This window comes from Schistocerca nitens, chromosome 7, assembly GCF_023898315.1.
Source record: "Schistocerca nitens isolate TAMUIC-IGC-003100 chromosome 7, iqSchNite1.1, whole genome shotgun sequence".
Taxonomy (NCBI): Eukaryota; Metazoa; Arthropoda; class Insecta; order Orthoptera; family Acrididae; genus Schistocerca; species Schistocerca nitens.
In genome coordinates, this window is record NC_064620.1 from 122,819,061 (window position 1) to 122,891,149 (window position 72,089).

The following is a 72,089-nucleotide window of genomic DNA, read 5'->3' on the forward strand; positions in this document are numbered from 1 at the left end:
GAACGTCGGATTCTACTTCTGTTTTACTCCATGACTTTCTGTCTGTTACTGCGAACTCTGACCTTTCTGACAGTAAATCACGAATCCAGTCGTACAACTGAGGCGATATTCCATAGACACGTAGTTTGGTTGGAAGACGCTTGTGGGGAACGGTGTCGAAAGCCTTCTGGAAATCTAAAAATATTGAATCAATTTTACATCCCCTGTCGATAGCACTCCTTACTTCACGAGTATAAAGAGGTAGTTGTGTTTCGCCAGGACGATGTTTTCTGAATCCGTTCTGACTATGTGTCAATAAACCGTTTTCTTCGAGGTACTTCATAATGTCCGAACACTGTATATGTTCCAAAACCCTACTGCAAATCGTCGTTAACGATATGGGCCTGTAATTCAGCGGATTACTCCTACTTCCCTTTTTGCGTATTGGTGTGACTTGAGCAATTTTCGAGTCTTTAGGCACAAAACATTCTGTGGGCAAGCGGTTGTATATAAATGCTAAATATGGAGCTATTGAATCAGCGTACTCTGAAAGGAACATGACTGGTATACACTCTGGGCCGGAGGCCTTGTCTTTATTAAGTGATTGAAGCTGCTTTGCGTCACCGAGGATACCTACTTCGTTCCTCATCTTGGCAGTTGTACTTGATTGGAATTCAGGAATATTTACTTCGTCTTCCTTGGTGATGGAGTTTCGGAAAACAGTGTTTAATAACTCTGCTTTAGTGGCACTGTCGTCAGTGACTCCACCGTGTAGGTATTGATTGCGTCTTGCCACTGGTGTGCTTTATGTACGAGCAGAATCTCTTTGGGTTTTCTGCCAGACATCGCGTCACTTCATCTACAGCTAAGTGCAAGATGCTTTCATAGAAGATTCTTGTTTACGTGTGTATGCAGTTCAATAAAGGAAATTGTAATCTAAATTGCTAAATACTGGAAATCGCTGACTCTCATTCACATTTCATTTATCGATTCTTCTTCAGTAGCGCAACAGCCCTTGGTGAGCCTTGGTTTCTTCAACAATCTTCGTCCACACTTCTCGGTTATTTGCTGCTCTTTTCACCCCGGACTCCCATACTGGTGATATCCATTATTGCCTCGTCGATCCATCTTCTTCTAGGTCTCCCTTTTCGCGTAACTGAATGGATCATACCTTTCATTATTTTCTTTGGAATTCTATTCTCTGCCATTCTCTCCAAGTGTCCTAGCCATCGTATTCGCTGTGATTTCACAAATTTTACTATGTGCCTGCCATGTATTAACTCTTGTAATTTGGCATTGTAGCGTATTCTCCAGCCTTCTTCCTCTCTTATTGGCCCATAGATTTTGCGTAGTATTTTCCTCTCAATGGTTCTTAGTGCATTTTTATCGTGTTCTGTCAACGTCCTTCCCCCCATGAACCATGGACCTTGCCGTTGGTGGGGAGGCTTGCGTGCTTCAGCGATACAGATATCCGTACCGTAGGTACAACCACAACGGAGGGGTATCTGTTGAGAGGCCAGACAAACGTGTGGTTCCTGAAGAGGGGCAGCAGCCTTTTCAGTAGTTGCAAGGGCAACAGTCTGGATGATTGACTGATCTGGCCTTGTAACAATAACCAAAACGGCCTTGCTGTGCTGGTACTGCGAACGGCTGAAAGCAAGGGGAAACTACGGCCGTAATTGTTCCCGAGGGCATGCAGCTTTACTGTATGATTAAATGATGATGGCGTCCTCTTGGGTAAAATATTCCGGAGGTAAAATAGTCCCCCATTCGGATCTCCGGGCGGGGACTACTCAAGAGGATGTCGTTATCAGGAGAAAGAAAACTGGCGTTCTACGGATCGGAGCGTGGAATGTCAGGGCCCTTAATCGGGCAGGAAGGTTAGAAAATTTGAAAAGGGAAATGGATAGGTTAAAGTTAGATATTGTGGGAATTAGTGAAGTTCGGTGGCGGGAGGAACAAGACTTCTGGTCAGGTGACTACAGGGTTATAAACACAAAGTCAAATAGGGGTAATGCAGGAGTAGGTTTGATAATGAATAGGAAAATAGGAACGCGGGTAAGCTACTACAAACAGCATAGTGAACGCATTATTGTGGCCAAGATAGTTACGAAGCCCACACCTACTACAGTAGTACAAGTTTATATGCCAACTAGCTCTGCAGATGACGAAGAAATTGAAGAAATGTATGATGAAATAGAAGAAATTATTCAGATAGTGAAGGGAGACGAAAATTTAATAGTCATGGGCGACTGGAATTCGAGTGTAGGAAAAGGGAGAGAAGGAAACGTAGTAGGTGAATATGGATTGGGGCTAAGAAATGAAAGAGGAAGCCGCCTGGTAGAATTTTGCACAGAGCACAACTTAATCATAGCTAACACTTGGTTTAAGAACCATGATAGAAGGTTGTATACATGGAAGAACCCTGGAGATACTAAAAGGTATCAGATAGATTATATAATGGTAAGACAGAGATTTAGGAACCAGGTTTTAAATTGTAAGACATTTCCAGGGGCAGATGTGGACTCTGACCACAATCTATTGATTATGACCTGTAGATTAAAACTGAAGAAACTCCAAAAAGGTGGGAATTTAAGGAGATGGGACCTGGATAAACTGAAAGAACCAGAGGTTGTACAGAGTTTCAGGGAGAGCATAAGGGAACAATTGACAGGAATGGGGGAAAGAAATACAGTAGGAGAAGAATGGGTAGCTCTGAGGGATGAAGTAGTGAAGGCAGCAGAGGATCAAGTAGGTAAAAAGACGAGGGTTAATAGAAATCCTTGGGTAACAGAAGAAATATTGAATTAAATTGATGAAAGGAGAAAATATAAAAATGCAGTAAATGAAGTAGGCAAAAGAGAATACAAACGTCTCAAAAATGAGATCGACAGGAAGTGAAAAATGGCTAAGCAGGGATGGCTAGAGGACAAATGTAAGGATGTAGAGGCTTATCTCACTAGGGGTAAGATAGATACTGCCTACAGGAAAAGTAAAGAGACCTTTGGAGATAAGAGAACCACTTGTATGAACATCAAGAGCTCAGATGGAAACCCAGTTCTAAGCAAAGAAGGGAAAACAGAAAGGTGGAAGGAGTATATAGAGGGTCTGTACAAGGGCGATGTACTTGAGGACAATATTAGGGAAATGGAAGAGGATGTAGATGAAGATGAAATGGGAGATACGATATTGCGTGAAGAGTTTGGCAGAGCACTGAAAGACCTGAGTCGAAACAAGGCCCCCGGAGTAGACAACATTCCATTGGAACTACTGACGGCCTTGGGAGAGCCAGTCCTGACAAAACTCTACCATCTGGTGAGCAAGATGTATGAAACAGGCGAAATACCCTCAGACTTCAAGAAGAATATAATAATTCCAATCCCAAAGAAAGCAGGTGTTGACAGATGTGAAAATTACCGAACAATCAGTTTAATAAGCCACAGCTGCAAAATACTAACACGAATTCTTTACAGACGAATGGAAAAACTAGTAGAAGCCGACCTCGGGGAAGATCAGTTTGGATTCCGTAGAAATACTGGAACACGTGAGGCAATACTGACCTTACGACTTATCTTAGAAGAAAGATTAAGGAAAGGCAAACCTATGTTTCTAGCATTTGTAGACTTAGAGAAAGCTTTTGACAATGTTGACTGGAATACTCTCTTTCAAATTCTAAAGGTGGCAGGGGTAAAATACAGGGAGCGAAAGGCTATTTACAATTTGTACAGAAACCAGATGGCAGTTATAAGAGTCGAGGGACATGAAAGGGGAGCAGTGGTTGGGAAGGGAGTGAGACAGGGTTGTAGTCTCTCCCCGATGTTATTCAATCTGTATATTGAGCAAGCAGCAAAGGAAACAAAAGAAAAATTCGGAGTAGGTATTAAAATCCATGGAGAAGAAATAAAAACTTTGAGGTTCGCCGATGACATTGTAATTCTGTCAGAGACAGCAAAGGACTTGGAAGAGCAGTTGAACGGAATGGATGGTGTCTTGAAGGGAGGATATAAGATGAACATCAACAAAAGCAAAACGAGGATAATGGAATGTAGTCGAATTAAGTCGGGTGATGTTGAGGGTATTAGATTAGGAAATGAGACACTTAAAGTAATAAAGGAGTTTTGCTATTTAGGGAGCAAAATAACTGATGATGGTCGAAGTAGAGAGGATATAAAATGTAGACTGGCAATGGCAAGGAAAGCGTTTCTGAAGAAGAGAAATTTGTTAACATCGAGTATAGATTTAAGTGTCAGGAAGTCATTTCTGAAAGTATTTGTATGGAGTGTAGCCATGTATGGAAGTGAAACATGGACGGTAAATAGTATGGACAAGAAGAGAATAGAAGCTTTCGAAATGTGGTGGTACAGAAGAATGCTGAAGATTAGATGGGTAGATTACATAACTAATGAGGAGGTACTGAATAGGATTGGGGAGAAGAGGAGTTTGTGGCACAACTTGACCAGAAGAAGGGATCGGTTGGTAGGACATGTTTTGAGGCATCAAGGGATCACCAATTTAGTATTGGAGGACAGCGTGGAGGGTAAAAATCGTAGGAGGAGACCAAGAGATGAATACACTAAGCAGATTCAGAAGGATGTAGGTTGCAGTAGGTACTGGGAGATGAAGAAGCTTGCACAGGATAGAGTACCATGGAGAGCTGCATCAAACCAGTCTCAGGACTGAAGACCACAACAACAACAACAACAACTGTCAACGTCCATACCTCTGAGCCGTATGTGATAACTGAGCGGACTAGAGAATTATATATTAGCTGTTTAGTTTTTCTTGTAACAAGGCTATTTTTTTAAAGTTGCATATTTGAAAAGTAAGCTCTGTTTCCTGCTTGTATTCTTTTCCTTATAGCCTTTCCAATACTGTTATAATTTGTTATTAGGGCTCCCAAGTAGTTAAAAGAGGACACTCCATTGAAGCATTTCCCATTGATGTTTAGGTTTTTAAGGGTTCTTCTGGCCTCAGATTGTGACATTACCATATACTTTGTTTTGTTTTCATTTACTATGAGGCAAATTTTTAAGGCTTCTGTTTCCATTGCCCGGCATGTTTCTAGGAGTGTATTGGTATTTCTTCCTACTATAGCAATGTCATCAGCGTATCCACACATCTGGCTAGTTTTCATAAATATGGTGCCTCTTTTGATGATTGTATTTACTACACTATGCAGGGCTATATTGAATATAATAAAAAACTAAAAACCCACCTCGATTGCGAAAAAAGCACCCAGGTTTCGGCGTAGATAACTACACCTTCTTCAGAACATCAATAAGAAGAAGGTGTAGTTATCTACGCTGAAACCTGTGGTAACACTTAACACTAGGTGCTTTTTTCGAAATCGAGGCGGGTTTTTAGTTTTTTTAATATATTAACCAATGATTGCTGACGCGCTGCGATGATGAAGGTTCTATATTGAATAGGACAGTGGCGAGACTATCCCCTTTCTTCATAGCTTTATTAAAGTCAAAGCTTTCACTTGTTCTGCTATTACTTTTGCTCTTGTCTCTGTCATCGCCATTCTGATTAGTCTTATTAATTTAGCACATATACCAACTTCTTTCAGTACTCTGTATAGTTCTTGCCGATTTATGCTGTCAAAGGCTTGTTGGAAGTCGATGAATAGGAAATGCAGATCTATATCATGTTATAGAACTTTTCCATCGTTTGTGTTACCACAAATATTTGATCAGTTGTTCCTCTGTCTGGTCGAAAGCCACCCTGATATCCCCTAGTATGCCTTCTGCACACTTCTGTATCCTTTTGTTTAATATACTTGTAAAAATCTTATAGGCTGTACTTAGGAGTGTTATACCTCTATAGTTTTCGTATGCTGTTCTGTCCCCTTTCTTATAAATGGGGATTATTATTCCAATTTTCCAATTATCTGGCATAGTTCCTGTTTCCCATATATCTGATATTAATGTGTGCAGTTCCTTTATTACAGCCTCACCACCAGTTTTTATTAATTCAGCAATTATGCTGTCTTCCCCAGGGGCTCGATTGTTTTTTGACTTGTACACAGCCTTGGAGATCTCTTGTAGTGTTGGCTTTCTTGCCTGATTGGTTTCACTGTCTACTTCCAGCTCCACTCTTCCCTCCTGTGCGGCTGTCTCTTCATCTTCTAGGCTGGTGCTTAGTGTATCTTTGAAATACTCTGCCCATCTTCCCACTATCTGTTCTTCCTCCCTTATCATTTTCCCATCTTTACTGGGACAGCCATTGTTTTTGGTTGGAATCTATTCTTCATTTTGCCTATGGCATGATGGAACTTTCCTATTTCACTCCGCTCCTTTAGTTCTTCTAGTTCCTGAAATTTCTTCTTATTCCACTCTCTTTTTCTTTCTCTTGCACAGTCTGTTAGCTCTTCTCCTTAATTCTCTATATTATTCCACACTATTTCTGGTTTCTCTCTGTAGCACTTTTTTCTTGCCCTGTTCTTTTCCTCTATTGCTGACCTACAATCTTCATCAAACCATTCCTGGGTTCTTCTGTTCCTTCTTATGCCTATTATTTCCTCTGCAGCATTCTTAATGGCTTTTTCAAACCTGTTCCACCTTTCATCTACTCCTACTGTGGTCTCTTCATTGCTCAACTTTCTGCGTAGTGTTACTTGGTATTTTTTTAATTCATCAGGGATGTTCAGTTTGCCTGTATTCCATTTCATAATATTTCCTATTCTGTTGCCATTTGTTAGTGACAGTTTCTCTCTCAAGACTGATTTTATCACAAAGTGGTCTGAATCACAGGCCTCTGCAGCTCCGTACATCCGTAACTGATGTGGAGTGGCGTGCAATCACTAAAATGTGGTCAATCTGATTGACTACTCCATTGGCTGCAGACTTCAAAGTACGCAGATGAATCCTTTTGAGTGGAAAGCAGGTACTTTTAATAATCATATTATTCCTTGCTGCGAATTGGCATAGTAAGTCTCCGTTCTCGTTGTTTTCTTCATGTAGTGAATATTTTACAGAAACTCCATATGGATGTTCATTCCTCCCTATTTTTGCATTAAAATCTCCTATTACTCGCACCAGGTCATATTTAGGTACAGCACAGCATACTTTTTCCAAGTCTTGGTAGAACTGTTCTTTAATTATATTCTCTTTTTCCTCTGTTGGTGCATAGGAATTAACTATTGATATATTTCTAAATTTACCTCTTAGTCTGAGTCTGCACATCCTTTCATTTATGGGTTCAAATTCTAGAAGGCTTTTCCTAACTTCCCTGGTTATTTTTCTTCTTGTCCACTATAGACCAATGAGTACTCAGGTTTATCTATCCGCCCATTCCTCTGCCATCTTATTTCCTGTAGCCCTACGATATCATACTTGAATTTTAAAATTTCATTGGCTATTTCTTTCATTTTTACAGGCTGAAGCACTGTCCTCCATTTCATTTATCGATGGAGACTGATTTAATCCGATTTTATTTGTCTTTTTTTTTATTTTACACCAGTCCAAGAACAGTTCGGAAGAAACAGTCATGTAACATTTACACCATCTCAGATGCTGCTTAGTAAACTACAGATGTGTGACACTTATGAGAAGACGCTCGGCCATCGTACCTCATTCTTTCTCACTCCCTTCTCAAAGTCGCTGTCCAACTCGGTCTGATGGTAGCACTTCGGAACTAGGGACTGATTCGTTCCGCTGATTGCAAGCGCTTTTTCTCACCCACACTCCGTAAAGCTCGACGGTCTCTGTCGATTAGTATGTGAGCTGCACGTGGTGTTTATTTAACCGTGGTTGCTCCTTCACATTAGACTGCACAGTCGCATCATCAGCAGACGACTAAGCCAGCTTTAGATGCGATGGACTGTCCCTGATGGATCTCTTCTTCTGCTGATATCCAATGACTAGCCTTCTTTCGAAGTCACTGATCTCTGCTGACAGACTCAATTTGCTGTTACTGCTCCTCTACTGACAACACAGTTCTCCATGCCTCCATTTACGCTGTTGGGTGTACCTCTGTTGACGTGTAGTAATCAGTTCCGCATTATATAGGGACGTGCAAATGTTTTTGATCGGTTAGTATATTTAAAGAATTCAACAATAATTGTGGTGTCACCGCCAGACACCACACTTGCTAGGTGGTAGCTTTAAATCGGCCGCGGTCCATTAGTACATGTCGGACCCGCGTGTCGCCACTGTCAGTGATCGCAGACCGAGCGCCACCACACGGCAGGTCTAGAGAGACTTACTAGCACTCGCCCCAGTTGTACGGACGACGTAGCTAGCGATGCACACTGTCGAAGCCTCGCTCATTTGCAGAGCAGATAGAATAGCCTTCAGCTAAGTCAATGGCTACGACCTAGCAAGGCGCCATTAGTAACATTGCATGTATCTACAGAGTCTCACTTGTATCGTCAAGAGCGATGTACAACAATGATGGATTAAAGTTAAGTATTCCAGCAGCTACGTACTTTTCTTTATAGCATTCATTACGTATCCTGCTTCAGATCTCACGCTCATCTGCGTGAGCTAAACGCGTGCCTTTCAGCTACTTCAGAGTGGCGTGGCTGTCTTGTTACACCACAACATTTGGCGACGAGGCTCAAAAGGCAACGAGCTAATTCGCGTTCGTATTGCTCTAATTTACTTGTGTCATGGCTTCGCCACAATCTCCAGATGTCCTGTCCGAATTTTATCGGTTGCAGAATCAGCAGACGCAGGCGTTATTGGATGCCCTTGGACAGCTCGTTCAGGGTCAACGTGCACTGCAAAACGGTGCGGCAGCCGCCACTTCACCGCTACCGCAGCCACAACATGCTGTTGCACCCCCGTTCCGGCCATTTGACCCGGCTATGGAAAGCTGGACGGAGTGGTCACGCCAATTTGGATTCCATCTCGCCGCCTACAGAATTCAAGGTAACGAGCGGCAGCCTTTTTTATTGGCCTGTGTCGGTGTGTCCACCTACCGTGTGATAGTGAAATTGTTTCCCCGACACAATGTAGCGACTCTGTCCTACGAAGAAATTTTGTCGGCGTTAGATGCCTATTTCAAAGAAACAGTCAATGTCGTTGCAAAAAGGTATACGTTCTTTCGTACAAAACGTACGGCCAGTCAGACTAATAGGGAGTGGGTTGCAACATTGCAAGGCCTTACTAGGGATTGTGCTTTTGAGTGTGAATGTGGACTCCCTTATTCAGATACAATGGTACGTGATGCAATTGCACTGAACGTTTCTGATGTTCGTACAAGGGAACAGATTTTGAAACTAGTCAATCCCTCCCTTCACCAAGTGATAGACATATTAGATAGGCAAGACACACTTGACTTTGCTCAGGACTCATTTGAAACTTCACCAGCCGTGTGTCACATTAACCGGCCCGCCGGTCGCACTGCACGGAACGATAAACAGCCCTCGCGCTCGTCCGCGCAGCTGCCGCCTAGCTCTCCACGTGTGCTGCGTCAGCGAGCAACAGCAGTGAAATCATGCCCGCGGTGTGCAACTAGACATTCGCGTGACAATTGCCGTCACGCCAAGCTATTTGCTTTTACTGTAATAAGAAAGGACATGTTCAAAGTGTTTGCCAGAAAAAGCTCAGATCAGACATTCACAACCATTCCAGGCCTTTTGCTTCGCGCCAGAATCGAACCAAGAGTACTCAGGCTTGTGAACCTTCGCCCATGGACATTCATGTAGTTAATTCCACTCCGTCCAGTGCCACTTTCTCTAACAGTGACTGTGTTCGTCCCACAAAAAGTGTGCGTCGACGTCGACGGAAATCTCGTGCGGTCGCAAGTGCTTCTGTACCAGTATCAGTTCAAATTGCGCGAGAAAGTCGCTCTTGTCGTAAGCAGGACAATAAACTTTTTGTAGACGTCGACTTTGAAGGCAAAGTGACTCCATTCCAGCTCGATACCGGAGCTGCAGTTTCATTGATCAATCACGACACGTACAATCAACTGGGCCAACCTTCGTTGCGTGCCGCAACTGTTAAGTTACATAGTTATTCAGGACAGTAGATCCCTGTGTTAGGACAGTGCACTCTTCTTGCAACATACAAGGGACAAACAAAACTTGTGTCATTTTACGTTCTTCGTTCTTCTAGTGCAGTGAACTTGTTTGGTTTAGATTTATTTCAATTGTTTAACTTGTCAATAGTCAATCAGGTCCTATCAGTGAACCAGACTGTGCCTTCCGCCAGTGTTTCTAGTCTATGTGAAGAATTTGCAGACATTTTTGCACCGGGCCTTGGTTGCCCTACGAACTATGAAGCACATTTGGAACTGAAAGTAAACGCGCAACCGAAATTTTTCAGAGCGCGCAATGTTCCCCACGCATTGCGTGATGAGGTCGCAAGAACATTACACGATTTAGAATCACAAGGTGTAATTGAACGTGTGCAGGCTTCTCTCTGGGCCTCACCCTTAGTAATTTTGCCAAACCCTTCTGGAAAACTGACTTTGTGTGGACTTCAAGGCAACAGTGAATCCACAACTAGTGATTGCAACTTTTCCTTTACCCCGCCCGGAAGATCGTTTTGATAAACTGTGCCCGGGTAAACACTTTTCGAAATTGGACCTAGCGGATGCGTACTTGCAGATACCAGTGGACGAAGAATCCCAGCGCGTCTTGGTGCTTAACACGCATCTTGATTTGTATCGCTTCAAAAGACTGCCATTCGGGTGTGCATCCGCCCCTGCATTGTTTCAGCAATATTTACAAACTGTTTGTGCGTCGGTCCCTACTGCTGCGAACTATCGGGACGATATTGTGATCTCCGGAAAGACAGCAGACGTTTAGCAACTCTAAGAACATTATTTCAGGTGTTGCGACAAAATGGTCTTCGCTTGCGGAAGGACAAATGTGTGTTTTTTGCCCGTGATTTACCATATCTGGGACATGTCATAAATGCACAAGGCATCCATCCGAGTCCAGAGCACCTCCGTGCCATACAAGACTTGCCTTCGCCGCAGAATTTGAAGCAGCTACAGAGTGTGTTGGGAAAAATTAACTATTATCATAACTTTCTCCCGCATGCTTCTTCCATTTCAGCTCCGCTTCATCGCTTACGCCGTAAAGGTGTTCCGTTCGTCTGGACGACGGAATGCGGACGCGCCTTTTGTCAGTTGAAATCGGCGTTGCTTTCTAATACTTGCCTTACGCCATTCGATCCCCAGAAACCCCTTTTGTTGATGGTAGATGCATCGGATTTCGGGATCGGTGCTGTGCTTGCGCACCAAGATGGATCGCATGATCGCCCTATTGCCTTTGCGTCAAAATTGCTCTCGTCTGCGCAAAGAAATTATTCACAGATAGAGAAAGAAGCTTTGGCTCTCGTATTTGGTGTTACTAAGTTCCATGATTTCTTGTATGGTCGTCACTTTACCATCATCACAGACCACAAACCTTTGACATCGCTTTTTTATCCGAACAAGCCTGTACCTCCACGTACAGCGCAGAAATTCATTCGCTGGTCTATTTTCCTCTCGCAGTACCGCTACGATATCTTGTATCGGTCAACTGCTAAGCACGGAAACGCCGATGCGTTGTCCCGTTTGCCTGTTGCTGAGGATAAAGCATTCGATTCTTCCGAACTTGCTTGCATGTTCATTGATGCGGAAACCGATGACGTGGTCGAATCGTTTCCGATTGATTTTCTTCGTGTAGCTACAGCCACAGCTGCTGACCCTGTCCTTGCTACTGTTTTGCGTTTTGTTGCTACGCAATGGCCCTTGTCAAAGTCGCGGATCGAGGATCCGCTGGTTCGCCGATTTTTTGCTCACAAGGAGAGACTTTTTGTACGACGTGGTGTTTTGTTGTTGCGTTCTGATAATGATCAGTCCAGAGTCGTGGTCCCACGTTCGTTACAGTCCTCTGTCTTATGGCTTCTTCACCAAGGACATTGGGGTATAGTGCGAACGAAACAACTTGCTCGTCAGCACTGTACTTGGTTCGGAATCGATGCTGCGATTACGAATATGTGCTCTTCTTGCATGGCGTGTGCCGAACAACAATCCGCACCACCGCGGAAATTCTTTGCATGGCCAAAAGCCACTTCCCCTTGGCAACGCTTGCACATCGATTTTGCTGGTCCATTATGGAATGCTCGATGGTTGATTGTGGTGGATTCCTTCAGTATTTTTCCTTTTGTTGTCCGGATGTCTTCCACGACGTCATCTGCCACCATCCAAGCGTTATCCGCTATTTTTTGCATTGCAGGTCTTCCACAGACTATTGATTCCGACAATGGCCCACAATTCATGTCCGCAGAATTTCAGTCATTCTGCAAGGCCAATGGTATTCAACATCTGACGTCCACGCCGTTTTCGCCTCAGTCGAACGGTGCCGCTGAACGATTGGTCCGGACTTTCAAGTCACAGATGTTGAAGTTGAAAGAGTCGCATTCTCGGGAGGACGCGTTGTTGCTCTTTTTGTCTTCGTATCGCTCTCAGCCCCGAGATGGTCGCTCGCCGGCTGAGTTGCTCCACGGTCGTCCTCATCGAACCTTGCTGTCTTTGCTGCATCCGCCGCATCAGGTTCCTGTGCAGCGGCAGACTCCTGCTTTTGCTCCAGGCGACGTTGTATTCTATCGCAACTATCGACGTTCACGGCGTTGGCTCGCAGGGCGCATTCTTCGCTGCCTCGGCCGCGCGATGTATTTGGTTTTGGGGGCCTCTGGTGAGGTGCGTCGGCATCTCAGTCAGCTGCGCCTCTGTCGTCGCACGGGTTCTGCCGCTCCCCGTCTGCTTTCAGCGGCGGTGCCGTCCGGTCAGCGCCCTGGGGACCCATCTACTGGCTCGCCTCATTCCCAGGTGTTACCGACGCTGCCTTCCATTTTGCCCCATGGCGACGCGCCGCCGCCGCCGCCTGTTCTCCCGCCGGCGCCGCCCGCGGTGGACGCTTCGCTGCAGCCGCCGGGCGCCTCCCTGGGTCACGCGCCACCGATCGCTTCCCGTGACCAGATGTCCTCCGCCATGGAACTCTTGCCCGCTCCGGACCAGATGTCGTCTTCGCCCGTCGGGTGCCCCGACCGAATGGAGGTCGACTCTTCGGCCCCTCCTGTCTCTCGAAGGGCGCATACACCGCATGTTGACGTGCACCCTGGACTAGGTTTTCAGGCGTTTCCTAGCTCCCCTCGGACCGAATGGCCGGGTGCGGGTGGCACAGTCTCGCCTGTTGTTAGGCTCCCCACCTCATCGCATACGTCAACATGGGGTCCTCCCCACGGCGGGCGGAAGCCTTATAACACGACCGTTCGCCGATTTGCGGGGGAGGGATGTGGTGTCACCGCCAGACACCACACTTGCTAGGCGGTAGCTTTAAATCGGCCGCGGTCCATTAGTACATGTCGGACCCGCGTGTCGCCACTGTCAGTGATCGCAGACCGAGCGCCACCACACGGCAGGTCTAGAGAGACTTACTAGCACTCGCCCCAGTTGTACGGACGACGTAGCTAGCGATGCACACTGTCGAAGCCTCGCTCATTTGCAGAGCAGATAGTTAGAATAGCCTTCAGCTAAGTCAATGGCTACGACCTAGCAAGGCGCCATTAGTAACATTGCAGAGTCTCACTTGTATCGTCAAGAGCGATGTACAACAATGATGGATTAAAGTTAAGTATTCCAGCAGCTACGTACTTTTCTTTATAGCATTCATTACGTATCCTGTTTCAGACCTCACGCCCATCTGCATGAGCTAAACGCGTGCCTTTCGGCTACTTCAGAGTGGCGTGGCTGTCTTGTTACGCCACAACAATAATTATGTTCATTTATTAGTAGTTGTAAGTAGGCTGTTTAGGTTTTTTTTTATTGGTAACGCCACCTCTGTATGAAAATCACTGGCTGTGCTGTGTGCAGTCTGTGGCTGCTTTGCATTGTTGTAATACTCGCCATTGTAGTGTTAGGCAGCTAGCTGTTAACAGCGCGTAGCGTTGCGCAGTTGGAGGTGAGCCGCCAGCAGTGGTGGATGTGGGGAGAGAGATGGCGGAGTTTTGAAATTTGTCATGAACTGCTATATTTATATATGATGATATCAAGGTAAATACATTGTTTGTTCTCTAATAATATCTTTCATTTGCTAACTATCCCTATCAGTAGTTAGTGCCTTCAGTAGTTTGAATCTTTTATTTAGCTGGCAGTAGTGGCGCTCGCTGTATTGCAGTAGCTTGAGTAGCGAAGCTTTTTGTGAGGTAAGTGATTAGTGAAAGGTATAGTTTAATGTTAGTCAGGGCCATTCTTTTGTAGGGAATTTTGAAAGTCAGATTGCGTTGCGCTAAAAAATATTGTGCGTCAGTTTAAGCACAGTAGTGTACTATTTGTCAAAGGGGACGTTTCATATGTCGACCCTTAGCCTAGGATACCTCACTGGAATCTTCTGATTTTTTCTTGTAGTTTGTGTAATTAGTGTAGTTTTTGTTTATTGCTAGCGCGTAATTGTAGAGAGAATCTCCTTTGTAGTTGCAGTCTTTCATTGTTGTACAGTAAAACAGTTGTGGCATGCATGTAGATTTGCACAAAGTATTTCGCAGCTGCAATTAACTAGATATTATTTTCAGTGTTATGTTATGTTAATGTGTTTCCCTATTTTTGCTCTTCAAATTGTGTTTTTCTGTAATGTCGTGTGAAATACTGTGACAATAATGGCGTGTGAAAAACGTAATACTAGGCTCCAAAGTAAACTGAGAAATGACAGTGAAAACGAAAGCAGTGTGTTAGCGCCACCGAGTAATGAATTAACTGATGTTCAAAGTAGTAATTTGGTAATTGTGCATAGGGAAATGGAGCGGGCGGCAAACAATGGCGTAGGCAGTGAAACAATTAGTGAGCAGGGAAGCATTATCGATCGATCGGTCGGCAATAGCTCGGCTCAGGAATCCGAAATGACACGACACGATCTCGCAAATACTGTAGATTCAGGTTTTGGATCCTCACCGTTTTCTAAAATAAGTCAAGACACATTTTCTGCTTGTCAAAATGTGAATGTTTCCGGTGCAAATTCACTGCCGAAAGGCACTGAGGAACGTGTTTCAGACACCAGTGCATTGTGAAACGCGTACGTTTTATAGGCAGCGATGATGAGGCATTGTAGAATCTCTGACCAGAGCTGTTGCGCTCGAGGCGCAGTAGTGCTGTTGCAGTAGTAGCGAGCAGTAGTCTGTCGGCAGTTGTAGCCGAGTAGAGTTGCGGTCTAGTTGCAAGAGAGTTCAGTAGTGGTAGCCCAGAGCAGTCGGCGGGCGTCGGCACCGCAATGGTCGAGATTCAGGATGAGGTATATTTTTATTAAATAAGTATTCATGCAGCTTTGCGCTCATCAGATAATCTAATGTATATTCATTGTAATTGACTTTAAAGAATCGCCCCAATAATAATTTTGATTTCAAAACAATTTTTTAACAAAAAAAAAATCATTTGATTCCCTTGCATTTCCTTAAAGAAAATTTTCAGATATCTTTAAAAAAAAAAATAATTATTGCGATGCATTTCGTCCAAGCTGTGGCGCAGAATAAGAGCAGATATTTCTCATGCAGACATACTGAGGTAAGACATTAATTCTGATTTTTGCACAGGGCCAAAGACCGACATTTCGGTTAAATTGAGTTTTGATTATCACTGTAGTTTCATTGTCATGGGATTATCTTTCATTATTTAATGGGAACTTATACTTGAGTCAGATTGCTAATTTTTGTTTAATTGTCTTTATCATTAATATTTTTGCGGGAAGGTTACATTTGGCTCCATTTCTATTAAGTATTGTCATTCGAAAATTTTTGTGGGGAGGTTACAATTGTTATTACAATTAATGCAACAAATGGGACAAAAGCTTCAAAAGTTAGACTCATTGGAACAAACTCTTGAACAAACACGTGAAGATTTAACTACTGAGTTACATAACATTGAATCGAAATGTCAAAAAGTCTGTAATGACGTAAAAACACAAATTTGTGAGCATTTCCAACCTATTTTTTCGCGGCATGAAAATGCACTACAGAATCACGAAGCAGCCATAAAAGAACTGCAAACTACTGTTCACGAAAATCATGAGACCTTGCAAGCTAAATTTGACTCAGTTGCATCTACCGATTCGGTTACGCAACTTGCAAAAACTCAGGAAAACTTAAAGGACACAGTAGATACTCTGAAACTTGGTTCAGAAAAACACACTGAGGAAATGTGTTCACTATCGGAGAAAGTAGCCGAACTTTCGGATCAGTTCACTAACTTATCTACGAAGGTAGATGATAATCTGAATGACACAAAACCGGTAGTCTTTAATGACACAGAAGAGAGCGAACAAATTAGGAAACTGAAACAAAATCTGAATCAAATTAATACGCAACACCAAAGAGAAATCCGCGAAGTACAAGATCAATTGACACAGGTAATACAAGAATTACGTATTTCAGAGGACACTCGCGCCACAACACGGGAAGAGGGACTTAGAAATACGGAAAAGACGCAAAATAATAACACAGGGCATTTCGGAAGTTATGAAAGAAACTGGCAATGTGCACCGAATTTTGAGGTGGAACGGCCGACACGACCTAACAATGACCGATATGCGACTCGCCGACATGATGATTTTGACTATAAGCTGTTCATTACTACACGTAAATTCAAAACCTTTAAGAATTCTGCCAACGACATTCATCCACAAGCGTGGCTCCATCAATTCTCTCATTGTTTTCCTCCTAACTGGTCATTAGAACACAGATTAGAATTTGTGTGTGGCTACTTAGAGAATGAACCAGCTGTAAGAATGCGATCGGTCATTCACGATTGCCACAGTGAAGGAGAATTTTACCATGCCTTCCTCTCAGCATATTGGTCTCAAGCCACACAAGACCGAGTAAAACATGGCATCATAATGATGAAACATTTCGAACAATCTGAATTCTCCAGTCTTGTGAAATATTTTGAAGACATGTTGCACAAGAATCAGTACCTGTCAAACCCATACAGCCCCTCAGAACTCATCCGTATTTGCTTAATCAAATTACCTGAACATTTACGACATATTATTTTAGCAGGACGTTGCAAAGAAGACATTGAGGCTTTTCAGGGACTGTTACAAGAACTGGAAATTGACACTGACAATCGCGGAATGCAGGAGCACAACAATTACAGATCACATCCGTCGCAATTCCGCGATGAAAGAAATAATAACTGGACACGACAAGGCTATTCTCACAACACATATCGTGACCAAAACAGACACCACCCGTATGACAACCGTTGGCAGAGTAGTAATAATTACAGGGAAAGATCACCTCTCCGTGGTAGTGACTATCACAGAGACAATCAGAGAAACAGACAATTTGGGAACCAAAATAATTATTATTACGGGAGACAGAATAACTTTAGACGCAACGGTCCAGCGCGCAGTTACGATTCAGGGAGAAATTCTCCACCACTTAACCGACAAGAAAGAAACTACAGGAACTACCATCATGACGACAGACGATGTGATCGTAACGACAGACCTGAATTGCATCAGAACTGGCGGGATTTAAACAGGGCAGGGCCCTCTCGTCACGGTGAATTTGTAGAAGCTAGGTCTCCAAATCCCAATCACGACGCGCGCCAACAAAGAGACAATAGGCAATGACTCATACCGCAGGCAGCCACAAAACGTTCGTATGAGACTAACGACGCAGCTGCCGTAGCTAGTAATTACGTAAAAATGGAAGACATTAGGGACATCTTACTCCAAGAACACGACGTAAAACATAACAACATTGCATATCCTGTGATTCACATTACAGTAAATGACGTAAAATTTACGGCAGTACTTGACTCTGGCAGTCCCATTTCAGTAATTAGTGAAACAGCCTTTAGCAAATGCAACAAATCGAACGATTGCCCCACACTTCCGTTACGTAAGATTAAATAACAAGGTGCAATCTTTGGAAAAAGTGTAGATGTACGCCAACAAACCAACTTAGAATTCTTTTGTCAAAGCCACAGTTTCTCTATGAACTTTCTTATTGTTCCATTATTGTCGACGGAAATTATACTGTGAGTAGACTTTTTGAATGAATACAAAGCAATCTTAAGCTTTCATGATGCTGAAATAAGTTTAGAGAAAGAAGGTAAGTCAATAGCTTTGAAATTTGAAGATTGGCTCTCAAACCATGACGAGGAAATTAATCGGCTTTACCTTCTGTTAGACAACAGTTCGGAATTTTCGACGGAACTTGACACTAACAATCACTCTGCAAGTACTGACAGGGGTGATATCGACGGCGCATTTGATACTAATGAGTTAATTCAGAATAAAATTCAAACAATTGAGAATTGTAATGACACTGATAGGCAGGACCTTTTTGAGATTTTACAAGCACATTCCACAGTTTTTACCCATAAAACAGGAACAATCAAGGGATTTCAATACCAATTTCGTGTTCGTGAACATACTAAATTTTGTGTTAGAGCATACGTAATTCCGGCGCATTATAGGGACCGTGTTAGAACAGAAGTACAATCTATGCTTGACGAGGGCATTATTGAGCCTGCAGTAAGCTCATACAACAATCCATTACATGTTGTTGAGAAGAAAAATGGATCGATCAGGCTTGTCTTAGATTCGAGACAAATCAATACTATCATTATTCCTGAAACAGACAGGCCGCAAACGTTGGAAGAACTTCTTCAAAATTTTAATGGTGTAAACGTGTTGTCTTCCATTGATCTCAGATCCAGCTTTTATCAGATCGAACTTCATCCAGAATGTAGAAAGTACACAGCTTTCGTTTGTTTCGGCGTTTGTTATCAGTTTCGGAAACTTCCTTCTGGTTTGAACATCTCTTCAGCAGCATTCATTCGCGGGCTAAATTCCATACTACCTGAGTTCTTAAAACGTCTCATCACCTTATATGTGGACGATATTCTAATAGCAGAAGCTTCATGGGAACAACATAATCGCATCATCAACAGTTTGTTACGTATTTATGCAGAATCTGGAATTACAGTTAACTTGGAAAAGTCTGAATTCGGTAGGTCAAAGGTGAGGTTTTTGGGACATATTATTTCTTCTGAAGGCATTCAGCCGGATCCTGAAAAGTTAGAAGCAATCAGAGCCATTCCAGTTCCATCCACAAAAAGACAAGTCCGCAGTTTTCTGGGTCTCGTAAATTTTTACCGTCGTTTTCTGAATATGCAAATTCTTGTTACACCAAAACTTTGTTCTCTCACTGGAAAAAACACTATTTGGAACTGGGACGAACAAGCACAATTGGAATTCAATTCTTTGAAAGAATCGCTTCTTAACGTGCCAATACTAGCTCATCCAGATCTATCACAAGATTTCTGCCTTAGCACGGATTCTTCTAAAGTCGGACTTGGTGCCCATTTATTTCAAGAAGCCATAGAAAATGACACTACTGTTCAGAAAACCATTGTTTTTGCTAGCCGAGTGCTAACAAAATCTGAAAAAAATTATTCCGTTACTGAATTAGAAGCCTTAGCTATCGTTTGGGCATTTAACAAATTCCGTTTCTTTCTTTCTGGTAAGCACGTAAAAGTATACAGTGATCATCGTGCATTACAATTTCTTATGTCTTCAAAATTAAATCATGACAGGTTAAAACGTTGGGCATTGTTTCTGCAAGAATTCCGCTTTACAATAGTCTACATTCCCGGCAAGGAGAACATTGTTGCGGACGCACTGACACGCGCACCAGCTGGGCTTGAGAAAAGTAACACAGAAGGTAACCTCGAGAAAAATTTCAGTATTGTTTACATTCAGAAAGTCGCCTTTGAAAACTTCATCACCACATCTTTAAAGGACATTGCTCATGAACAAGATAAAGATCCGATTTGGAAAGACATCAAAAGCAAATGGCATGAAAAGACACACACACAGATTCGGCATTATTATCTGGTTAGAAACAACATACTGTTCAAACGCTGCACTGTTGATGACAAGCTATGGGTACTTTGCATTCCAGACGATTTTGTTAATAAACTTATTTGGTACATTCATTTCAGCTACGCACATTTTGGTCCACGAAAATGTTATCATATTCTTCGAACGACTTGTTATTTTAACAATATGGAAAAGAGAATTCGAAGAGTCTTGTCTATTTGTAAACTTTGTCAAAAGGCGAAACCATCTACTATCTCACATCGTGCTCCGTTGTTTCCTATCATTCCTTCTAAATTAAAAGAATTTGCTGCAGTTGATCTATTGGGACCCCTTGTCAGAACATCGAATGGATTTTCGTACGTTGAACTTACTTCCAAATTTGTTTCTTTCACTCCGTTACGTAAAGCCACTGGACGATCTGTATCCAACGCCTTTGTTAAAAATTTCTTTCGTGAAGTTGGACACGTTGCTAAAGTCATTTCAGATAACGGACCGCAATTCAGATCTGCTGTTTGGTCACGCATGCTTCGCAACCATAAAATCAAACCTGTTTTTATTTCATTGTACTCACCACATTGTAACCCCTCCGAACGGATTATGAAAGAAATCAATAAGCTTTGCAGACTTTATTGTCACAGAAAGCATCAGCATTGGGACAGATATTTACACTTATTTCAAAACGTGCTGAATGAAATGCCTCATGATTCCACTGCTTTACCACCTACTCTTGTACTAAAGAATGAAGAACCACCTAACAGAATCAGAGAGCTTGTACCTTTCCCGAATACACGTAAACTTCGACACAAAGATATAATTGATTTGGCTCTTAAAAATATAAAATCTGCAGCAGACAAAAGGAGAAAACTACACGGTAAAGCAAATGCCAAGAAATTGTATATTGGTCAGAAAGTTCTCATTAAAGCTCATTCATTGTCACATAAGAAGAAACACTTGAGTCACAAATTCTTTCTAGTTTACAATGGACCTTACAGAATCCGACGTATACCACATGATAATTGCGTTGAAGTTGAAACTCTGCGTACTAGGAAGAGTAAAGGGTTACACCACATTTCACATGTAAAACCGTTTATTGAAAGATAATCTGCTTTTAAACTTTGTCTTTGCCATAAAACTTTTCACTTCACATTTCTAGTATGCTTTGTCAGACTTAAGAAACTGTTAACATGCAACAATGTTTGAAATTAAACATCCAGTCTAGAACCTAGGGAACATTTTTAAACAGAAATTATGAATGTATTGTTATAGTGAACAGACGACACAATGTTGTATTTGTACATTCTTGCTTGTTAGCTGCACGATTACGTAACGACTATCAGGCTTACATACTTAGGACACATATTGGTACTGCTAATGAGATTTTAATGCAACATTTTGGTTTACTTGAAAATACATTCTGGATTTAAAGTACTTTCAGTGAGATACCAGATGACACAGTGGTTAGTTTATGTGACAGCTACACGATTTTATCACGACGCTACTAATGAGTGACAATTTACAATGTTGCTTTTGCGGTGTATCTGTTTTATATCTTCACAGTTTTCTGAATTCTTTTGGAAAGATAAACATGTTTTAGTAGTAACTTTTGTGGTATAGCAACAATGAGACTGCCATCAATAAGCGTAATAACTACGATATCTATACGCAAACCATTTCACTTTAGTTTATCATGAGGTAAGTACATTGACTTCTGCAGAACTCAGCTTTCGGAGGACGATAACTACGACACTTCCACAGAGATTATGTTGCGACAAGACGCACAGTTTAGCGCTACAGTACACGCATTTGAGTGATTAATCTTATACTTAAAACACTTATTTTTAAAGATTTTTTAATTATAAAGAAAGTTTTTCGTGATACATTTCATTCCATTGCTATAATCTGTAACACCTGAGGGTATAATTACATTTACCCTCAGGGGGGTACACGCCTACTTTGTGTACCATGTGTTTGGCAAGCACAAGGAGACCTAGCTATTATGGTATTTGCTTATACAACTTTACACATCGGTACCATATTTCTCTAACACATAAATTACACAGCTATCTGATTATTTAACAAAAAAAACAAACATTTTTTTACTACATTAGTGACAGATGTTTACGTAATTACACAGTTGAAGCCGGCCGAAGTGGCCGTGCGGTTAAAGGCGCTGCAGTCTGGAACCGCAAGACCGCTACGGTCGCAGGTTCGAATCCTGCCTCGGGCATGGATGTTTGTGATGTCCTTAGGTTAGTTAGGTTTAACTAGTTCTAAGTTCTAGGGGACTAATGACCTCAGCAGTTGAGTCCCATAGTGCTCAGAGCCCATACATAGTTGAATAACTTCACACGTATGAAATTGCATTTTGTCAGTACTTTGTGAACTGTTCATATTTTTTTGGAACCATTGTGGTACTATGAGAGCTTTGAATGATGTATTTGGTATGGGATCATGATTTTAAAGTACGTTTGAGGCAGATGACACTTTTGACATGAGCAGAGAATTTTTTTAGGTTTTGAAATTATTGGAGGAAGCTACGACGATTTTGAGATTTGACTGAGGTGTTATGATGTTATCTTTACGACGACGATGTGTATTATGCTGCTGAGGTATGTTTGTGGTCAAGAAGCTGATGCTATATGAGGAATTTGATTATGCTACATATTACATATAATGAAATATTAAAGAAGCGGTGACGAATATATATATGTGTAATAAGGTAAGGAGTAATGAATAGAAGGTAGGGACTCTGACTGGTGAAAAAGGATGTTGTAAACCGAGAATCGTACTTTAAGAGTTATGAAATGTGTGTAAATGCGTGAATGTATCACAATGCCGGCGAAAATTTTTTGGACACTGTTATATTCATACGATTTTGTTTCTACAGATTTGTAACGCAAATTCTTGACCTATGAAATTTTTATATGAGACTGTCGCTGTAGCGAAAACTGCTGTCGTAAATATTTCGTTAAGAAAGGTAAGTGACCATGAAGTAATTCGTTGTGAGCGGCCAGGTGTGTCAGACGCCTGGAGAAAAAGCCATTATTGCGAGCCCTTTTCAGCGGCACAGGTAAAAAAAAATGGGAGGCCATTATCCTCGCTATTGATGTTCCTTTGTAGAGAGCATCGCAAAAACGACATGGTCGAACTTGAAAACATATGTTGACACTGTGGAGCTCTTAATTTATGATATTTACAGAAATGCCTAATGAAATGACGAGAAATATTTTTACATCCGCACACCTGATTATGACAAGCGTCTTTCTACGAGAGTTGAGAGATTTTCTGTACTACCTTATGAAATGCCCTATGGCTAATGAATGATGTTTCATGCCTTCCTTTGTACATATTTACTCATTTTGTTTAATATCTAGTTTCTAGCTGCACTGCAGCATTGGTTAAAATAAAATTTTATAGATGTACTAATATAAATATTTTCTGTCTACAGATCGAGTAAATAATAATTTTTTCAAAAAAAATGAGGGAGCACAAAAAGACATTTACCTTCACAGGAACTGCAATCATAGTTTTCTTTTCAAGTACTTGTTAATTTCTTTTGTAGAATAAATTGTGATGCATCACTCTAGTGTTAAGATGTGACATAGGTATTAGACATGGCCATTTTTAGTGTAATATTTTTTCTGCTTGAACTTTGTCATGTTTAGGCATACGTTATTTCATTTTTTTGCTGCTGTTTGCCAGGCATAGTGCTACTGAATTTTAATTTGTGTTACTCTGTTAAGCCAGTTTTACTACTGATTTATTTTTCTTGTTTGCTGCTCATTGCCTTATATTAGTTGTAATTTATGCTGCTTGCTTCGCCATTTGTATTTTTGATCATTGCTGTTTGCGTTAATTGTTTTATGTGCTGCTGCATTGCCTCGTCCCTTAGTTTAGCATCTGAGCTCAGTAGATTTAAGTTAGCTTAAGAGGGGGTAGACTATATAAGAAACTAACTATGATGAATTGGAAGCAATGCATTAACAAGGTATATGAAAACGATTTGGGCCTAAATGAGTATTGTACAATGAGCCATATTTATTTTGAAAGAAATATGGTTAGAATACAGAAAAGAGGTACAGATAGGACTTTTTGGGAATAATGATGAACAAAGGGAGATCTCCAAGAACAAAAAAGGTTTTGTTCGCAAAATACTGCAGTACCAAAAGTTACACTGAAAACGAACCCTGTCCTTTCCATTGTGTTATCCCCCTATGTGTTTGTGTACCCTTGTGTATTTGTTTTCTTCCTGTCTCTGTGTAGTTTCATAGAATTTTTTTTCTAATACTATTCACTATGATGAGGAATACTGTTATCCTCAAATATAATTGGTATTAATAATATGTTATTTAACTTGTAAAGATGCTTAGACATTATTTATTCTGTTTTGTTTTAATGCTCATGTGTGAAGTCGATGTTTCAATAATTATTCTGATCTTTTATGTATGTACTTATGTCATTATTTTTGTAACACTGATGTATATGTTTATTTCTATTCTTTTGTAAAGCCCCTATTACTACGAATGTTATCTGTACTATTATGTTTTTAATGATGTTTTCTGTATCTTTGTAATTGTATTCTCATGTTATAAAATTGTAATTGACACCAGGTCATCAAATTAAGTAACTTGTAAGTTACATTTCACTGCACACGTTTCTGTTGGTCATAGTACATGGACAATATGTGAGAAGTAGGGACTGTTAGTGTTTGTATGTGTGTTAATAATTCAGCAAGGGACTGGATAACAGCATTGCTGATTCTAAGGACAATTCCAAAAACTTTGTGAGTGCACAAGTGGTGGTTATGGACTTGCTAAATTATCCGCAAGACTCTTCAATGGTGATTGTGCACCTGCACAGTCACAACGGATGGCTGCTGGCCATCTCTACAAGGAGTACAGTGGGTCTACATCTTTGATGATCCATCAATACCATTATTTCTACAAGGACTACAGTGGGTCTGCATCTTTGATGACCCACCAGTACCATTATCTCTACAAGGACTACAGTGGGTCTACATCTTTGATGATCCATCAATACCATTATTTCTACAAGGCATGCAGTGGGTCTGCGCCTCTGGTGGCCCACCAATACCGTAATCTCTACCAGGACTACAGTGGGTCTGCTCTGTGATGACCTACCTACCAATATTCTTTAAAACTTTGACTGACTCAGCTGTGGGTTTGCTCTGTTGTGGCCCATTACCTGCCGGCATGTCAAGAGTCAGCACTGTCTTTCCGTTGGAAGGACAACACTACTTCTTCAAGACTGCATGGAAATCCACTACTTCCGTGTGCATTTTCTTTTACTGCTCAGACTTTGAGAAAAACACTGCTATTTTAACGTCATGAACGATCAGGACCGTCTTTATGGACTGTGAGAAAATTTGAGATTTTGACCAACATTGTATCAATAAGTGTGTGCATTTGATTTCTTTGTTATTGTAATTATGAAAAATTTTTTCAAATCTGTATTGGGCACTGCCCAAACCAATTTGTAAAATTTTTTGTGGGGAGCATGTGGGCTATGTAAGTAGGCTGTTTAGGTTTTTTTTATTGGTAACGCCACCTCTGTATGAAAATCACTGGCTGTGCTGTGTGCAGTCTGTGGCTGCTTTGCATTGTTGTAATACTCGCCATTGTAGTGTTAGGCAGCTGGCTGTTAACAGCGCGTAGCGTTGCGCAGTTGGAGGTGAGCCGCCAGCAGTGGTGGATGTGGGGAGAGAGATGGCGGAGTTTTGAAATTTGTCATGAACTGCTATATTTATATATGATGATATCAAGGTAAATACATTGTTTGTTCTCTATTAATATCTTTCATTTGCCAACTATCCCTATCAGTAGTTAGTGCCTTCAGTAGTTTGAATCTTTTATTTAGCTGGCAGTAGTGGCGCTCGCTGTATTGCAGTAGCTTGAGTAGCGAAGATTTTTGTGAGGTAAGTGATTAGTGAAAGGTATAGTTTAATGTTAGTCAGGGCCATTCTTTTGTAGGGAATTTTGAAAGTCAGATTGCGTTGCGCTAAAAAATATCGTGCGTCAGTTTAAGCACAGTCCTGTATAATTGTTCAAAGGGGACGTTTCATAGTTTCTACCGCACGCTCAACTTACAGTTTACCTGAATGTATAGAAGCTGCCTTACGCCTGTGCAGGCAGCTTTACATTCCAGCAAGTGACTTACACACATTCGTGCAAGAGATACACATGATATTGGCCATAATCTGACTCGTAACTTGCTAGTAGTCATGAGGAACAATTTAAGATTATTTTACGGTTGTTAATCTGTTCTTGATGAGCTGTTAATTACGGTAAGTTCAGACAAGTAGAGAAACCGTGTTAACGAAGTAAAAAAATTAAACATTAAACGAGACAGTGGAATACACGCTATCACAAGCTGTATTGATCAGTAGGCATCCGAGGAGTTACGAGGTGAATTTGAGAGTAGTAACTATACTCGTAACTGACGCATTGGTGGGGTATCATCCTGAATGAAACAGCCGTAGGTCTTTCCGTTAGTTGTTAGTTCTCTACAAAAAAAAAAAAAAAAAAGTTGTTTTACGTTGTTCACCTACCAATCAGACATTATTGTAAGGTGGAAGACATCGCTCCGGTAACTCACACAATTACACAATTCTTGGCTCTGAGCACTATGGGACTTAACATCTATGCTCATCAGTTCCCTAGAACTTAGAACTACTTAAACCTAACTAACCTAAGGACATCACACAACACCCTGTCATCACGAGGCAGAGCAAATCCCTGACCCCGCCGGGAATCGAACCCGGGAACCCGGGACACAATTCTTGACTGGACAATAAACTTCTTTATCATGTAATGTACAGGCTCTTGATCTAACTTGTGAAGACGTTCAGGAATACGTGAATTTTTCTGCGAGTTCGTATACGAGTACTCCGGTGAATGCAACCACGCTTCGCCAGAGGAAACGAGCATATCAACGACAACCTCTGCATTATGTTCAGAATGCAGTACCTAGTTTTAGTATTGTCATGAGCCATCAGTATCTGGCTCAGTCAGTCGAGTTTGAGTTTGTGCACCCTATAGGCATATGCTACTGGGGTACAAAACGGGACAACAGTTTTCCACCGACTCGTCTAGTTCAGTTGAAACAACAAACAGGCCTCCTGCCATATTGTTCGAGCAACGGGCTGGAGAATATACAACAATCAGAGCGCATCTTCCCGGCACTGTTTGCCGATCGGAAGTAGTATATACACAGGGTGAGTCCTATCGAGACGAATCCATTGATGTATAACAGTAAGGTCTTTGAAGCTCAACGAAGCTCAAAAAGATGGCATGAACGTACGTTTACAGAAGGTGTTTGAAATGATGACCATTGGTATCAAAGCAGTGCTGCAATCTTCTTATCATGGATTGAGTGGTATTCCTTATCACATCGTCGCTTACCGAAACACAAGTTCTGAAATTCTCTCTCGCATATCTGCAGGTGTAGCTGGAATGTCTTTATACAAATATCTTTTACGAATCCCCATAAGAAAAAACAAGTCGGCCACGACACGTCTCCTCTGCGTCCAATCTAACGATTTGGGAATTGTCTCTGCAACTCATTTCTAACCATCAGCGAAAAATGTGCAGGATACCCATCATGTTGATACCACATTCTGTTCCTTGCTCCTAAAGGCATTTGTTCCAATAACAGACCTAATGTTTCTTGCAGGAATGTGGTGTACTTTCTACCACTACGATTTCCTTCGATTAAATAGGTGCCTATAATTCTGTCCTCCAGAATCTCACACCATACATTCACCGACCACGGTTTTTAGTGTGCAACTTTCCGCTGCCACCATGGGTTTTCAGTTGCCCAATAATGCATGTTATGCAAATTAACATTTCGGTGGTTCGTGAATGTACCCTCGTCAGTATATAAAATCAAATTTATAAATGTGTCATTCCTCTGAATCTGAAGCTGAGCCTCAGCAGAATTCAGTGTGACGCATACAACCTATACCAGCTAATTCTTGGTGGAGACTGGTACCGTAAGGATGATATTTACGGCGATGCAGAACATGAACAACACTAGGCTCATGCCAGATTCCCTTGTGATTTACCGCGAACTAACACAAGGATCTCGAAACACAGTCGCAAGAGCACCAATTTCCGTTTCTTCGTTACTAACTTTTCTTTGCTGTATATGTTTCTTATGCGTTAAAGATTCGGTTGTTCTTAATTTCTCATACCATATTTAAATGTGCGACGCATAGGGTGAGTACGTCGAGCATATCTTTCAGCGTATAAGTCTCTAGCTCTCACTGAATTTCGTTGGCATTCTCCATAAATGAGAAACATATCGACTTGTTATTCGAAGGAATACATCATTAACATTCGCTTGATTTGGCGATACTAGTCTTACCGTTCCTATTAGTGTTGTATTGCGGAACCGTCGAATGTCGAATGGTGTTTACATGTCAATGGCACATTAGATGGATACGCCGTATTCGGGAAATATTTGCTACTTGTACGATATACGAGAGAGAATTGTCAGAGCATGTGCTTCGATAAGTTCCGAAGTGATATGGAATACCGCTAAACGCGTGCTAAGAAGATTGCAGCACTGCATTGATACCAATGGTCATCACTTCGAACACCTTCTGTGAATGGGACGTTCATGCCATCTTTGTGACCTTTGTCGAGCTTCAAAGACCTTACTGTTTTAAACATCATTAGATTCGTCTCGATATCCGAAATTGATGAAATGTATGACGATATAAATGAAATTATTCTGGTAGTGAAGGGAGACGAAAATTTAATAGTCATGGGTGACTGGAATTCGTCATTAGGAAAAGGGAGAGAAGGAAACAAAGCAGGTGAATATGGATTGGGGGGAAGAAATGAAAGAGGAAGCCGCCTTGTAGAATTTTGCACAGAGCATAACTTAATCATAGCTAACACTTGGTTTAAGAATAATAAAAGAAGGTTGTATACCTGGAAGAATCCTGGAGACAGAGATTTAGGAACCAGGTTTTAAATTGTAAGACATTTCCAGGGGCAGATGTGGATTCTGACCACAATCTATTGGTTATGAGCTGCAGATTGAAACTGAAGAAACTGCAAAAAGGTGGGAATTTAAGGAGATGGGACCTGGATAAACTGAAAGAACCAGAGGTTGTAGACAGTTTCAGGGAGAGCATAAGGGAACAATTGACAGGAATGGGGGAAAGAAATACAGTAGAAGAAGAATGGGTAGCTCTGAGGGATGAAGTAGTGAAGGCAGCAGAGGATCAAGTAGGTAAAAAGACGAGGGCTAATAGAAATCCCTGGGTAACAGAAGAAATATTGAATTTAATTGATGAAAGCAAAAAATATAAAAATGCAGTAAATGAAGCAGGCAAAAAGGAATACAAACGTCTCAAAAATGAGATCGACAGGAAGTGAAAAATGGCTAAGCAGGGATGGCTAGAGGACAAATGTAAGGATGTAGAGGCTTGTCTCACTAGGGGTAAGATAGATACTGCCTACAGGAAAACTAAAGAGACCTTTGGAGAGAAGAGAACCACTTGTATGAATATCAAGAGCTCAGATCTCAACCCAGTTCTAAGCAAAGAAGGGAAGGCAGAAAGGTGGAAGGAGTATATAGAGGGTTTATACAAGGGCGATGTACTTGAGGACAATATTATGGAAATGGAAGAGGATGTAGATGAAGATGAAATTGGAGATAAGATACTGCGTGAAGAGTTTGACAGAGCACTGAAAGACCTGAGTCGAAACAAGGCCCCGGGAGTAGACAACATTCCATTAGAGCTACTGATGGCCTTGGGAGAGCCAGTCATGACAAAACTCTACCATCTGGTGAGCAAGATGTACGAGACAGGCGAAATACCCACAGACTGCAAGAAGTATATAATAATTCCAATCCCAAGGAAAGCAGGTGTTGACAGATGTGAAAATTACCGAACAATCAGTTTAATAAGTCACAGCTGCAAAATACTAACGCGAATTCTTTACAGACAAATGGAAAAACTGGTAGAAGCGGACCTCGGGGAAGATCAGTTTGGATTCCGTAGAAATGTTGGAACACGTGAGGCAATACTAACCTTACGACTTATCTTAGAAGAAAGATTAAGAAAAGGCAAACCTACGTTTCTAGCATTTGTAGACTTAGAGAAAGCTTTTGACAACGTTAACTGGAATACTCTCTTTCAAATTCTGAAGGTGGCAGGGGTAAAATACAAGGAGCGAAAGGCTATTTACAATTTGTACAGAAAGCAGATGGCAGTTATAAGAGCCGAGGGGCATGAAAGGGAAGCAGTGGTTGGGAAAGGAGTGAGACAGGGTTGTAGCCTCTCCCCGATGTTATTCAATCTGTATATTGAGCAAGCAGTAAAGGAAACAAAAGAAAAATTCGGAGTAGGTATTAAAATTCATGGAGAGGAAGTAAAAACTTTGAGGTTCACCGATGACATTGTAATTCTGTCAGAGACAGCAAAGGACTTGGAAGAGCAGTTGAACTGAATGGACAGTGTCTTGAAAGGAGGATATAAGATGAACACCAACAAAAGCAAAACGAGGATAATGGAATGTAGTCAAATTAAATCGGGTGATGCTGAGGGAATTAGATTAGGAAATGAGACACTTAAAGTAGTAAAGGAGTTTTGCTATTTAGGGAGTAAAATAACTGATGATGGTCGAAGTAGAGAGGATATAAAATGTAGACTGGCAATGGCAAGGAAAGCGTTTCTGAAGAAGAGAAATTTGTTAACATCGAGTATAGATTTAAGTGTCAGGAAGTCGTTTCTGAAAGTATATGTATGGAGTGTAGCCATGTATGGAAGTGAAACATGGACGATAACCAGTTTGGACAAGAAGAGAATAGAAGCTTTCGAAATGTGGTGCTACAGAAGAATGCTGAAGATTAGATGGGTAGATCACATAACTAATGAGGAGGTACTGAATAGGATTGGGGAGAAGAGGAGTTTGTGGCACAACTTGACTAGAAGAAGGGATCGGTTGGTAGGACATGTTTTGAGGCATCAAGGGATCACAAATTTAGCATTGGAGGGCAGCGTGGAGGGTAAACATCGTAGAGGGAGATCAAGAGATGAATACACTAAGCAGATTCAGAAGGATGTAGGTTGCAGTAGGTACTGGGAGATGAAGAAGCTTGCACAGGATAGAGTAGCATGGAGAGCTGCATCAAACCAATCTCAGGACTGAAGACCACAACAACAACAACATCCGCTATCTGAAAGTAAGTACTAAACTATAGCATCCCATTTAAGAAAATGAAGTTGACCTTCATATTTCTGACAAGACTACACCTAGCAACAACAAAATTTCAAATGTGTGTGAATTCTTAAGGGACCAAACTGCTGAGGTCATCGGCTCCTAGACTTACACACTAGTTCAAGTAACTTAAACGAACTTATGCTAAGACAAACACACACACCCATGCCCGAGGGACGACTCGAACCTCCGGCGGAAGGGGCTGCGCGGTCCGTGACAAGGCGCCCCAAACCGCTCGGTCTCTCAGTTCGCGAGCAACAAAAACCCAACGTCATATTATGATCCCCGTTGCCCTATGCAACATTTGTTCCATAACCTTTACAGCTACTATCATGCTTCCCAAGTTATTCTAGGTGGCAATAATTAGTGAACATTTTGACCTTCAAGTCAAGAATGACATGTAGGTGCCCATCAGACGCCAAGTGCGCCCCCCACTGCAACTGACGCCACAAGCCCCGCGATCCTTATCACTGACGTCATCACCTTTGTGATCGATGTCATCATCCCCATCATTACACGACAAGCCACGCCTCATCCCCTGTTCTTTTTCCCCTTTCCCACTTCTCTCCCCCCTCTCCAGCCAAACGCAGAATCGTATTGTAGCAGGTATTACAATGAAGCAGGCAATCACAGCCAAACAATTTTAGTGGACTTTAAAATAAGGAAACCATACATACTGCAGCTGTTAAATTACGTAAGTTCGCCTGAAATGAGTAAAAATGACGTCCAATACATTTTCCTCTGAATTGCCTAAAATGTTCTAATATTCAAAGATGTACAATATTTTCACGTCCAAAAAGTACATAAGCTTCGCTTGAATTGGCACCATGTTGCCATGTTCAAAAATATTTCCCTGAATTGCTCACACACACACACACACACACACACACACACACACACACACACACACACACTTAATTGTATGAGGACAGTAATGGTTAATTGAGTGGGTGGTAGCCTGGTAGCCGTAACCCAAGTTGCTATTGGGTCAGGTCAACGAGGATAAGTTTACTGGGTGACTGTCATTTCTGCCCCTCTTTTACGCCACCGCCCTATTCTATCTGGGTGGAACAGTGATGGCCAGTTTACAGTAAGACTGCCGTTACCCCTCATACTATTGGGCGGACCACAGTACCAATCTTCTCACATATGCTCTTATCATCTCACATATGCTCTCTCTCTCACGCTCTCACATTCCCACTCTCTCTCACTCTCTCTCTCTCTCTCTCTCTCTCTCTCTCTCTCTCTCTCTCCAGTACAGCCACTTGCCGAATGGCCGAGAAAGAGAGAGAGTGAGAGACATCTGGGGATAAAGTGAGAGAGCTAGCTCCCTACATTAGCGATGGAGCTGCCTGATAATAGACCCAGCCAGCTGCTAAGATGCGAGTTGTTTTGACGTATGAGACGCTACAGCTTGGATTATCAGGCGCAAATTAAACAGTGTTAGTTGTATATTTTTGCTGAAAAATTGAGATCAGCCAATGTAGCACTATCCAGTATTAAGTGAAAACCGCACCACCTCTAAATTTGGACGGGCAGCATTGTTTTCCCTGAAGTACTGCAAAATATATTTGCCTTAAAGATTCTCGATCATCAGTTATGGTGAATTTGACTCTTTCAACAACGGTAGCATGTGCATGATGTACAAGGTGTCCTTAAATTTCTAACCTGAATCAAGATTAAATATTAATTATATTTATGATGCTAACGTTTATTTTTTGTTGCAAGTCTACTAGGAAATTCCTTTACTCATGTGTCTCATTCAACACTTTCGCCACAAGGAGCGCTGTGTGAGCTACATCGTAAAATGGCTCTCCCCCCCCCCCCCCCCACGCGGGAAAGCATAATGTGTTTTGTGGCTAGCAGAAAACAAATCAATGTTTGTTGTTCAAAACATGGCTCGAGCACTATGGGACTTAACACCTGAGGTCATCAATCCCCTAGAACTTAGAACTACTTAAACCTAACTAACCTAAGGACATCACACACATCCATTCCCGAGGCAGGATTCGAACCTGCGACCGTAGCGGTTGCGCGGTTCCAGACTGAAGCGCCTAGAACCGCACGTCCACACCCGCCGGCACTGTTTGCTGTGCAGCGGAAGTTTGTGTCCATTATGGAAACAAAGTACTTGATGTAAAGTTAATCAGAGCATGGCTGGAAACTTTTCTAGCAGCTGGGTCGGTTTAGAAACGGACAAGCAGCGGCAGACCGTTTGTTTAAAAAGGAGAGTGTGCAGGCACTTGAGACCGCATTTACGAGGTCGCCACAGGAATCGATTAGACAAGTTTCGCAGGAGGTTTAAGTGCCAAAGAGTACAGTGCATAAAGTGGTTCGCAGACGTCTTAAAATGTACGCATACAAGGTCCAAATTGTAGAAGGTGCAAATTGTTCAGGCATTTCAGATGATAGCCCGAAACGTGAACAATTTGCAATAGACATTCTCAACCTTTTGGATGAGGACAATGATTTCTTGAAGCGTGTGTGTTTTCTCGATGAGACTACATTCCAGATTCGTGGCTCAGTTAGCAGCCATATTATCCGGATCTGGGGATCAGAAAATCCTCATGCCTTTCGAGAACACATTCGGGCTGTCCAAAGGTTAATGTGTGCTGTGGTTTAATGTGTGATAGAGTGATCGACTCATTTTTCTTCCTTGAAAGCAATGTGGATGTGTGTACCTAGACATGTTGGTGAATTATGTCGTTTCTCAGTTACAGTCTAGACCCTATCATCTTTCAGCAAGATGGCGCTCCCCCTCATTGGACTCTAGAAGTACTCAGTTTTCCTAATGAAACCATTCCCACCAGGTGTATTGGCAGAGAACGTCAAATTCCATGGCCCCCAAGATGCACCTGACATTCAGCCTTAGATTTCTCTGTTTGGACGTATGTGAAAGATATTGTTTACAAAACAGCAGTTCCTGATACTGTGACATTGAAACAACGTGTCTAAGATGCCATTGGCTCAATCACACCAGACATGTTGCAGAATGTGTGACACGAGATTTAAAACTGGTTTGATATATTGCACGTCACCAAGAGTACACATGTCGAAGTAATTTAAATGTTGAACTGTATTAACTGTATTAAATGATTGCATAGGTTCAAAACTTAGTGATTTGAGGCATACATAGTATAACGCATGTTTAATTCACCTTGTTCAGTAAAGAGTACGTTGTTTTACCAGATAAACATTTACAGACACCCTCTATTGTAGAAGAGTGAATAACATGTGCAAAGATGATATCGGAAATAGTGATACGAACTGAAACCTTTTTTCAAATGTGCCTCGTAGAGAACTGTGTGTCTAAAAGTGTCTCTTCTTATTCATAAAGTATAATGCAGTGTAATTGTAAGATATATTAATATTCACTTTCTAAATGAAGATTTTTGTGAGTCTGTCTTTATTTGTAAGAATGTTAAACTCTCATATGCAAAGTAATTAGTTTTGATTATGATCTAAATGCTGCTTCGGAAGTGGATGTGAAAGTAACAGTCATCTAAGAGGGAATACCTTACAGATTTGCCGGCCGCGGTGGCCGTGCGGTTCTAGGCGCTGCAGTCCGGAACCGCGGGACTGCTACGGTCGCAGGTTCGAATCCTGCCTCGGGCATGGATGTGTGTGATGTCCTTAGGTTAGTTAGTTTTAAGTAGTTCTAAGTTCTAGGGGACAATGACCTAAGATGTTAAGTCCCATAGTGCTCAGAGCCATTTGAACCTTACAGATTTTGAACACTTTGTTGTTTCTGATGTGTATGATAAGTATGACTGTTATATGCGATTGCAGGCTTTATCGGCATGTTTTAGCTATGAAATCTTCACGGGTTATCAGCCGAGTGGCTTCGTCTTCTAGTCGCAACGTTTCAATGGATTGCGTATCCATTATTATCTTCAGGCGAAGTGATGGATACGCAATCCATTGAAACATTGTGATTAGAAGACGACGCCACTCGGCTGATAACCTGTGAAGATTTCAAGTATGACTGTATTTACTACATTTAACTGTTTCTCTTTCAGTATGACATGCAGCTTGACTGCTACTATATGGACATATCATTTATATTGCTTACAGTTTGCTCGCAAAATGCAGTTCAGTGTCATTTAGATTTTATTAAGGCGTACACCGCTGTCAAAACTAGATTTTATAACGGAGATGTCTCAGATATGTACGCAGATTGTGACAACCTATTGTTTGTAACAGAAGATATTTTAGAAAGTTTTAGAGATGATGAATGAAATCATGTATTTCCACCATGTGGCAGCTAAGACAACAAACGATTTCTACGTTAGGTCAAAGTCAACTGTCATTTGCTTTATGATTGCTTTATGAGAAAAAGAAACCATAACAATAAAATTTATACCTACAGCACCGTTTGGGTTTGTTTCCTTCCATTCCCACTGTAACATTTATAGGGTTGTAGCGTCAGTAAAGTAGGCATAACACGTAGATGGACAGAGAGAGAGAGAGATCAGAGACATAAAATTTACTGGATAATGAGGAAGATGTGGAAATATTGCAAGCAATCTTCTGTACACACAGTATTTAAACACGTGGTACGTTACGCAATGTGTGTGTGCATGTTTGTGTGTGTCTGTGTGCGTACACGAAGAAAAGTAATCCAACACACAGTACGACGATTAATTTCTGACAGACAGAGAGATGTTTGTGTGTTAGATGCGGTATTCGATATGTGAAATACAGAGATATGGGTAAGTGAACGCACTCGTGTGTGTGTGTGTGTGTGTGTGTGTGTGAGATGGCGCCAATTTACACAATTCTGAGGCAAATACTATTGAATGTGGCTCCATGTCAACGGGCACTTATGTGTATTTCCGACATGAAGACTTCGAATATCTTTGAATATGACACCGCTTTAAGTAACTTAGAGGAGAACGTGACCTCATTTTTACGCAGTTCAAATAAAGCTAGTGTAAATTTCAATTTACTTGGCGCCTTTAGCTAAAGCGAAACAAACGCAACTTGACAGCTACGTTGTGAAGCGCTGCCTCATTTTAATGCATGTAAAAATACGGGGCTGTGACTGATTTCTTCTCTTTAATACCCACAACAGTGCTATGCTGTGATTGGCTGGAGAGTGGAGCGCGAAGAGCAAAGAGGGTGCGAGGAGAGACGCGGCTTGTCACGTCATGATGATAGTATTGATAAGGATGATGTGTCGTATATAAGTCTTTTTAATGAGGGCAGGGCTTGCGACGTCAGTGTTGAGGACACATGACGGGCACGTGTATTTTCTTTGTAACATTCAACAGACAGCTGAAGGTCAGAGTGTTCCAAATGCACCGCAGATACACTAGAACCAGGCCAGCCGGCACGCAATGCTTGGCGATGAAAGCCTACCTACCAGGTACAGTTTCTCGTACTAAGGCGGACCCAGCCTTTTCATCGTACATGAAACACTGTGTATGGTGTTCTTCGTGGAAAGAGGTATAAAATGAAGTGCGGTAAGTGTTAAAATCTGCGAGTTGTGCACGCTACGTTTCGTTTTGCCTGGACACTATGAGCAAAATCTTTTATGTTAGCAAACAGACACAAAGTGATTACATTTCAAATGGATTTTGCTGCTTTCTGAACCATATGTATAGTCCATTATTACACAAAATAATTCACGGGTTGTTGAGCTGCACGCCGCTAAAGGGACTTGGGCCAATGAAATGAGAATGTTGGGATCATTGCGAGTGACAAACTGAAAGATGTCATGTCAGGAAGGATGAGCACAGTGTAATTGCAGTAACGCCGAGAGTGCTGTGAGTTCAACGGTAAAAGCGGCAGCATTCCGGGCACGAGTAACCGAAGCACAGGCTACATGTGCGACCGGTGTGCGAGGAAGTTCAGCAAGGTGGAGCTGCTGCTTCGTGGGCGTAAGCACCGCGTGTACAGGCGCTGTAGTCGGTGTAGGCGAGACCAGGCGCGCACACACACACACCCACACACACACAAAGTGAGAGAGAGAGAGAGAGAGAGAGAGAGAGAAGAGAGAGAGAAAGAGAGGTGCAGCTAGCGTGGCGTCATCAGCAGTACTGCTGAGCATACATCCATCAGGACGCTGATGTCACGGGTGGAAGGACGTTGAACTTATGACCTGTAACTACAATACCGCTACACCTCGGTGCGAAATGCCGAAGCAGAATTAATCCAAGTAACGTTGCACTGCTGCCATATGTTTGCACTCTGTTTCAGGGAACTGTGTCTTTGAACAGTATGATCTACGCATGAAACTTTATTTTCCAAGTAAATTTAACAGTCAGATTAATTGCTGCCTAGTTTTACCATGGATGACAAATGGAACATTAATAATGCAGGGTTTTTCAAAAAACAAAGTCCCACAGCAGAAATCTATGTTTTCCACATGGCTGAAGATGGTAACTTGGGGTGAATTTTAACTTCTCCATCGAAAACAAGGGTTTACCTTGGTCCCAGTTGACAAGTACATGTCTGTTGGAGTCTCCCTACTACTGCTATCAAGGCTGACTCACTCCCTCGTTTATAGTGTACACCGAGACGAAACAACTATAACACAGCAACAAAAGATTTTTTAGCGTTCTCCGTTTCGACAGCTGCAGTTCTGTTACGCCCATATGTAAGAGCATTTCTTATGAGTGAGCTACCTCAACGACAGGTTGGTCCGATTTACTTTACACTTTGTACACCCTTAGTAGGCTATTGAAACAACACAATGTGAAAACAGTAAGATACACTACTCTGGCAATCCCGAAAAAATCCCAAGAGAAGTTTTACGCGTCTGTTATGTACATGATGTATTTGTGCAATGGCGCTGGCACCAAACGTTTGCCGTGGGATGTCGTTAGAGTTCGCGCATGGCAAAACAGTTGTGATCGAGACGGCGGTTCGAATCCCGCTAGCACTTATTTTTTATGCTATATTTTTTCATCACTTGTCTCGTTATTTAATTTATATAACTTTTGAATGGTAATATAACGAAAAAACATGGGTATTTTCATGAAGTTTCAATTTACATTTTCAGCCGGCCGAAGTGGCCGTGCGGTTAAAGGCGCTGCAGTCTGGAACCGCAAGACCGCTACGGTCGCAGGTTCGAATCCTGCCTCGGGCATGGATGTTTGTGATGTCCTTAGGTTAGTTAGGTTTAAGTAGTTCTAAGTTCTAGGGGACTAATGACCTCAGCAGTTGAGTCCCATAGTGCTCAGAGCCATTTGAACAATTTACGTTTTCCATGTCTATATGAGAAATAACATCCTGCAACGTATGCTGTCGAGAGCACACCCGGCATGTAATTCTAGATTATTCTTTTGGTCTGGTACACTGTGACTAACTATATTACTGATTGCATATAACGTCATTCTCATCATTATTTACCGAGGTTTGACTTGTACTTTCCAAGCCTGTCCCTCGTCCTTGGAAATTTAATTACAAGTAGAAAATAGTCAAATAACATATGAAATTACTGCCACTTCATGAAAATGCATGAGGGTTTTTATCATTATATTACTTCTCAAACGTCATAAATTAAATAATGAGACCAGCGATGAAAAATATACAGTTTTAGAAAATTATTGTTTGCAGGATTCGAATCGTAGCCTCGTCTATGACGTTTTCGTCAAGCTGGATCTGTAAGCGCATGACCACCAGAAATTCTTACGGATAATCCCTTTCATCAGGTAGATCATGCACATAAGATACCAGCAAAATTTCGCCTGTGATTTCCTCGGAACTGCCAGAGTAGTGTACCTTAGGCTACTTACACATTATGTTGTTTTAATGGCCTACTAAAGATGTACAAAGTTTGAAATAAATCCGTGACCCTAACGTCGTGGCCTCCCTTTGTAAGACATTCCAGCGACAGCCTCCAACGTCGTCCATTTTCACAAAATATGATTCTTTTGTGGGAGTTGGTGGAAGCTTTCTTCTAGGCGCCTCTGCTGCCAGCAACCTCAGGTGAACCGTGACCCCGCTGAACCACAGCAGTAAATCCAGAAACTCCGTACATGCTCGTGAAAGTATGGGACTATCAACTGAATGTTTGTCATGCGTCCAGTGAGTGGAATATCAAACATTTGTGTGAGGTAGATTTGTATGTGCGTGTGTGTAATATCAGATATTCTGAAAATAAAAACTTTGCCTTCATATGCGTTGGCCTATGTAAAAACTCGTCCCAAGTCTTCATCTTTATTCACATAGTCTTCGACATAGTACTGATAAATCTGAACTAATACTTTAGAAACATCTATCACAGAATTAGAATTTACTCGGAAGTAATTTAAGAGACAGCCACGATATACGCCTCAAACTTAAAGAAAACATCCAAAACTAAATCTGCACAAATCTTCAGTGTGGTATAGTGTACAGCTGTTCTGCACTTTTCAAAATATGTGTACATATTTCTAATAAGCCCTTCATTACCTATTTCTACAGGTGAGATTATACGTTCTTTCCGATTCACGGAGCATCGAAACGTTACAAACACAAATGCGATATCTAACACTCTGACTGCGGACACTCGGTATAACTGAGTAAAAACGTATGAGAGAATATGCAAGTGTTGAATAACACTCAATGAGAAATAAAGTTAACCATTTAGGATGTTAGATATATTGAAATTAAATTTCAAGTATTGAAGGATGTGATTTTATATCAGCCATTACTAAATGAAGCCGTATGAACCATGAAATTAGCAAAAACTAACATCTCGTCCCTTGTCAGTTCAATGTTAAATGTTACACCACCTTCGACATTCACGCATACCCTTGTAATGGAACTGATTAATCGCTCATCTTCCATTACGTACTGAATTACTCGATACAATCCATAAATTTACTATATGATATAGAATAGTTCAAAATTGTAAACTCGCATTTTGAATAGTTCTGTTGAGATAATTAAAATAGTTTTGTATAGTCATATACCGAATACATACGAGGTATGTCCACAAAGTAAGTTCCCCATAAAACGAACGTGTACAGTTACAGAAAAAATATTTATTGTATAAAAATCTAAAACTGTTAAACTACTTTTCTACATAGCTTCCGAAATTTTGTAGGCACTTGTCATAGCGTGGCATAAGTTTTTGTATGTCTTCTTCATAGAGGGTTGCCGCCTGTGTAGTCAACCATTTGGTAACATGTTCTTTCAGCTCGTCGCCATCGTTGAAGTGTTGACCACGAAGGACAGATTTTAGGTGTGAGAAGAGATGAAAGTCGCTTGGAGCGAGGTCCCAGCTGTACGGCCGATGATTAAACGCGTCCCAGTGAAATTCCCCTAAGAGTTCAAATGGCTCTGAGCACTATGGGACTTAACTTCTGAGGTCATCAGTCCCCTAGAACGTAGAACTACTTAAACCTAACTAACCTAAGGACATCACACACATCCATGCCCGAGGCAGGATTCGAACCTGCGACCGTAGCGGTTGCGCGGTTCCAGACTGAAGTGCCTAGAACCGCTCGGCCACCCAGGCCGGCCCCTAAGAGTTCTTTAGTCACATGCGCCGTGTGAGGTCGGGAATTATCGTGGAAAAAAACACATTTTTGACAGTAATCCTCTGCGCTTTTTCTGTATTGCGCGGCGCAATTTTTTAATGGTCTCGCAGTAACCATGTGCATTGATTGTTTGGCCTCGTGGTAAGAAGTCAGTCAGAAAAATGACTTTCCTGTCCCAAAAAACGGTAATATGACTTTTAGAGGTGTCAAGATTTGATTATGCTTGACCTTCGTTGGAGATGAAGTGTGCCTCCATTCCAATGACTGCCGTTTTGTTTCGGGGGTGTCGTACGATACCCAAGTTTCATCCCCCGTCACTATCCGAGAAAGAAAACCATGGCGTTCTTCATTGTAACGTGTCAAAAACTGAAGTGCACTGCCAATCCGATGTTTTCTGCGATGTTCAACAAGAATTTTGGGTCCAAACGTGAGCAAAGTTGACGAAATTTGAGTTTTTCAGTAAGAATTTCATGAGAGATTTGCGGAACTTCCATAGGAAGGGCACTAAGTGTAAACTGGGCGTCCACGTCCTTCTTCATCGTGCACTTGATCACGTCCTTCATTGAACAGTCTGACCCATCCCCTAACCATTGAATCACTCATAGCATTTTGTCCGTAAACATCGCAGATTTGCCGATGAATTTCCTTTGGTTTAACTCTCTTTGCATTTACAAAACGAATTACAGATCTGATTTCACAGATGGTGGTACTTTAAATTACGGCTGAGATTATAAAGAAGCACTACAAAGCACACGTCGGAAGCAGCGATCTGAAAATGGCGTACAGGTCTTCTCCTTGAGTCAGAGTAACTGCCGCGCATGCTTGGAACTGCGATGGTAGCGCTGCCGCGGATAGAAATAGAAACGAAACTAACTTTGTGGACGACCATCATATTTTACAAAGAATCTAGCGAAAATAATGTTAATTTTATTACTTTTCGTGTATTGGATTTATTTCAAAATTTGGTTATAAATTTGTAGTTACACTTGAAGTCACTGACATTAAAATTGTTAATTATACACTTTCGAAATACCTTAGTTAGGGATTGTTGTGCGAAGTTGGCTGGACGTTGGTGTTCTGTATGTATCATGTCTTATTCTGAGGTTTGGACGTGTTTGAAAATGAAATTTGTGTGACGGAAAGATGACTCAAATGTTTTTCAAAATGGCTCTGAGCACTACAGGACTTAACTTCTGAGGTGATCAGTCCCCTAGAACTTAGAACTACTTAAACCTAACTAACCTAAGGACATCACACACATCCATGCCCGAGGCGGGATTCGTACCTGCGACCATAGCGGTCACGCGGTTCCAGACTGTAGCGTCTAGAACCGCTCGGCCACTTCAGCCGGTTTAAATGTACTTTCTTACAGATAAAGTTTCCACAACATGTTATTTCACGTGCATATTTTTAACTGAAATTTTAATGTCGTCCTGCAATCAGAAATATACTTCTAATTACAAAGCCAACGAAAACTTCGGAACACATCGAATTAAGATGACAAGTTAAGTAAAATGTACTACATTTTCCTTGATAAATATGTTGTATGAATAGTTCTATAAGTACTCATTTTTGTTCTCGTCGGATAGAACAGATTACGCAAACAAACGAAAAAAGTGATTAGTGAGGTTCGTTACAAAATCACGTTTTGACAGAGAAGTAGATACGAATAATAAACGTTGACACTGCTGGGTATTGTGTAATGCATCAATTACTGTATCCTCTCCCTAGATGAAGATGTGACAACGGTTATAAGTGGCCCTTGACGTTCTGGATATTGACAATGGGACTGAGATGGTGCACGAGCTGATGCACGAAATATTGTACTGGGGACAGTTCCAGGAATCTTGGTGGCCAAAAGAGTGCCACAACGTCGTTTAGTCAGGTCGCAGGGCTCGCAGCATGTGGACGAGCTTCATTTTGTTGAAAGATAGTACCACCGTACACAGTCCCACCACCAACTCTGGCCATTCGAGGTGGTGTACCTACATCTACATCTACATAGATACTCCGCAAGCCACAGTACTGTGCGTAGTTGATGATACCCCTTCCCAGCAATAGTCATTTCCTTTCCTGTTCCACTCGCAAACATAGCGAGTGGGCCGGCCGTTGTGGGCGAACGGTTCTAGGCGCTTCAGTCTGGAACCGCGCGTCCGCTACGGTCGCAGGTTTGAATCCTGCCTCGTGCACGGATGTGTGTGATGTCCTTAGGTTAATTAGGTTTAAGTAGTTCTAAGTCTAGGGGACTGATGACCTCAGATGTTAAGTCCCATAGTGCTCAGATCCATTTGAACCATTTTTTTAACAGGGAAGGGAAAACGACCGTTTACATGCCTCCGTATGAATCCCAATTCCTCGAGTGTCGTTTTCGTGGTTCTCACGCGCAGTGTATGTTGGTGGCAGAAGAATCGTTTGTTAGTCAGCTTCAAAAGCCGGTTTTCTAAATTTTCTCAATATCTCAATAGCGTTCCTCGAAAAGAATGTCGCCTTCTCTCAAGGGATTCCCATTTAAGTTCCCTAAGCATTTCCGTAGCACTTGCGCTTTGTTGGAGCCTACCGGTAACAGATCTAACAGCCCGCATCTGAACTGCTTCGACGTTTACCTTTAAATCGACCTGGTACGGGTCCCAAATCCTCGAGCAGTACTCAACAACAGGTCGCACTAGCGTCATATATGCGGTTTCCTTTACAGGTGAACCATTCTTTCCCGAAATTCTCCCAATAAACCGAAGTTGACCATTCGCCTTCCCTACCGCAGTTCTCACATCCTTGTTCCACCTCATATCACTTCGCAACGTAACGCCCAGATATTTAAACGATTTGACTTTGTCAAACAGGACACTAGTAATACTGTATCCTAACGTTACGGGTTTGCTTTTCCTACTCATCCGCATAATTTACATTTTTCTGTATTTAGAAGTAGCTGCCATTCACCACACCAACTGGAAATTTTGTCTAAGACGTCTTGTATTTTCCTACAATCACTCAACTTGGACAGCTTACCGCATCATCACCAGATTGCTGCTTACCACGTCTGCCAAATCATGTATGTATATAGAGAAATGTATATGGAGAACAACACCGGTCCTGTTACACTTCCCTGGGCACTCCTGACGATACCCGTGTCTCTGATGAATACTGGGTTCTCGACAACATACTGGGTTCTATTAATTAAGAACTTTTCGAGCCATCGCATATCTGTGAACTTATTTCATATACCTTCGATAACAGCCTGCAATGGGGTACCGTGTCAAATGCTTTCCGGAAGTCTATAAATATGAAATATGCCCTATTCCCATTCATTCATAGGTTGCAGAATATCTTGTGAGAAAAGGGCAAGCCTAGTTTCACCCGAGTGATGCTGTTTCGTGGACATGAGCTTCTCAGCCTCAAGAAAGTTTATTATATTAGAACTAAGAATATGTTGAAGGATTCTGAAGGGTTTTGGGGCTGTAATTTGAGGGTCCGTTCTCTTACCCTTCTTATATACTGGAGTCACCTGCTTTTTCCAGACGCTTGCGACTTTGTGCTAGGCGAGCGATTCACGATAAGTAAGGGCTAGGTAAGGTGCTAATGCCGTAGGGTACGCTTTGTAAAACCTAATTGGGATTCCATCTGGACCTGGCTATTTATTTGCTTTGCCGAACGGAGATTCGTCGGTTCTAATGTCGCAACACCACCTGACAGCATTCTGTGGCCCCCTAACACAGCACGACTGCAATGGCAGCCGTGTTGTGATGTCAACAGGAACCTTCGCTTGGGTCGGCGATATGACTTCTGTTAGTTTCTCCATATTTTTCTTGAAAATCTGCCCCAGTATTGATGACCGAGTTTTTTAACATCACATTTCCTAAATTTTTTATCATTTAAGGTATTCTGTATACGAGGTCTCGCCCCCCCCTCCCCCCCCTCCCCTTCACGTTATGGAATCTGTTTATCACAGCGGTCTGCGTCCAGTCTTATCCAACGGAATAGTATGCAAATGTTTTCAAAATGTTAGGGAGTCATGTAACTGAAGCGGGACTTGGGTATGTGCCCGGTATTCATCCAGTCGGTTGTGGGAGAACGCCTAGAAACCACATCGAGTCTGGCCGAGACATCAGCTCTCGTGATTAACCCGCGGGAAGATTTGACCCGGGCTCTGCGCGCCTCCCCGAATCCCGGAAGCGAGGTGATAACCTGCACGCCAACATTCTTCCATGTCCAGAAATTCTAGTTCTTGCTGATCTTTCAGATGCCTGAAAACATGTTAACTGTGAGTTATGAGAGAAGGTTTCACTAAGTACGTCGTGAAAATTAGAAACGTGTCAGCGTTGCCTTGCTTTCCGCGAGCAGTCGCTGAAGACTTAACACTATCTGAGGACACTTCCATGCCTCATTCAATCTTCCGTTGTCACTTACGATTTTCGTGCTGAAATACTATTAAGGGACTGGTTGTAGTACTTTATGAGAACTGCTCGCTATTGAGCTTGTAGCCCAGACTCCTTGTACAATGAATACCCTCTCATCCTAAGCTAGATGCTGTGAACTTCAGTTTCCAAGATATGTAGGGCTCTTGTCTGGCTAAGCCCATGATAGGACTGGGAGAGGGGCAGGGGAAATGCCAAGGCAGATAAGTTGTTAAGTGGTGATACATCACGAAATATTTGAATTAATTTAAAAAACGATAAATGTATTATCCCGGGATTTAACGTACGGTAGATGTCGGCAGCGGCTTCAACTGTGATGGACACATCTACATGGCTCTGAGCACTATGCGACTTCTGAGGTCATCAGTCGCCTAGAACTTAGAACTAATTAAACCTAACTAACCTAAGGACATCACACACATCCATGCCCGAGGCAGGATTCGAACCTGCGACCGTAGCGGTCGCTCGGTTCCAGACTGTAGCGCCTAGAACCGCACGGCCACTCCGGCCGGCATCTACGCATCTGCTGGCGCTACTAATTCACGACAAGAAATCACTGAGGACTGTAAAATCATGAGTAGTTTAACGATAAAGCTTGTTTTTCCTGCTATGATGTATTGACACCACACTGAAACGAACAGAGGACATCGTGTCAGACTCGAAAAAACCCATCACGAGACTGTTAACAAAATAAACGAAAATAAAATAAAATATAGTCGCTAAATCAATGGCAGACATCACATCGCAACGCTTAGAGTATCGGTAATTAACTTCTGTCTTCAGAGAGTGGGTTGCCCTCTGTCTGTAATGCAACAGTCACTACGGTTTCGATTTATACACTTCGTTTTAACAGAAATTAAATGAAACGTGGCTCTCATTTAGCTGGCGGACTGAGAGCGCATTTGTCAACATAGTTCGTCGTTTTCGATGTGTTTCCTGACCGATTTGTTTGGTGCAATAATTGGCTGCACATTTCGCAGTTTGAAGACAGACTTGGGGGTGTCAAGTTTTTCTGTACCTCTCCGCCCACGTTACATTCTACCAACTAGTCCGTCGCAAAATCTGATGTAAAGCTAATTTTCGTCCATTTCTATTTGCATAATTATGCAAACGTTCTCTCTCTGGTTCAGAGTAGCCTTTGCTCTTTGTAGTGGTTACTTCCACAGAGCAAGCGGAGAGAAAAGTAAAGAGGTTGGGTCATATGCTTGTTTTACAAACTGATACAGTACTCCGTCAGACCACATTAAAATGTAATATGAAATTGGCAGAAAAAGAAAGTTTCAGTAGGAAGGCGGAGGATGAGAGTGCAACACTGTAAGAATAATCGGCATCACATTGCAGCTTCGATGCGTTAGAATACATTCTAAATGGCTCGGAGCACTATGCGACTTAACTTCTTTGGTCATCAGTCGCCTAGAACTTAGAACTAATTAAACCTAACTAACCTAAGGACATCACACACATCCATGCCCGAGGCAGGATTCGAACCTGCGACCGTAGCGGTCGCTCGGTTCCAGACTGCAGTGCCCAGAACCGCACGGCCACTTCGGCCGGCAGAATACATTCTTATGCCATCTTGGGTCTGTTATGACTATTTCAAACAGAGGAAAAATACATATCTTGCGATTATTGAGAATGCACACTAAACAGAGGTTACTTAATAGAATTAACGTAAATATATTTGAACATTAACTGCAGCCTGTCCAGAGTATGGAAGTAAATATAAAGTTTTGTAATCAATCTCTTGATATGCTCCCTTCGTTGCGCGGATTTTTCGTAAAACAAGAACTGGTTACGGCCCACTTTAAATTCTGAAAAAGGATAGACATGAAATTACGTGAAATTCTAATGTTTCGGCGTCGACAAAGAGATTAATGAGGCGTTTACTACGTGGTGATCTATGTTGTTCTGAAATGAAAAGTAGCTTGCTTAGTTATTCAGCTATTTGATTGTTCAGCACATTTAAAAATCGATGTCAGTCATGTCATTTTGTTGTTGAAGATGAAGACCGCAATGGGCCAGGGTGAGTGAACTCGTACGATCTGATCAAAGATTACCCTTTAAAATGTTGTAGAAGAACTGAACATCAATCGAGAAATGGTTCGTCTAATAATAATTGAATATTTTGATACGAGAAAGATTTGTGCAAAAATGGTCCCCAAAAATCTCACACCACAACAGCGAGAAACACGGAAAAATGTGGCAGCCGATCTGTTAGAGCAAATAGAAATCAATCCAGAATTGTTGAGCCATGTTATCACTGTTGATGAAAGTTGGTTTTTTTAGTACGATCCAGAGACGAAACGCCAAAGTTCGCAATGGTGCTCAAAGAGATCACCCAGACCAAAAAAAAAGCTCGCATGTCTAAGTAAAAAGTGAAGTGCATACTTCTGTGCTTCTCTGATTCCAAGGGAATTATTCATAAAGAGTGGGTGTCTCCTGGACAAACAGTTAACCAATAGTACTACACAGCCGGCCGAAGTGGCCGTGCGGTTAAAGGCGCTGCAGTCTGGAACCGCAAGACCGCTACGGTCGCAGGTTCGAATCCTGCCTCGGGCATGGATGTTTGTGATGTCCTTAGGTTAGTTAGGTTTAACTAGTTCTAAGTTCTAGGGGACTAATGACCTCAGCAGTTGAGTCCCATAGTGCTCAGAGCCATTTTTGAATAGTACTACAAAGAAATTTTAGAAAGACTTCGCAAAAGAGTTCTTCGTGACCATGCCAACATTGCTGATAATTGGAGTCTGCATCACGATAATGTGCCATACCATACTGCTCTGTCAGTACAGCAATTTTTAACCTCAAAACAAATTTCTGTACTACCACAGCCACCTTATTCACTAGATATCGCTCCGTGCGACTTTTTTCTGTTTCCAAGAGTCAAAACGGCGGTCAAGGGACACCATTTTCAAACAACACAAGATGTCCAGAAAGCTGTGACGAGAGTCTTGGAGTATATTACAGAAGATGAGTTCCAGAAATGTTACTATCAATGGCAGAAGCGCTGGAAAAAGTGTGTGCAGTCAGAAGGGAACTACTTTGAAGGAGAGAACTCTGAACATGACTAAAACGGAAAGCAACATTTTTTCACATCAGTATCATTACTTTACTGTCGCACCTCGCATGTGTTGCACAAGTGCAGACAAACAAATGATTACAGTTTCAGAAAAATTGAATGATCTGTTCAAGACAAAGACTTCACAAACTGAATAAGTCAATAACTCTTTGGTCTACTTCTGGCCGTTATGAAGGGGTTACTCGGCTTGACATTGACTGATAGAGTTATTAGATACCTTCCTGAGGGATAATGTGGCAAACTATTTCCAACTGGCGAGTTGGATCGTTAGAATCCCGAAATGGTTAGAGGGCCCTGCCCATAGTGCTCCAAACGATCTCAGTTGGGGAGAGATCCGGCGACCTTGCTGGTCAAGGTAAGGTTTGACAGGCACGAAGACAAAGAATAGAAACTCTCACGTTTGCGGGCGGACATTATCTTGCTGGAATGTAAGTCCAGGATGGCTTGCCATGAAGGGCACTAAAACGGGACACAGAATATCGTTGACGTACCGTTGCGCTGTAAAGGTGCCGCGGATGACTACCAAATGGGTCCTGCTATGAAAAGAAATGACTCCTGGTTGTCGGGCCGTATGGCGGGTGACAGTCAAGTTGGTATCGCGCCACTGTCCAGGATGCCTCTAAACACAGCTTTGCTGGTCATCAGGGGCTCAGCTCGAAGCAGGACTCCTCAATGAAGACAATTCTACTCCAGTCAGTAAGATTACAGAAGGAAGATGTTTGGTTGAAGGAGTTTCGTTCAGAGTACGAAGGACCCGTTCTTCAAGTTCATGCTTACCTACATCACCTAGTCTACCACGTTCTGCAGTTCACTACTCAAATGAAGCTGTCACTCGCTAGCGTTAGTGAGGTCGTGCAACCCTTCTTGCTCAAGGTAACTGCCTCTAATGGCAATGTTCAGTGTAAATGTGGTGCGTCCTCATACCCATATGCTAGGCCGCACATGTACATCTCCGTCACCGAGCGATGTGGCGCAGTGGTTAGACACTGGACTCGCATTCGGGAGGACGACGGTTCAATCCCGCGTCCAGCCATCCTGATTAAGGTTTTCCGTGATGTCCCTAAATCGCTCCAGGCAAATGCCGGGGTGGTTCCTTTAAAAGGACACGGCCGACTTCCTCCCCCATCCTTCCCTAATCCGATGAGACCGATGACCTCTCTGTCTGGTCTCCTCTCCGCTAGCAACCCAACCCATACCCGTCATTACAGACACTAAATACGTCGGTGTTATGGAGTGAGATGGCAAAACAAATTCCTAAGGTTTCTAACAAAGGCAGTATAAGTGTGTAAAATTTGCGGAGCATCGTGATTTGGGAAAATGTGTAATATTACCTTGAAAATGGCTAGTGGGTTGCTTGTTATTAGGTTTATTTGCAGAGCTTTGGGAAAGTTTTACAGCTGTATATGAGGCAACAAAGAAGTCCCTTCCGCATCTAGAGATGGCTGTTTTTCTCAGCGGTGAGGCAAGTGTCTATGCCCTGTCCAAAATTACCTCCGAATAAATTCCTGTTCTGAGATATGTGTAGACTGCCGTAAACCCCCTTCTCCATACCTCTAACAGATTATGAATTATTTATGCTGTTCTGATTCCGTCGATTCACCTTGTTTATCGCAGTCATATAATAGCCTTTCCTCCCACACATACAATTCCAGAGGACTAGAAACGTTTTAAGAGGGATACAAATAACAATAGCCTCCGCAATGTGTTACTTGCTAGCGTTCGGAGTATTTACGTGGGTGCAGTAGCATAATGTTCGGAAAGAAAGACCAGAAGGAAGATTTTATTGCAGTGAGCATAGAGCGCTGTTACAGATTTATCGATGTGGTAGCAACTGCCTCACCTTTTCTTGCAGACAATGAAGTAATTCTGAGAGTACTGATTTAGTGGTTGCCCGTATCAGCTGGGCGCAACACAGCGTGCACTCAAGAAGCAGATCTTGAAAAGATTGTTCCAGGAAATATTAAAGCTTGAAACAATGCCTTCACTGAGGCAAAGAGCTTTTGCCATAAATTGAAGTTTATTACAATCTCAGAACTAGCTAGCTGACAGTAGGAATTAGTCAAGTACATTTGCTACCTCATGCAATTTTTAACAAAATCCTACAGCCAGGGAAACAACTATGGTTGTAACGTTTGAAAAGTTGGTAAAGGTTGTGGAAACAAGAGTAAAGAAGTTGATTTCTTCTCAGTAACTTGCTCATTCCGTACACTGGCTCGGAAGTGTCTTACAGTCGCAGTGCAATCAGCTCTTTTCCACAAATGATACCGGAACGTGGATGAATTTTGAAGAAAGGTACTGAAGAAAGTAGTTTATAACCGAATGAGATGTGGGCTTTTCTCACACTGGTTAAATTATTGAAACTGGCCTAGTCAACTCATTGTAGATACTGCTACAAAGGGTACAAATCACTGCTGTTAGTCGGATATGGTTCAAATGGCTCTGAGCACTGTGGGACTTAATATCTGTGGTCATCGGTTCTCTAGAACTTAGAACTACTTAAACCTAACTAACCTAAGGACATCACACACATCCATGCCCGAGGCAGAATTCGAACCTGCGACCGTAGCGGTCGCGCGGTTCCAGACTGAAGCGCCTAGAACCGCTCGGCCACATCAGCCGGCTAGTCGTATATTTATCTACTTGTATCAGTAACAGCAACAATGATGTCCGACTATTGATGTAACTAGCACTCTCAAAGTAACTCTTGGACGTGGTAAAACTACAAACCGAGAGCCACAGGGGGCATCCAATAAGTAATGCAACTATTTTTTTTGTTTTTCTGAAAGCAGGTTGGTTTCATTCAGGACTCCAGTATACTACCTTATTCCCCATTCTTTTGGCTACAAAATGTTGTTTTTCGACATAATCTTCGTCCAGTGCGACGGCCTTACACCACCTTACTCTCTGCTGGTCCGTGTCAAGCCAATGTCTTGCTGCATCACATCGTTAACGTGCTGCTTCCGGTGGAGTGCGTCCTTCAGTGGGCGAAACAGATGGAAGTCGGAAGGTGCGAGAACTAGGCTGTAGAGTGGACGAGAAGGGCAGACCAATGAAGTTTTGTGGGCTCCTCTCGTGTGTCCGGACTTGTGTGAGCCCTTGCGTTGTCATGGAGCGGGAGAAGTTCGTTTGCATTTTTGTTGCTACATCTTCATCTACATTTACACTCCGCAAGCCACCCAACGGTGTGTGGCGGAGGGAACTTTACGTGCCACTGTCATTATCTCCCTTTCCTGTTCCAGTCGCGTATGGTTCGCGGGAAGAACGACTGCCGGAAAGCCTCCGTGCGCGCTCGAATCTCTCTAATTTTACATTCGTGATCTCCTCTGGAGGCGTAAGTAGGGGGAAGCAATATATTCGATACGTCATCCAGAAACGCACCCTCTCGAAACCTGGACAGCAAGCTACACCGCGATGCAGAGCGTCTCTTTTGCAGAGTCTGCCACTTGAGTTTGCTAAACATCTCCGTAACGCTATCACGCTTACCAAATAACCCTGTGACGAAACGCGCCGCTCTTCTTTGGATTTGCTCTATATCCTCGGTCAACCCGACCTGGTACGGATCCCACACTGATCAGCAATACTGAAGTATAGGTCGAATGAGTGTCTTGTAAGCCTCCTCCTTTGTAGATGGACTACATTTTCTAAGGACTCTTCCAATGAATCTCAACCTGGCAACCGCCTTACCAACAATTAATTTTATATGATCATTCCACTTCAAATCGTTCCGTACGCATACTCCCAGATATTTTACAGAAGTAACTGCTACCAGTGTTTGTTCCGCTATCATTTAATCATACAGTAAAGGATACTTTTCTCTATGTATTCGGAATACATTACATTCGTCTATGTTAAGGGTCAGTAGCCACTCCCAGCACCGCTGCAGATCTTTCTGCATTTCGCTGCAATTTTCTTATGCTGCAACTTCTCTGTATACTACAGCATCATCCGTGAAAATCCGCATGGAACTTCCGACACTATCTACTAGGTCATCTATATATATTGTGAAAAGCAATGGTCCCATAACACTCCCCTGTGGCACCCCAGAGGTTACTTTAACGTCTGTAGACGTCTCTCCATTGAGAACAACATGCTGCGTTCTGTTTGCTAAAAACTCTTCAGTCCAGCCACACAGCTGGTCTGATATTCCGTAGGCTCTTACTTTGTTTATCAGGCGACAGTGCGGAACTGTATCGAACGCCTTCCGGAAGTCAAGGAAAATGGCATCTACCTGGGAGCCTGTATCTAATATTTTCTGCTCGAACACATTTAAGTGGTTTCTTCAATTTCCTGAACACATCAGAGTTCGTTGTTGGACCACGAGGGAGGACATCGAACAAAATAACCACTTCAGAGTCCTAGGAGACAGTCGCCATGGCATTACAGGCTGGGGGTCCGGCTTTGAACTTCATTTTCGGCGGACAGTTGGTATGGTGCCACTCCATGGATTGCCGGTTTTGTTTCCGTATCGATGTGATGAATCCATGTTTCACCGCCTGTGACGAAGTTCGACAAAAATTGTCACCATCAGACTTGTAACGCGCAAGCAACTACACCTGGTCATTCGTTAGGCGGCGATGAATCCAATGGGCACACACCTTTGAGTATCCCAATTGGATGATAAGTGTTTCAGCACTGCCAATGGAGACGTCCAGTTGATCAGCGAGGTGTCTGATTGTGATTCACAGATCACCTGAAGGAGAGTGTCCTCACGTACCAAGGACACCATGTTACGATGTTGTCAGACTGCTCACCCTACGACTCACCGTGCTTTTGTTCACTGCCGGGTCTCATTACGCATTCTGCACGCACCTATGAAAATCTGCGATGCTCTGGTTTTCCGCCAAAAGAAAATTAATGACAGCTCTCTGCTTGGAATGTATCTCCGTTATAGGCGCGATATTGAAGGCTACGCGTAGGGGACGCTACCTTTCGAAACTTCAAGATAAATACCGGCTAAATTGGAAAAATTCCATAATATCCCACAACAAATTCTGCTTTTTTTCACTTGAAACTGGCAGAGAGAAATATGTATTGCCCTCCTCGCCACCAAACTGATTCTCCTGTATTTCGTTGCAGTATGATACAGTGTCCAAAACATCATCCTTACGAGAGCTTATTTTCAATATTTTCGTTACCCAAAATGGCTACCGGGCGTGTATAACATTGCTGGAAGTTTCAGGTATGTGTTCGTATAGCTTTCGCCCTCTTTCGGAATTTGAGAATGGAAGAATTACACTTCTGGCATTAAAATTGCTTAACCAAGAAGATATGCAGATGATAAATGGGTATTCATTGGACAAATATATTGTACTAGAACTGACATGTGATTACATTTTCACGCAATTTGGGTGCATAGATCATGAGAAATCAGTACCCAGAACAACCACCTCTGGCCGTAATAACGGCCTTGATACGCCTAAGCATTGAGTCAAACAGAGCTTGGATGGCGTGTACAGGTACAGCTGCCCATGCAGCTTCAACACGATACCACAGTTCATGAAGAGTAGTGACTGGCATATTGTGATGAGCCAGTTACTCGGTCACCTTTGACCAGACTTTTTCAGTTGGTTAGAGATCTGGAGAATGTGCTGGCCAGGACAGCAGTCGAATATTTTCTGTATCGGGAAAGGCCAGTACAGGACCTGCAACATACAATCGTGCATTATCCTGCTGAAATCTAGGGTTTCGCAGGGTTCGAATGAAGGGTAGAGCCACGGGTCGTAACACATCTGAAATGTAACGTTGACTATTGGAAGTGCCGTCAATGTGAGCAAGAGGTGACCGAGACGTGTAACCAATGACACCCCATACCATCACGTCGGGTGATACGCCAGTATGGCGATGGCGAATACACGCTTCCAATGTGCGTTCACCGCGATGTCACCAAACACGGATGCGACCATCATGATGCTCTAAACATAATCTGGATTCATCCGAAAAAATGACGTTTTGCCATTCGTGCATCCAGGTTCGTCGTCGATTACACCATCGCAGGCGCTCCTGTCTGTGATGCAACGTCAAGGGTAACCGCAGCCATGGTCTCCGAGCTGATATTCCATGCTGCTGCAAACGATGTCGAACTGTTCGTGCAGATGGTTGTTGTCTTGCAAAGGTCCCTATCTGTTGACTCAGGGATCGAGACGTGGCTGCACGATCCGTCACAGCCACGCGGATAAGATGCTTGTCATCTCGACTGCTAGTGATACTAGGCCGCTGGGATCCAGCACGGCGTTCCGTATTACCCTCCTGAACCCACCGATTCCATATTCTGCTAACAGTCATTGGATCTCGACCAAGGCGAACAGCAATGTCGCGATACGATAAACCGCAATCGCGATAGGCTACAATCCGACCTTTATCGAAATCGGAAACATGATGGTACGCATTTCTCCTTACACGAGGCATCACAACAACGTTTCAACAGGCAACGCCGATGAACTGTTGTTTGTGTATGAGAAATCAATTGGAATCTTTCCTCATGTCAGCACGTTGTAGGTGTCGCCACCTGCGCAAACCTTGTGTGAATGCTCTGAAAAGCTAATCATTTGCATATCACAGCATCTTCTCCCTGTCGCTTAAATTTCGCGTCTGTAGCACGTCATCTTCGTGGTGTAGCAATTTTAATGGCCAGTAGTGTATTATCATGGGAGACGTGGGAACATCAGACCGACAGATCCCACAGACAGTTCTTTCAATCGTAATGGCCACAATATGGTGACAACATAATTGCAAGTAGAGCAGTCAAAATACGTTTTGAAAGACCACCCATGAAGTAATCGTAGGATTTTTTGACTAGCTCTGACAAATACCACGATCGTCGGGAACAGACTAGTGGGAGCTGGGTTACGATTTCGATTTTCCGATATCGTAGTTAATCTCAGTTTACTCCTGACAGTCCCCCACAGACAACAGACACTTGCACGGTGTGTAGACAGAGTCTGCTGTGACGCTGGTGGCATTCTGTGGTGCACAGAAAACTTCCGCTTGTAGCGCCCCGGCCGACGCCGTCGTATCTGTAGACGATCTGGCGTAAAGGCCCATATTCTCCGTATCCTTCAGTTATTGTGTGCGGGGATGTTTGAAATGAGAAGAGGACTGATTTCGTGGTTGTTGAAGGGAAGCTGAATGTCCGCCAGTATGTGCCAAGAATGGTAAAACCTTTTCTTACCCTTCATGAACAGGGTACCAAGTGGCGTATTTGAACAGGACATTAGAACATCACGCCACAAACGGTTTGAAGAACGAACCGATCCATGACTGACCTACTCTGTCCCTTAATTTATAACCTGCCTGGAATACTATGGTAAGACATGTGCAGCACGAATTTTCTCTCTGAAGCTAGAATCCGCTCATTTGAAACTTCAGGGTTGATTCGAGTCCCGAAACACATACCAGCCTGCAGCATCAAATGTTCATGAAATAACATAGCTCGTGGTTCAGACATGGTGGGAAATTCTTCGAGACGACATTCGAAGGCTTATGCTTTCGTGCCACAACAAATACGAGAGTGTATGTTCAAAATCTCCAAAACGTTTCATACTTATCAGACTGGCACTTCATAATGTAAGTTTCCATATCCATCACTGTGTGTATACTGCAAGTCACAGTACTGTGGTTAGTAAAGATCACTTCTCACCAACATGGCCTACGTGCTATCTTTTTTCATTCACGTAAGAAATTAAGAGAGAACTAATTGTCTGTATCACTGTATATATGCCTCATGCTAGACTGTCACATGATCATGGTCGCCAAGCGAGATAATTCATGAAGGCAGATGGCCGAGAGACTTCTTCAGTATTTTTCTGAGTTTACCCCGAGAAGTTATGCGAGAAAAACACTGCACGTCTTCAACACTCTCTTATTGAGCTGTCGCGAATGAAGCACTTATTTGTGAGATATATTGGCTGCATAGCGTCGCATGAGATTTCTTTCACTGTCTTCTACAACGCCTTGTTGATAAGGACTCTAGAGACGGCTATATAATTTCTAGAACACCTCTTGCATTGTACAAAAATTACTGCAGTATACTGAAAGGTGGCTACACTGAGTCACAGCGCCAGGGGTTGCGCCAAAGAGTATTATTCCGCCGCCTCCACTGGAGCAGTAGTAGTTCAGAGGTTGCCGTGGGCAGTGCTTGTTGAGAGGATGTCGAGAGCAGTACTAGTTGAGAGCATGTCGTGTGCAGCTATTGTTCTGTTAGCCGAGAGAGTAGATGCAATTCGGTTGGTGTAATGTATATATGGAAGATGTTGCAATGATCACAGTGTATTTTTCGTCAATGTATATGGAGGTAACAAAAAATTTTCTTATTTCAAATCTCCTTAATAATAATGCCTCTTGGTCACAGGTTCATTCGACAAAGCATCTGGCTCGTGTTCATGTATTAGACTTGTAATTCTGGTTTCTATGTGCAATTATAGTGTTTGTGGTTTTCCAATTAGTTCATTGTAAATGGTGTTTAAAATTTCTTGTCATATTGAGGAAGAACCGTGCCAGATACATGTACGTTGAATCACACTACCACACACAGAACAGTTACACTTGTGCTTTGTTGTTTCGTAGCTTTTATAGTTGCAGGGGACTTAATTAATGAATTGTGTTAACGGAAATTTCCTTTCATACTTTATTGTTATTTTATGCAGTCAGATTGCGTACTAATACTAGTCAGGGCCAACCGGTTACGAGACATACAGCTACTAAAATTATTTTCATTTTATAATTAAGCTCCCATGCACGTGGCGACCGCTGCTTCGGATCGTCCCTTGGAATTATTTTGATAGTAAAAATAGCAGACAGTAGTATTGTTGTAGTAATTTGTAGTTTAGTAATTGTGGTCTATATTGCATGTGTAGATTTGGTAATTGAACATTTGTAGTTGTCTTGTCATTCTTCTAATGGTATTTTTTCAGAATTTAATTTTTCATGTCTCGTATATGGGTTTGACTATTTTGTGCAATTATGAAATTTCAATTGTTCGTTAATTGTGTTTGTCGGGAAGCATTTCGTGTGAATGGTATTGTTGGTGATAAAGTGTTATATTGCGTGTAATTTTCGTATAGTGACGAGTTTTGTATGTTTTGTATATGTTTACGCGATCGATGAAAAAGGCAAAAATGATGGATAGTCAGAATGACGAAATTGTTAACATGGCGAACTCGCCAACACAGGAGAACAGTATGATGAATAATGAAGTAGAAAACAATTTAATAAGCCGGGAAATTAGTCCGGAACCAGTTCAAAATTTTTCACAATCAAAAAATTCACAGAATACGAGATTAACGACAGAAGATTCTGAAATAGTATAGAACACAGATAGCTTTACGGCTATGACGAAGGAAGTTAGTTTTACGGGAAATGTTAGGGGCGAAAAGAATTTTGAATCAGTTAATATGAGCAGTTGATGGGTGCTATATTAAATTTGGGATCACAGATCGGAATAATGGAAACACGGTTAGACTCACTGGGATCACAGTTAGGATCTGAATTAAAAACAGTGGCAACACGGTTAGAAACTGATATGGGAACAATGGAAACACGGTTAGACTCACGAATAGGGACATGTTTTAAAAACATGAAAGCTGAATTAAAGAAAGAAATTAGAGAAGAAGTACAACCGATTTTGAATGCTCACAATAATAGATTAATTTCAATAGAAATTAGACAAAAGGAACAGGATAGAGAACAGGAAGAAAGAGATTGCGCGATAGTACAAAAATTTTCAGAGTTAGATCTTCAACGTGCACACGATAAGGAAGAAATATTTGAAAGAATCGAGGAATCCGTACCAAATGACAGAATAAATAACCTAGCACAACAATATGAACAGTTAACTACTAAATGTGTCAATACTAAAACCCGAGTCGCGACACTTACGGAAGACGTAAATAAACAGAAAGAACAAATAGGTGACTTATCGGAAAGAGTTGAGGAGATTTCAGATAAATTGACAAGTCTTAGTTTAAATGGGGACAGAGATTCAGATGATACGGCTCCTTTGCCATTTGCAGAAACAAAAAAGTACCAGAACATAAATTAACATGTTGAAAATCAAGGTAAATTTAATGAACACGTTAAAAGGGAATTTGAACCGTTACGAAAGCAAATTAAATAAATTGAAAGCGAAATCGTAGGAAAAGACAGTACAAGAAATTTAGAATCACAGATAGCAGCGGGTTTTGAAGAAAATAATTTATTTCATTTACGAGATGCAACAAGAGAGCGCCAGGCGCGAAAACTTGACAATAATCGACATTCGGACTGGGGCAGACACGGTAGGCCTTTGTCGCCACGAGGCGAAAACTTTGACTACTACAATTTAAGATCTTTCGCATGTCTAAGAATGACATACATCCATGTTCATGGTTAGATCAATTTATGTACGCACTTCCACCAAATTGACCACTGAGTCACAAACTGGAATTTATGTGTGGATATTTAGAAAACGAACCGGCGACACGCACACGCGCACTTATTAGAGATTGTAATAATTTAAATGATCTTTATCATGCATTTCTATCGGCATATTGGTCCGAAAACACGCAAGACAGAGTCAAACATAGTTTTATTATGCAGCGTAATTTTAAACAGTCCAAGTTCCGCACGCCGGCAGAATACTTTGAAGACATGATTCGAAAGAATCAATCCCTTTCCAACCTTTATAGCCAGACTGAATTAATTCGCATTTCCTTAACTAAGCTGCCACAATCGATAAGACACATTGCTTTAGCCGGAAGATGTAAAGACGACATTGAAACTTTTAAGACTTTGCTGCAAGAACTTGAGTATGACAACGACGACGAACTTCTTGCAATTTTTTCAGTAACGGTAATCACAATAGATTTTAAGAGAAAAGGGATAGTGATCGGAACGGAGGTTATAGTGGTAATTTTGAAAATGACAGATGAAACAGACAGGACAATAGATACTAGCCATATGACAAAGGAAAGCGTAGTGGTTAGACAGTATTATTTAGTTCGCAATGATATTCTTTTTAAACGAAAATCGGTTGACAGCTATGTTTGGTTAGTTTGCATTCCTGATGAGTGGATTAATAAATTGATTTGGTATACACATTTCAGTTATGCACACTTTGGTCCCAGAAAATGCTTTCATAAATTACGAGAAAATGGCTACTTCAGGAATATGGAAAAACGTATTCGATTTGTTCTTGCCAAATGCAAATTATGTCAAAACGCTAAGCCGCCAACTATTTCTCACAGAGCACCGTTGTTTCCTATCATTCAAGCGAAATTAAAGGAGATGGCTGCAGTCGATTTGTTCGGTCCAGTGGTTCGTTCTACTAATTGTTTTGCGTACATTTTAGTAGCAGTGGAATTGACATCAAAATATGTGTGTTTTACACCTTTACGCAAAGCAACAGCTCGTTCAGTATCTAAGGCTTACATCAAACATTTTCTTAAAGAAGTAGGTCATGTTGATAAGTTTATATCAGATAATGGATCACAGTTTCTCTCTAAAATTTGGCTTCGTACTTTACGGCGTCGTAAGATTAAACCAATTTTCATTTCACTTTTTCACCCTCAATATAACGCTTCAGACAGATGGATGAAGGAAATCAATAAATTGTGTCGTCTTTATTGTCATCAGAATCACAGAACGTGGGATGAGTATCTTCATATTTTTCAAAACATTCTGAATGAACTCCCTAATGATTCAACTTCTTTACCGCCTACATTGATATTAAAAAATAAAGCAACGACAAATCGCGTTTCTGAAATAGTTCCTTTTCCGCCTAAAAGGAAACTGCAGCATTCTGAAGTTGTCAACCTGGCTCTACAAAATATTGCATCTGCGGCTGCTAGAAGAGAGAAATCAGTTAAACGTCCTGGTCGTTTAATAACCTTGTCAGTTGGTCAAAAGGTGTTAATTAAGTCTCATCGTTTGTCTCACAAAGGAAAAGGCTTGTGTCGCAAATTTTTTCTGCTTTATAACGGTCCATATAGAGTTCGCAAAATTATTCATGATAACACTGTCGAAGTAGAAACTCTTAAATCACGGCCCTCTAAGGGAATACATCATATATCGAACGTTAAAATTTTTGTGGAATGACATACTTTTGAGAAACTAAGTTACATGTAAACATGCAGCGAATACAAGGATACCGCGCCGTGTTCTGGCGGCGGCACATACTTAAAGCAACAGTCAAGTCTGCGCGCCGCACAAGGCAGTCGTTGACCGTAAACAATTACTTCCTACGTCACGCGTACCTACAGCTGATCGAGCGCTCAGTGCGAATGCACTGACAGCCGTAAACAAATACACAGTCTAATTTATTCGATTAAATTCAGTATAAATATATAGTGACTTGATAAATTATGTTATTAACGTTCAGTTTTTTTCAGGATACAGTTGTATAGGATATTTAAGAACTTCAGGTAAGAGGACTTGCTATCCAGAAAATTTAAGGAAGAATGTAATTTCGAAGAAGAAAGTAATAAACTAAAAAGGTAACTATTGATTGAGTTTATTTTTCAGGTAACATATTTCTACTTAGGTATGTACATTATACGTAATTTGCTGCTCGCGATTACGTGATTTATACTTTATGTTAACTGATTTTGGCAATGATTGATTAATGAACAGAGTTGTTACTTATGTATATTATGCATCGCTTGGCTGCTGTGCTTTTTCACTGATGTCATATTTTTTAATTATGTGCCTGCTGTGCTTATTTATATAAATTATAATTGTCACCTGATTAGTTGTGCTGATATTGTTATGTATGTAAGTTATATTTTGTGATTTATCTGCTTGCCCCTCCATGTTTACTTATTAAGATGACATATGAACATTTATTTGCTGAAGCTGATATGATGCTAATGACCTGTTTATTATGTAAGATATGTATTTGCTGCTTTGTGTATGGACTGCATATTTACACATTTCTGTTTTGTTGTCATAACTACTCTTTAATTTGGTATATAGAAATGCTGATATACGGTGTACGAACATGGAGTTCAGGTCCCACTATGGTATTAATTATAGATTGTTCGCTTGGCAGAGCCTCGTTGCAGGGATTGTGCTACATCCATTTGTTGACATTCTGTTCTCTACTGGTATATTTACTCGCTATTGCATGTTTTGCTTACGCTCAGTGCTTTATGTTTTGAGATAAGACAATGAACTGCTATAATTCTACGAACGACATTGGTACAAGAAACTTCATTGAAGTCACATGAGCTGGAGGTTTTATGGAAGCTGTATACATTTATGCTAACAGAAAGGAAGCTAACGACATGACATACCAACACTAGGTTTAGACCATTGACAGTTATTACACTGCATTCTTCATGAGCAACTGAAATAGCAAGTGACACTTGACACAAGAAATACTCCACATGTTTGCTTTTGTTTTGCCATGATTCTTGAATTGGTGTACACACTGTGAAATATTACGAGCATTCACACTCCCTACTCGTACCTACTTACTGAAAGTTATTCAAACTAAAGGCTGTTAGAGGTTATGTATGCATTTCTTTTATTTAATGATGGACAAAGTAACCAAAATGTATTTTATAATTCATAATGAGTGGAAGATTTGGGTCAGGTGGATTACACAGAAGTGTCTCCGGATTGTATAGGACGATGAATTGAAGTTTGCACTAGGATTTTATCTGTACTTGTTCAAGGAGACTGACTAGAGGAAAGAGTTGTTATTGAAGTGAAATGATATTGGTGATAAGGTTTCTATGTATCGACGTATTGAAGAGGTATTATTGAGGTATTGAGATAGTGTGAAGTTGATGATTATTGGAGTTTTGGTGGACAAGAGGTAAGGTAAATGATATTGATGATAAGGTTTATATGTATCGACATATGATGTATTATTGAGGTATTAAGATTATGTGATGCTGATGATTATTGGAGTTTTGGTGGATAAGAGGTAAAGTAAGTGAGGAGCATATTTTTTTTTTTGTTAGTTTATATGGAACAAGGAGGATGAATATGGCAGACTAGAACACTCAAGCAGAAGGAAAATTGTCTACATACACACTTTGTTAAATCAATAAGCAGTATATATATATATATATATATATATATATATATTTTTTGGAGAGAGGAAGTATTTACATATCTTGGCACACTGACAGTTGTACAGCAACCGTACATTTTGATTTGGCTCGGCAAACATTGGTCTTGACATGATGACTATGACATTGACTAACTATTATTGACTGTTATACACTGCTGCCACTGCTACTTGATACACATGTTGAACATCAAATTTTGACAGAATTGCGTTTACACAGTTAACACTATTCAATTACACAGTAGTACTTAATGTGGATGAAAGATGAGTGAGTGTGTTTTGTGTGTTTTCCTTTCCTAATCCCAAATAATTGGTACCGACCTATCTCCTAAATATTATTTTACTTGTTTGTTGTGGCTTGCACTGACACCCATAAATATTATATGTTTACTGATATTTGTGTATTTCTAATAGTTAATATGACAATTATCTGATATCATTTGTGTGTTTATTATAATTTGTATGTTTAGTGTAAGAGCATTGATAATAAATTTGTAAAAGCAATTGTGTGAACATGCGAACTGTTGTTCGTGCTCACACGTATTAACATTGGTGGGTGCCACTGATGGAACTGCTTCTACTGAAATGATGTTACTTGTTGGTGTCTGCACCTGCTCAACATTGCTGGGTGCCACTGATCGAACTGCTCCTACTGAAATGATGTCACTTGTTGGTGTCTGCACCTGCTCAACATTACTGGGTGCCACTGATGGAACTGCTTCTACTGAAATGACGTCACTTGGTGGTATCTGCACCTGCTCAACATTGGTGGGTGCCACTGATGGAACTGCTTCTACTGAGATAATGTTACTTGTTGCTGTCTGCACCTGTTCAACATTGCTGAGTGCCACTGATGGGACTGCTGCTACTGAGATAATGTCATTTGTTGTTGTCTGCGTCTGCTCGCCATTGCTGGGTGCCACTGTTGGAGCTGTTTAAATACTGTTTATGAAATATTATGAGACTCTTACCTCCACCTATTCGTCATTGCTGACGGTATTGATTGAATTGTTTAACCACATTGTTTAACAAATGATACTTGTGAAAACTATTACGTAAAATCACATTTATGCAAGCATTTGTATTCATTACTGTATTTTATATATTCGGTTATTGAAGGGTCAGTGAAAAGCCAAAATTTATTTAGTTATGTGATATTTATTTATTAATATTATCTTTTATTTTTGTCTGTAATTTTTTTGGACGAATTTGGTGGTATTTTCACCACCTATGCTAGTAAAAATACCATCAAATTCTAGCCCGTGGAGGAGGGGCATATGAAAGGTGGCTACACTAAGTCACAGCGCCAGGGGTTGCGCCAAAGAGTATTATTCCGCCGCCTCCACTGGAGCAGTAGTAGTTCAGAGGTTGCCGTGGGCAGTGCTTGTTGAGAGGATGTCGAGAGCAGTACTAGTTGAGAGCATGTCGTGTGCAGTTATTGTTCTGTTGGCCGCGAAAGTAGATGCTGTTCGGTTGGTGTAATGTATATATGGAAGATGTTGCAATGATCACAGTGTATTTTTCGTCAATATGTATGGAGGTAACAAAAAAATTTTCTTATTTCAACTCTCCTTAATAATAATGCCTCTTGGTCACAGGTTCAGTCAACAAAGCATCTGGCTCATGTTCATGTATTAGACTTGTAATTCTGGTTTCTATGTGCAATTATAGTATTTGTGGTTTTCCAATTAGTTCATTGTAAATGGCGTTAAAAATTTCTTGTCATATTGAGGAAGTACCATGCTAGATACATGTACGTTGAATCACACTACCACACACAGAACAGTTACACTTATGCTTTGTTGTTTCGTAGTTTTTATAGCTGCAGGGGACTTAATTAATGAATTGTGTTAACGGAAATTTCCTTTCATACTTTATTGTTATTTAATGCAGTCAGATTGCGTACTAATACTAGTCAGGGCCAACCAGTTACGAGACTTCGTAACCGGACACACAGCGACTAAAATTACTTTTATTGTAAATATATAATTAAGCCCCGATACAATATTCAAAAAAGTGCCGCGCGGGATTAACCGAGCGGTCTACGGGTGCTGCAGTCATGGACTGTGCGGCTGATCCCGGTGGAGGTTCGAGTCCTCCCCCGGGCATGTGTGTGTGTTTGTGTGTGTATGTGTTTGTCCTTAGGATAATTTAGGTTAAGTAGTGTCTAAGCTTAGGGACTGATGACCTTAGCAGTTAAGTCCCATAAGATTTCACACATGTCTGAACTTTTTTTTGAACATTCAAAAAAGTCGTAAAAATACAAGTGTCCACATTGCGACAGAAATTACTAATAATGACAATAGTCTTACATTTAAATCAAATTTCTTAATTATGTAGAATCACTAATTACGGCGCACTCTTTGCGAGATGTTTGTATTTAATGGAGTTAATAGAGTTACCAAATTCTGGTGTGGTCAATATTTCACAAAAAGAATGTAGAAATTAGTGCTGAGTCTTCTTGTCTTAAAATTCTTCATGTCAGATAAAATATTGTGTAGGTAGAATGGCCTCTATTTTGAAATTCGTGCTTTGCAATAGTCAATACGTGATCGTCATATAGAAAAACACAGCTGCCGTTCTACTGGTCAGCTCCTTTCATCGAGAAGGTAGTTTACAGAATTTAAAACAGGGAATGGATAGCTTGAGGTTAGATATAATCAGAATTACTGAAGTGCCGTGGCAGGAAGTACAGGACTTGTGATCAGCGGAGTACAGAGTCATAAAAGGAAAATCAAATACGGATAATGGAGGAGTGATTCTAATAACGAGGAAGACAGCATAAATGTGAGTAGCCCACTGTGATTAGCATAGTGAACGCATTACAGCAGCAATGATAGGTACAAAGTCAACACTCACTACAGTTTTACAGGTGAACATGTCTGATAGCCCTGCAGATAATGATGATGCTGATAATGATGAGATTGAAATAATGTATGACGAGATAAAAGAAATAATCGAGATAGTTGAGGCAAACGAAAATTTAATTTTAACGTCAGACTGTAATTAGGTATTCGAAAAATGATACAAGAACGTGGACTGGAGGAAATGAATGAAAGAGGAAGCCAGACATAATGTAATCATGCTAACACTTGGTTTAAGACTTACGAAAGTAGATTTTATACATGAAAGAGAACTGAGGCCACTGCGAAGTTTGAGGTTGATTGTTTAATGGTAAAACATAGATTTCCATACCGGGTTTTACTTTAATACACCTTGAGGGACAGATGTGGACTCTGGTTATGAATTGTAGCCTAAAACGTTAGAAATTAGAAAAATCTAGGGATTTATGGAGATGCGAGCTGGATAAATTGAAAGAAACATAGGTTTTTTAGGCTTACAAAGGGGCGTTGGGGCAACGTCGGACTGAAACCGGAGAAAGAAATACGGCGGAAGACGAAAGGATATCTTTGAGGGATGAAATAGTGAAGGCACTAAATAGGCAAAACAAGATGCCGCAATAGAAATCCTTGGATAACGCAAGAGATATTAAATTTAATCGACGAAAAGCGAAAATATAAAACTGCAGCAAATGAAGCTGCAGAAAGGAATATAGCCATCTAAAAAATGGGACTGGCAGAAGATGCAAAATGACTAAGCAGAAATGCTATAGGACGAATGCAAGGCTGCAGAAGCTTGTATGACTGGGTGGAACAAGATACTGCCAGTAGGAATAAACATGTTCTGGAGCAAGAAGGCAACTTTATGAATATCAAAAACTCGAATGGTAAGCCAGTACTAAGCAAAGACGGAAACGGTGAAAGGTGTAAGGATTATACTAAGGGTTTTACATAAAACATGAACCTGAAGACAATATTACAGAAAGAGAGAGGAAGTACATTAACCCCTGCAGCAGACGGCATTTCCTCAAAATTGTCGAGATCCTTCGGAAAGCCATCCTCTACACCTGATGTGCAAGGTATACGAGACAGGTTATAAGCCCTCAGGCTTCAGGTAGAATTTAATAATTAGAGTACCGATAATGGCTGGTGCTGAACTATCAGTTTAAAAGCAATGGTTGCAAATTGTTGACACGAACTGTTTACGGTAGAAAGCAAAAATCTGTAGAAGCCGACATCTGGAAGGTCTGTTTGGGTTCTGGAGAAACATAGGAATACGTGAGGCTGTACCGAATGCACATCTTAAGACACATGAAAGGAAGATAAATATGTTTTCATATTATTTGTAAATATAAAAAAAATCATTCGATAGTGTTGAATTTGAAATTCTGAAGGTATCAAGGATAAAACACGAGAAATGAACCGTTATTCAGACTTTTACATAAAGCAGACTGCAGTTGCAATAGGCGGAGGGCGTGAAAGGGAAGATACAGCTTGGAAGGGATTGAGATCTCATTAAATCGATAAATTGATCAAGCTGTAAAGGAAACAAAGGATAAATGTATAGGGACAATTAAAGTTCGTGAAAGTTAAATAAAAACTTTTTTGATGACGTTGTAATTCTGTCACGGGCGGCAAAGGACTTCGAAGAACAGTTGAACGAAATATATAGTGTCTTGAAAAGGGGAAATAAATTGAACATCAACAGAAGTAAGGTCGTATTACATCAAGCGACACTAAAGGAATTTGGTACATGAGTTCTGCTATTTATGCATCAAAATAAGTAATCATGGCCGAAGTAGAGAGGATATAAAATGCAGAATGGCAATAGCAAGACAAAAATTAATGAAAAATGATACATCGTTAACGTGGAATATAAATTTAAAAGTTAGGAATTATTTTCTGAAAGTATTTGTCTGGAATATAGGCTTGTACGGAAGTGAAACATGGACGATAAAGCGTTCAGAATAGGATGAAAGCATCCTAAATGTAATGCTACAGAAGAATGTTGAAGACTAGGTGGGTACATTTTATAACCAGTAAAGTGGTTCGTTGTCGAATGGTGGATAGAAATTATGATGTCACTTTTCTCAGACAATGGGTTGATTGATAGGACACGTTCTCAAGCATCTGAGGCATAATTAATACGGCAATGGAGGGAAGAGTGCTATACGGTTGTAGAGGGAAACAAGACAAGTGCAGGTGGTTGTAGATTGCAGTAGCTATTCAGAGATAGAGAATAGATTAGAGTGGAAAGTTGCATTAAACCTGGTTTCGGACTGAAGACCACGGCAAGAGTGCTGAATAGTTACAGAAGGGGTGAAAATTTTTATGGCTGTGTGTAAGTCATAAACAGAAACCAACAAGTTCTAATTTTTGACCATGTTCTATTCCTTTTACATGTGAATCGCCATCCACTTAACGTACATTAAGCAGAGTTGTTACTTTTTACGGATGACACGAGAATTATAATTAATCACGCCAGAGAGCGAACACAGAATGATCTGTTAACAATATTTGTCAAAGAATGTAAGAATTTGTCTGAAAATGCTTTAGTTACCTAATTAAGAAACACCTTATTTGATTTTGAACGAAAACCGTATAAAACCAATCGGTGAATCGCATGAATAGGAGTCGTAGAATAGGATAGGATGCTTCAAACTTAGGGACGTAGATATTGATGAAAATTTATACTGTATGAAGGCTAATGAGTGGCTCCATCAGCTAAGTTGAGAAACTCTTGCTTTTCCTGTGGTTGCTAGTTTCGAAAAAAAAATCATCTTGTATGCATATTTTTAATCATTTTTATCTTATGGAGAAGGTTTCCGACATAAGTCATCATTTACGAATATGGCACTGACTACCCAAAAACTAAGAGTGAGCAGTGTTACTAGTACCCAACGTCGACTTGGAAGTGCCACGTTAGGACGTAAGGCAGTCTAAATGCACGCACCGCTAATGAAATTCGCCATACGTGAAGCATCGTAATTAGAGAAGATTTGTAATATCGACATCTGTCTCACCTTTCTCAGTCATTATTAAAGTTCTCAGTGAAACAGAAAGAAGTGCAGTATACAGTCGCAAAAAGTCTTTGATAATATTTTTTTGCATTACATTCAGTGTCTGACAAGTAACGAAGTAAAAGTAATCTGAAATTAATCCCTCTGAACATTTCATTCTGTTCCATGGTAATATGAGTAGCACAGAGGGAAAACATTGATAGCAGGTGTAGTATGGAAGAAAATTGTGCTTGCTAACAAAATGATACTTTTATTTGTGTTAAATTTAAGCCAGAGTGTGATTTAATATTCTGGAAAATCGAGAGCTTGCAGAGATACGTATTAATTAATCACGTACACAACGCCTGGAAGCTGCCACATTTCACTTTGTTTCCATACAAATCATACAGATGTCACAAGACATACGTAATTAAGTATCTGAAGCAAGCCTTTAGAATTTAGAATTGCAGAAAACGTTTGCCTGTATATTTCACTTTTGAGAAAGAAATGCTGATTTTTTTTCTAGGAGTGATTTCTCCTGAAGCTCCACCAGGAACTTCATAATGTTCGATTGCTACTCACCTGCTTCCTCTTTTCCACGGTTGCAAATTCCGCATCAATAGCATCTTCACTTCCATCTTAGAATGCATAAAAAATAGAATTCCTCCTTATTGTTACAGCATACCATAGTAATTAGGTCTCCATCAGAAGGTCACTTGTCAGAGACAATCTCTGAATCTTCAGTTATCACACCGCTATGTAGATGTCCTTCCTTCCAGTAGCAGTGGCCACAGATCTTCCGTATGGCATATTTAAGTAGTAGTATTTCATGTCCTTCAGCCCAGTGATTCACTTGTCGCCTTCGTTTTCTTAATTGCGAATTTATTTATTTTTATTTTTCATGGTACGACCTTCTTGTTGTCTTTTATATTTAAAAAGGGAAATATCATGAATACAGACAGAAGCAGTCACATTGGAACTTGTAATCTACCCCGTCCTTCCTACTTCCATCTATTGTCCACATTCATGTTTTTCATGAAGATTTGAGAGAAGCGAAGATTACAAGATACTTTCAGGTTTACTTAGCTTGTCATGCTGAGATGGCTCTAGTTCTTCTTGTCTAGGGGTCTGATTCTTGAAGCTGAAAACCTCACATTTTAGTTCATCACAGTTGTATTGAACTAAATAAGTTTGAAGATGGTTGTTGGAGAATTTTTGTTCCTTTTGCGTAAATATATTTTCTCACGTTTTAATATATCATACAGTCTTTTCATTTTTCACATTAACAAAGCCGAAATCAGATTGTTCGCACAAAAATACAAAAATACGTCTGATCATATGCTTGCGACTCTCACACTCTGAGGAAATAACAATATTCCAAACGGTTTACAATTTTTCTTATCAAATGAGTTTCTACTAGTTTTAATTTCTATTATTATTTCATAAATTAATCCAGAAATAAAAATAGTAAACAGTATAGGATTGCGTAATTAATTACAGAAGTTTTAAGTGTGCAAATATTTCGTAATTTCAAAAGTTTCTGAAAACCATTTTAACTGTACATTCAGAACTCGTACTTGTCGATTATAGCATCGAAACTAAAATATTTTATACAGTAATTCCTTTTCATCAATTTTAGTTTGAAATATAACATATTGCGTGTAAAATTATATGAACGTTTTCAGAAAAGCAGCTCAGATAATACTGACTTGTCCAAAATTCGAAAAATAATACTATTATCGACAACTACTGTTGAGGAAAAGTTCGTATTGCTAGAGGTGGATGTCCCGTTACAAACTTGAGAGGCATTTCAGGATCTTCTAACTGCTTACTCTGTGTTTTGTGCTGCACGTTTTGGTCACAGCATATTACAGGTATTTTTATTGTTATAAAGATATTTTGCCAGCAACAAAGAGAGAATTGGGATGACAAACAGAATAAACTATAACTAAAGTACTGATATATAGCGAAACCTCAGATCCAGTATACCAAAATATTTATATGGTATGTCTGAACAAACAATTAACTCGAGTTCAGATTCATCCTTTAGAGGATGATGGCATTAGCAGTTCCATACGGATTAAAAGATTTGGCCAAAGATAGGTAAAGGAGGAGGATAGCTTCAAATTAGTCGAGAGACCGATCACTTATAAAGAAAAGTTATTACTTGTTCCAGGCATGTGTCGAACCATGTTTTATGAAAAAAGTTTTGCACTTTACAAAGCAAATACTGAAAAAGTGATACAAAGGATAGAAGGCAAAACGAGAGCAAGAGAAAAGAATAAAGGAATAAGAGAAAAAGGAATAACAGGAAAGGGGGAAAATGTAAAAAAAGGAAAAAGCAACAGGAAATTTTGGAAAATTTGTGGTAAATTCCTACGGGACCAAACTGCTGAGGTCATCGATCTCTGGGATTACACACTACTTACACTAACTTGAACTAACTTACGCTAAGGACAACACACACACCCATGCCCGAGGGAGGACTCGAACCTCCGATGGGGGGAGCCGCGCGAACTTTGAAATTAAAGCAGTGAAATGGAATGATATTACTTTAATGCAGTTGTTTGAATTTCAAGAGACACTCGGGTTCATTTTGGAAAAGGAAGGGACCCTGCTTGGTAATGCATTGGGACAATGAGCAACAAAGGTTCATGCTAAGTTGCTGTAATTTTGTGAATGGAACAATTTTAAAAGTTGAGGTCTGCCATACAGTTCTGAAACTTTACGTGCTTCCAGTCTTCCTTGTTGGTAGATTGAAGGTTTGAAGTCGTCGGTCGAGGAGGTGGCGACAGTCACTCATTGTCGGCCGTCGCTGTTGCAGAAGCTGGATGTTGGCGCGCCTTCTTCTCGACACTGTCACCAGGCGAAACGGGTTCTTGATGTGTGCCACCTAATGTTTCCCGTCCGCGACACCGTGCCAGAAACTATCACAGCAAGTCGAGCGCAAACCCCGAAAGCGCGGCAACTCGCGGGAGCGTCAATCAACACACCTGCTCCAGCGCCCTACTCCAGCCAGACTCTGCTCTGCCAGCGCTCCACGCGGCAGAGTTAACACTACCAAAGATCCTAAACACTTTGGTTCTCCACATGACCTATAGATGTAATCGTTCGATAGCATAGTTTTCCCTAGGCTGGGTCTGGCCTAGGGAAAACTATGCTATCGAAAGATTACATCTATAGGTCATGTGGAGAACCAGAGTGTTTAGGATCTTTGGTAGTGTTAACTCTGCCGCATATATATATATATATATATATATATATATATATACTGTTTTACAATTAATATATATATATATATATATATATATATATATATATATATATATATATATATATTGTAAAACAGTTACAATATATAAAGACACAGAAATGTCATATTTTCATGTAACAAAATAAGGAAAAAATGTATAATACAGTAGACGGAAATAGGAGGATATGCATTTCCGGCGATACAAACGTGTTCCCGCATTTCGTACCTGGATGATGCTCTGCTGGCCACGGTGCTCCTACAATGTATCGATTCCTGGCTACGCGGACGTCCAGCACCTGGTCTACAGCTGTGGGAAAGTACCAGAGATCACTCTCAAAAGCAGCGACACACCACCGATACACTGTACCCAACATGCGCTGCAGCCTGTCGATACGTCTGCCCATCTTCTCACGGGCCCACTGTACGATACTGTTCAAATGGCTGAAGATATTCATCAGGAGTAGGTACTCGTCGCTGGGGCGTAGTTGTACCTTACAACGAATGTTTCAAACGCTGTCCACCTCTAAACTCAGCACACTTATTGGCTGCTGAGTTAAAACAAAGACAGGCAGGTCTCCCGAGAGCCGTCTGATCGCCGATGACCATGACAAATGAATCGCTGACACTAAAACACCCCAAGGTGCAGAAATTATATCGTGATGCCACTGAACGCAGTGCTTGAGGCTATTGCGTTCTTCTTTCGGCAGCGTAAAATGTACTAAACACTGTCACTCTTCCTTTTGTACGTACAGTCTGGTTCCAAAATTTTATTTGGAGGTATTTTAAATATTTTACATATTCTGTGTATTGAATGCCTCCACAGAAAATTGTGGACCCATACTGTATAAATAAAACGAAGACTCACAGTGTTTCTTAGATTTTATTACTGATGTTTGGTACTTGACAAGAGTGACTTAGGATGAATATTTCGCC